The following is a 72,089-nucleotide window of genomic DNA, read 5'->3' as shown; positions in this document are numbered from 1 at the left end:
GAGAGGAGCCTCAGGTCTGCCTGCAATGCCCCAGGTAACACAAATGGCTACTGGTACTAGGCTTGCTATTCCCCACTGCCTGGAGCTGGCATCGCTGAGGACTAGTTCTTTGACGGCGGCATTCCTGGGGCAGTGCAGCAATGTTCCCCCACCCCTCTCACAGGGCCGACTGCAATAGTCCCCTCCAGCCCATGGGGAGTGGCTAGAATGAACAGTGAGATGTTGAGCCCCTTTCTGGGGCCTCAGGTTTCCCCACAGAGCAAAGTCTGGCAGGCGTCCCCCCAAGCCTGAATGAGGCCTTGGCGGATAGGTCTCCACAAGGGAATTTCAGAAGAAAGTCCCAGCAGTGCTACCCCTTCCTCAGCTGGAACAATAGCAGCCCCAAGGGAACTGTTCTTTCAAAAGCAAGGCTGAAAGGACTCGCATGATGCTCTAAAAAGAAGGTAACAAAACTTCACCTCAGAGCCCCCCGGCCAAGATAATTCAATGCCACTTTGTTAGAGCGGGACTAGCTATGCCAATGTGTGAAAAAAGAGACAGATCCACGCAGTGTGTACACACACACACGTACACACACGTTGCCCTCGCATTTCCAAAGTGCTGGCTTGGGTCCCAGCTCCAATCTCTCAGTGCCGCAGTAAATTTAACAGCCCTTTCTTTACGAGGTCACACTGTATTGTGCTCTGTTCTTCTTGTCCTCAGCGGTTCCCCGAATGCCTCAGCAGGCTGTAGCTGCTTTTTATATTGCCTTGAAATAAAAAGCTCTCTCGTCTACACTAGCGTGGTGTTCTCCATAATATGTAACCTCTACCACTGCTACTTACTTTATAAGGGCAAGAGATTGCGCACACATACACTCCTGGGGCCCAATCTACACTAACACTCCCACCCCTGCTGGAGTGGCACTGGGGTTAGCAATGGGTGGATATTTTTCACAGTCATAGACACTCAGGCAACACCATGTTTTGTTCAGCCCAGTTAGCATATGCTTCTGTGCACAGGGACCAGCCAAACTGTGTTATAATCTGGCCACAACTGACTTTCAAGTGCATGAGCTTTAAACCCCATTGGGAGCCTCACGTAGACATGCCTAATCCAGCTAACGGACTCCTCTATTCTGAATTGCAATATGCAGAAAAGCATGACCTGAAAGCAAGCTCCCTTCAGAGCACTATCCCCATCCAGTACAGCAAGGATGGGACACCCGTGGTAGCAGCTCAGGGCACTCCTGTTCCTCCCTCCAGGGCATGGAAAGCAAAGGCTAGGTCTTTCTCCATTGCAGTCAATGGGAGCTTTGCTACTGACTTCAATGGAAGAAGGATCTGCACCACATGAAATTAATAGGCAGCAGGTTTAAAACAAATAAAAGGAAGTATTTCTTCACACAACGCAAAGGCAACCTGTGGAACTCCTTTCCAGAGGATATTGTGATGGCCAAGACCATAACAGGGTTCAAAAAAGAACTAGATAAATTCATGGAGGATAGGTCCATCAATGGCTATTAGCCAGGATGAGCAAGAATGGTGTCCCTAGCCTCTGTTTGCCAGAAGCTGGGAATGAGCAACAGGGGATGGATCACTTGATGATTACCTGTTCTGTTCATTCCCGCTGGGGCACCTGGCACTGGCCACTGTCAGAAGACAGGATACTGCGCTAGATGGTCCTTTGGTCTGACCCAGTAGAGTCATTCTTATGTTCTTATGTAAGATTGGGCAGTGGCACTTGCTCTACCATGGTCTGGATGTCAGCGCTTAACTGGGACAGAAACCAGGGCAGGCACTTGGTAGGAGGAAATCCTGCCCTGCATTTTTCATACCTCTCTGGAATAGCCTTTCAATGCATTCCCTGGGAGATGAAAACCCAGACCGGATTGCTCTGCCCATCCCCAGCTCCCTGGATTGCCATTTCAAAACTCACAAGGCCAGAGGAGTCTTAAGTTAACTAAATTTGCAGATTTCAAAGGTCAAGCCCTGCCACAAGAAATTAAAGCTAATGCGAGGACTTATTTAAAAAATTAATCTTTATTACTCTCGGTGCCTGAGCCACTAATAAAAATGTGCTCCTCGGTTACCCTCCATAAAAGCAGGTGATAAACAGAACAGAGGAAAGCAGATGTTAAAAAAAATCTCCCACATCCAGGATCCTAGACTGTAGCAAACATGTAGCAGGAACAGCTTATTATGTACCCTCACCCGTCAATTACCCAGTTACTACGCATCCTTCACCTTTCTCAGTAATTATTCCCCAACTCAGCGTTTTCCCCTTAATCACTTCCTCCTTGTACAGTCGTTTGACGTCTCTAGGAGATCATCATTCCTTGATCCATGGAACAGCCGAGATGGTGCTTTTATGCAACACCTTCCGTGCTTCAGGGAAGAGCACTGTATAAAACAGTGATTAATGATAACTCATTACTGGGAGTGAAGTGACTATAGAGGTAAACAAAGCAGCTATTATGTTCAGGGCAATAGCTCATGATACTGAGGCTGGGCTTACAGAAGGGGGGGATGTTGGCCAGGACACTGGGGTTATCTTCTACTCTGTTCAAATAGTACCCTAGGGTCTTTGACTTCCATCTGAGCTGCTGCTTATAGAAGCTGGGAGGAAGGTTGCGATTTTAGGGTTTTATATCATAAAATCATCAAAGGTTAGGGCTGGAAGGGACCTTGAGAAGTCATCAAGTCCAGGCCCTTCTGCTGAGGCTGGACCAGTAAACCTAGACCAGGGGGAGACAAACTACCGCCCTCAGGACCCTTCCCTCTGGCCCCTGAGCTCCTGCCAGGGAGTGGGGTCAGGACAGGCTTGCAGAGGAGCCAGCCCAACTCCCTGGCAGCGTGGTGAGCGGGGTGGAGGCTAGTCCCTGGCCCCTCCCCTTCTGCTCCCCTCCCTTCCCTGCCTCCCTCGCAGTCACAGTTCCCCCAGCGCCTGGGCAGCGTGGCTGCAGCTTCGGCCGGGCGGCACGGCTATAACACCACCAGACCTGGTGCTCCAGGGCGGCGCAGTCAGGGGGCGGGTAGCAGGGGGGAGTTCTGGGGGGGGGGGTGAGGAGCAGGGGGAGGTTGTAGGGGGGTGGTCAAGGGGCCTGGGCCCTGCTGCCGGGGACGAGGCAGGGCAAGCCAGGGCAAGCCAGGGCCCCCCTGCACCTCCAGCATGCTTAGCCCCTGTCCCCAGCAGCCAAGCCCAGACAGGTAGCGAGCCCTGCCCGACTGCCAGGGACAGCAGCCAAACGAGCACAGGAAATGCACAGGGAAAGGACTGAGCCCCCCCTTTCCCCCACCCCACAGGTAATGTGGGGCGGGGAGAGCAGGGAGGGTTGGATAGGGGGTGAGGGGGCCCCAGGGGGGTGGTCTGGGGGTGGGAAGCAGGGGAGATTGGATGGGGGCGGGGGTCCTGGGGGTGGTCAGGGGTGGGGAGCAGGGGGGATTGGATAGGAGACGGGAATCCCAGGGGGATGGTCAGGGGGCAGAGAGCAGGGGTGTTTTGATAGGATTTGGGAGTCCTGGGGGGAAGTCAAGGGTGGGGAGCAGGAGGGGCTGGATGGGGGGGTCCGGGGGGCTGGATGGGGGCAGGGGTCAGACCACAACTTGCTGTTTGGGGAGGCTTAGCCTCCCCCCAGACTTCCCTACCCATCCCTCCATACAATTTCTGTACCCGATGTGGCCCTAGGGCCAAAAAGTTTGCCCACCCCTGACCTAGATCATCCCTGACAGGTGTTTGTCCAACCTGTTCTTAGAAACCTCCACAACCCCCCTCGGAGGCCTGTTCCAGAGTTTAATGACCCGGATAGTTAGACAACTTTTCCTAATCTCTAATCTAAATCTCCCTTGATGCATATTAAGCCCATTACTTCTTCTCCTACCTTCAGGGGACATGGAGAACAATTATCATTTTCCTCTTTATAACAGCCCTTAACATAGTTGAAGACTGTTATCAGGTCCCCCCTCAGTCTTCTTTTCTCAAGGCTAAACATGCTCAGGTTTTTTTAACCTTTCCTCACAGGTCGGGTTTTCTAAACCTTTTATCATTTTTGTTGCTCTCCTCTGGACTCTCTCCAATTTGCCCACATCTTTCCTAAAGTGTGTCCTCCAGAACTGGGTGCAGTACTCCAGCTGAGGCCTTACCAATGCTGAGTAGAGCAGAACAATCACCTCCCATGTCTTGCATACAACACTCCTATTAATACAAACCGGAAGACAAATTAGTCTTTTTCACAGTTGCATCACACTGCTGACTCATGTTCAATTTGTGATCCACTATTACCCCCAGGTCCTTTCCTGCCTAGCCACTTACTCCCCATTTTGTAGTTGTGCATTTGATTTTTCCTTCCCAAGTGAAGTGACAGACAGACAGTCCAGCAGCAGCATCCTTTTCCCTCTAGCAATGCACCATAAGCAGTGCCCATGGACCTAGGCTTGAACCTACTGGTCTAGAGATGAGAGTGCTATTAACTGAGTCATGTTTCAAGGCACACCTGGAAGTACCTGTGCTAGGAAGACTTTCTGCCCTGAATCCAGATCCTCAGCTGGGGTAAAACAGCATAGCTTCATTGGAGTCAAGGGAGCTATGGTTATTTATAATAGTGCACAATCCGGCCCCTGGTTCTAGACCAAAGAGATCTGGATAAGTCAGAACATTCAGATTCCTTGGGACCACGCAGCATGGTTCAGTTGAACAAGTGCTCAGTTGCTTTGTTGGACTGGTCCTAAAGCACTGTTGGGGAGAGGCAGGCCAGGGGAGAAGAAGGGTGACTGAGCAGAAGGGATTGATGGTCACCAGGCACCTACACCTGATGATATCAACCAGCACCTTCAGGCGTACCGCAGTATTCTGTGCTCAGCATTCTGTGCAGCATTGTGCCCACAGCCACACTGCAGCTCCTCCCTGGCCTTTTCTCCTGCTCCCCTAACAAGGGGACCCCCAAGGCACTCAGCCCCGGGCTGTCTCAGAGCTTCCCCCCCCCCCCCAAACAACACTAGTTAAACACAGACTAGAAAGAACATGCAGCCGGGAGACAGCGCCTGAGAAGGGGGAGAGTGTGCTGGGAAACAGCAACTCTGCGGCAGAAAACATTCCCAAAGGGGGCGGGATTGTAGCTGTACAGGAGGCATCTGCTTTCTTAAGCCGGGGGTAGCCATGAGGAGGGAGTCGTTGCAGAGGAGAGCGAGCGAGAGGGGGCTTTCTGAGCCGGTTTGACTATGATTGATGGCACTGTGCTGTATTCTCACTGATGTAGAAAATTAGAGAGAGATCGCTTCAGATATTGGCCCGTCTAAGCGACTTGTTGTGTCCATCTCCGGTACCTAGCAGAGCCTCCGGGGAGCTCACCCTCCAGCTTGTCGGCTCATTATTCAGAGTGCTGAACTGGGAAAAGCACCATGGCTTCTCTTCTTTGCTCTTCTGCTTGTCTTGTGAAAGGCGTAAGAAGCGTCTCATGGCTTTCTTAACTTAACCACTTAGGGAAAATTCATTTCTCCTGCTGGGCAAAGTTATCTTGGGTTTGTTGTTTTTTTCTCCAGGGTTCAGAAGTGACAGGAAGCATTTTGTCTGCAAGAGTCTTTCTCAAAAACAGTGGCTCAGACTCAGCCCTGGGGTAACTCTATTGTTGGCACAAGTACAAATCATGCAAATAATAATAAATAATAATGATAATTAATAATGGAGTTACACTCAGGATGAATTTGTTCCAGCCAGTGTGTTCCAGCTCTTTTGTACTTTCCCTTCCTTATTCTGTCTGTCCCCTGTGGCTCTCTGTCTTTCTTTCTTTCTCTGCTGGTAGCCAGCTTGTCTTTCTGCCCCTTTCTCCACTTGATCTGTCTGTCCTGTTCTGCCTCCCTATGCCCATCTGTGGCTCTGTCAATCCCGGACTTTTCTATCACATACTGAAGATGTTTCGAAATGTTCCATCATTTTGGAAAGAAACCAATGAAATCACACTCGGCCTCTACACGCTGCGTTTCACCCCTGGATCTCAAAAGCACTTTACACGGGAGGGTAAGGATCCCCATCCCCATTTCACACCCAGGGAAGCTGAGGCGCGGAGACTCACCCAAAGTAAAAAGGTGCGTCAATGGCTAAAAGAAGATTAGAACCCACAGCCCCTGATTCCGCACTTTCCACAGGTCCACGCTAGTCTCATCGGGAAATGAGTTGAACTTGCTGCAGATTCCTTGACAGCTCCTAAAATGATCAAATATACATCGCACCTTCCAGATGTGGCTCACGGTCCCCTTGTCTGTTACCCCTCCTTGCCCCTGGCTTTAGTAGCTGTTTAGTTCTCACCAGGTTCCATCCATCAGTGATGCTCTCTGGATCCTTACCATCTTCTGGATCTCATAAGCCAATCTTGCCTTGTCCTCTGGCACCAGGCCTGTCTGTGCTCTCTGCCGTGTCATATACTGGATAATGAGCAAGGGCAGGAATCACGAACAGCGATTTATTTGTTAGGGGAAACTCATGGGCATTCCCCTCCACTCTCCACATTAGCTGTTGTTTGGGCCACATCCAGGCTGTTAGACTTGTAACTGCTCACATCCAGTTTGAATTTGGCCCCTCAGTTTTAAACACCCAATATCTTTCCAGGCAGGGACTGTATCTCCTTCCCCCCCTCCTCTAGATTCCTGTGGTTTCCGTTATCCCCTGGGGCAGGATGTGGACACAGCCAGGCAAAGACCATGAAGCGATTAAGCTTGGTCTGCAGGTTTGAGATCTCTGTCTGCTCCCCCTAACACTCCTACAGCTGCCATCAATAGATCACTGGGTGTAAACCCTGGATATCACCACGCAACATGCTGGGAGCCTCAATGCGGCATTATGCATGACATATGCACTTTAAAAATAGCTTCTGCTTAAAGAGATATTACAGGCACCAGCAAGAGGCCAGACCAGGACATCTTACACCTTGACAACCTCCAGCTGATGGGATGCCCCTTTAGGGCTGCTGTCACTCAGGCATACGTCAGAGCAGAATAACAGGATGCAAACCCTGCCCCTGCCGCCAATGAATTCAGCTGGGTTGGAGCTGAAAAATCTGGGCCAACCTATATAGGATGGACAGGCAAGCGCTCCAAGCATGATCTGCTTATTTGCACGTGAACACACCACTGTGCACGCCATTCCCAGGAGCACCTCAGCCACCGGAACTGACTCCAACCAGGTGCCTGAATGGAGGGAATATGGACCGGTGAGGCATCGGGCCACGAACATACGCACAAAGACCTTTGGCCGCTCCTAGCCCAGCTCTCCCCAGATATCAGGGAGAAGTTGGAACACAGAGGAGGGGAGAAATAAGATTAGACACATCCCCTGGCTGGGAAGATATTGGACATTTACAACCAGCAGGTGAAGTTAGGACTATGGAGCATTTATCCAGCTAAAAGACACGAGCACAAAGGGGGCCCACCGTCTGCTGTCCTTCGCCCCCCCAGCTGAAGTCAGTGGAGTGAGCCAGGTGTAGCGAGGCCAGTCTCTGGCTGCAAGAGAGGCTGGAAGACATGTGGCATTTGCAAAAGAAAGGAAAGAAGGAGACAGATGAGCGTACAACGCAGTGTAGCGTGCAGGGCTGCTCGGCTCAATCAGACGTAATGGAAATCTATGGCACAGAGCTAGCAATTACACATGTATCCCTTTCAGGCCCATTTGTTACAGCCGCTGTGAGTGTCAGCGCTCCAGTTCGGAGGGGAGGAGAGGGGATCATTAACGGAGAGTCGTCAGCAGGAATGCGTCCCCAGCTGGCCCTTATGCCTCACTGCTGCTGTTCAGCCCAGAGCCCGGGGCGATCCCTTTTCTTTGGAGTGTCTGGCCACCTGTGGTGCGTCATCCATCAGGTGACTTTATGACTGGGCTCGTATGGGCGTCACTCCCAGCGGGTCAGGCACCTGCCCTGCACACATAGCTCTGTAATACAAGAGTCCGGCTGTGCTCTTGTTGTCTGCACCATTCTCGGTACCGGGTTTACAATGGTGCCAATGGCACCATGGCGCCGGGCCCACACTCAGATGGGGCCTCGGGGCAGAGCACAGGCGGGGCCCTTGGGGAGAAGAGCCTGAGTGGGGGGCGGGGCCATGGTCCGGACACCGGGGTCCACAAAAGATTAATCCAGCCCTGACTGTTCTATTGCACACTTTAAAGCCATGGCCAAAATGAAAGAAGTTTCCCAGTCTTCATCATTATGACGTGTATCACAGTAGAGCCTAGAGGCCCCAGCTGAGATGAGAGCCCCATCATGTTATGCTGTACAAACACACAGCAAGGCAGTCCCCACATCAAAGAGCTTACAATCTAAGTAGGCAAGACAGCTAAAGGATAGGAGGGGAAACTGAGGCACGGAGCTGTAAAAGGACTTGCCCAAGGTCACATGCAGATCTGGAAACAGGCCCTTGACTCTCAGCCAGGGGCCCTTCCCACTGGGCGTGCAGCTCTCATTCTGAAAATCACCTGGCCAAGAAGTAGGAAACGGTTTAGAGGCAGCTGATGTGTCGCCAAGGGAGTGAAGAACCACCAGTGACAAAGGGAGCAATGGTGATTAGGCTGCAGGAGGAGAAGTTATCTGAGGCTAAAGGAGAAGCCTGGGCTGTGTCGAGCTCTTGGCATACAGTTCTAAAAGAGCTGTGCCCAGCCCCAGGAAGCCTGTGGCAGAGACAGGGAAAAACCTGGGGTCTCTTGACGTCTACTGCTGTTCTCTAACCACTAGACCCTATTTCCTACCATTACAGAGGCAGCATCTAGCTTCATTGGAAGCTGAGAGTCCCAGAAATGGCACAAGAGCGCCCAGTCTCTAGCTCAGTTTTGTAGATCTTAGAGGCTCAAACAGTCTGAATACACAACTGGGGCCAGGTTGTCAGCTGGTGCATGGTAGCGATGCTAATTTACACCAGCTGAGGATCTAGCCCCTAGGCTTTTTGGTACTCACCTGAACTAAACTTCTGAGACGCCATCCTTGAAGCACACCTGTGCAGTGGAAGTAAATACGCTGGAGAACTCTAAGGCAGGACTTAGCTGCCATCACTGAATTCCTGCTCTGGAGTGGAGCAGAGGGGTGGGGAGGAAAAGGAAAAGCCCTTGGAAGTGCACACAATCCAAGGTGTTTCAGTTCAGCCCAGGAGCTGGGATGTGAGGCAGGGATGGGATCTGGAACGTGGGGCCATGAGATGTAGTTTCCATTGTCAAGGCTCTGAACACTGAGCAGGGCTAGAAACTGCGGACTCATCTCCCCGACAGCTTCCATAAGAGCCCACATGTTCCCCACTTCCCAGTGCAACCGCCCCTTTCTTTTGGAACTCCCCAGGGGCTCCTAAGCAGCCACACAGCCAAACCATGGAGCTGTGAGAGCTTCTCCTACTGAGCAACCATTGCTAGGGAAGGTGGCCATGAGATATCAGCAGGAGCTCTGGCTTGTGTGACACTGGTGTGCTTCTACCTACGGAAAGAGAGGGGAAACAATCCATCCACACCAGGGATTTTCATCCTCTCTCTCTCTCTCTCTCTCTCTCTCTCTCTCTCTGCAGCTCCAAATTCACCTGCTGATTTCTCCCTTGACCCCCTCGCCCACTAATGTGTGACCCAGCTTCCATGGCACTTCCAGGGCTCCGGGCAGGAGAGATGTTTCTCTTTATCTTCGTGGCCTTTTCTCCTCTCCTGACTGCTAGGAGAAGTAGACAACTCCACTCTTTAGCTCTCCCTCATGGCTCCCTGGAGCAGGGAAAGAGTCTAGGGGCTGCTGAGAAAAGCAGGAACTTCCCCACTCTACCCCACAGTTACCCAGAGAGTCTCTCTCTCTCTTCCCCCTTCCTCACAGGGGCAGGGTCCATCTTCTCTCAGGGTATGTCTACACTACAAAATTAGGTCGAATTTATAGAAGCCGGTTTTATAGAAATCGGTTGTATGCAGCCGATTGTGTGTGTCCCCACATAAAATGCTCTAAGTGCATGAAGTCGGCGTACCGCGTCCACAGTACCGAGGCTAGCGTCGACTTCCGGCGCATTGCACTATGGGTAGCTATCCCACAGTTCCCGCAGTCTCCGGCGCCCATTGGAATTATGGGTTGAGATCGCAATGCCCGAATGATGCAAAACAGTGCCGCGGGGGGTTCTGGGTACATTGCATCAGGCCCCTCCCCCTCCGTCACAGCAACGGCAGACAATAGATTCGCGCCTTTTTACCTGGGTTACCTGTGCAGACAACATACCACGGCAAGCATGGAGCCCGCTCAGCTCAGCTCACCGTCACCATATGTCATCCGGGTGCCGGCAGACGTGGGACTGCATTGCTACACAGCAGCAGCAGCTAACTGCCTTTTGGCGGTAGACGGTGCAGCATGACTGGTAGCCTTCATCGGCGATCGGGATGCTGGTAGCTGTGGGGCTGGCAGCCGTAGGGCTGCATTGCACCAGCCCCTTACCTTTTGGCAGTAGATGGTTTATTACGACTGGTAACCGTCCTCGTCGGACAATGATGGCTATCAGTCGTAGTATACTATTTTCTGCCAAGTATTGTCTGCTAAGCACCCAGAAGAGGCCGAGGGCGATCTGGGTGCTGGCAGACATGTGGCTGGCACACGTGGGGCTACATTACTACACAGCAGCAACCCCTTGCCTTTTGGCAGTAAATAGTATATTATGACTGGTATCCGTCATCATCATACTGCCAAGTGCCCAGTATTTGCTGCCAAGCACCCAGAAAATGCCGAGGGCTATCAGTCATGCTGCCCCGTCGTCTTAAGATGTAAAAAATAGATTTGTTCTGTATTCATTTCCTTCCCCCCTCCCTCCGTCAAATCAACAGCCTGCTAAACCCAGGCTTAGGAGTTCAATCTCTGGGGGGGGGGAGCATTCTGTGTGACAGTTGTTTGTATTTCTCCCTGATGCACAGCCACCTTTCTTGATTTTAATTCCCTGTACCTGTACGCCATGTCATCACTCGCCCCTCCCTCCCTTCCTCCCTCCCTCTCTCCTTCCCCTGGTCCTTCAGATACTAGTTTCGCGCCTTTTTTCAGACCAGACGCCATAGCTAGCACTGGGATCATGGAGCCTCCTCAGATCACCGCGGCAATTATGAGCACTATGAACACCACGCGCATTGTCCTGGAGTATATGCAGAGCCAGGACATGCCAAAGCAAAACCAGGACCAGCCGAGGAGGAGGCGATTGCAGCGCGGCGACGAGAGTGAAATGGACATGGACCTAGACCTCTCACAAGGCACAGGCCCCAGCAATGTGGAAATCATGGTGTTCCTGGGGAAGGTTCATGCCGTGGAACGCCGATTCTGGGCCCGGGAAACAAGCACAGACTGGTGGGACCGCATCGTGCTGCAGGTGTGGGACGATTCCCAGTGGCTGCGAAACTTTCGCATGCGTAAGGGCACTTTCATGGAACTTTGTGACTTGCTTTCCCCTGGCCTGAAGCGCCAGAATACCAGGATGAGAGCAGCCCTCACAGTTGAGAAGTGAGTGGCGATAGCCCTGTGGAAGCTTGCAATGCCAGACAGCTACCGGTCAGTCGGGAATCAATTTGGAGTGGGCAAATCTACTGTGGGGGCTGCTGTGATCCAAGTTGCCAGGGCAATGAGAGACCTGGTGATATCAAGGGTAGTGACTCTGGGAAACGTGCAGGACATAGTGGATGGCTTTGCTGCAATGGGATTCCCAAACTGTGGTGGGGCGATAGATGGAACCCATATCCCTATCTTGGCACCGGAGCACCAAGCCACCGAGTACATAAAGCGCAAGGGGTACTTCTCAATGCTGCTGCAAGCCCTGGTGGATCACAAGGGACGTTTCACCGACATCAACGTGGGCTGGCCGGGAAGGGTACATGATGCTCGCGTCTTCAGGCACTCTGTTCTGTTTCGAAAGCTGGAGGAAGGGACTTTCTTCCTGGACCAGAAAATAACTGTTGGGGATGTTGAAATGCCTATCGTGATCCTTGGGGACCCAGCCTACCCCTTAATGCCATGGCTCATGAAGCCGTACACAGGCAGCCTGGACAGGAGTCAGGACCTGTTCAACTACAGGCTGAGCAAGTGCCGAATGGTGGTGGAATGTGCATTTGGGCGTTTAAAAGCGCGCTGGCGCAGCTTACTGACTCGCTCAGACCTTAGCGAAAATAATATCCCCATTGTTATTGCTGCTTGCTGTGCGCTCCACAATATCTGTGAGAGTAAGGGGGAGACATTTATGGCGGGGTGGGAGGTAGAGGCAAATCGCCTGGCCGCTGATTACGCGCAGCCAGACACCAGGTCGGTTAGAGCAGCACAGCAGGGCGCGGTGCGCATCAGAGAAGCTTTGAAAACTAGTTTTGTGACTGGCCAGGCTACGGTGTGAAACTTCTGTTTGTTTCTCCTTGATGAAATCTCCGCCCCCCCACCCACCCGGTTAACTCTACTTCCCTGTAAACCAACCACCCCACCCTCCCCTACCCTCCCCCCTTCAAGCACCACTTGCAGAGGCAATAAAGTCATTGTTACTTCACATTCATGCATTCTTTATTAATTCAGCACACAACTAGGAGGATAATTGCAAAGGTAGCCCAGGATGGGTGGGGGAGGAGGGAAGGAAAAGGACACACTGCAGTTTAAAACTTTAAAACTTTAACACTTATTGCTCGGGAAATCATCTAGGGTGGAGTGACTGGGTGGCCGGAGGCCCCCCCACCGTGTTCTTGGGCGTCTGGGTGAGGAGGCAATGGGACTTGGGGAGGAGGGCTGTTGGTTACACAGGGGCTGTAGCGGCGGTCTCTGCTCCTGCTGCCTTTCCTGCAGCTCAACCATACGCAGGAGCATATCAGTTTGATGCTCCAGCAGCCGGCGCATCGACTCTTGCCTTCTGTGTGCAAGCTGACGCCACCTCTCCTCTTCAGCCCGCGATTCAGCACGCAACTTCTCCTCTTCAGCCCGCGATTCAGCACGCAACCTCTCCTCTTGCTCATATTGGGCTTTTCTAAAATCAGTAATTGACTGCCTCCACGCATTCTGCTGTGCTCTGTCAGCGTGGGAGGCAGTCTGTAGTTCAGTAAACATTTCATCACGCGTCCTTCGCTTCCGCTTTCAAATATTCACTAGCCTCTGTGAAGGAGAAAGATTTGCAGCTGGTGGAGGAGAAGGGAGAGGTGGTTAAAAAAGATACATTTTAGAGAACAATGGGTACACTCTTTCACGTTAGATTTTGCTGTTCACATCACACAGCACATGTGCTTTCGTTACAAGGTCGCATTTTTCCTCTTATATTGAGAGCCTGCAGGTTTGGTGTGAGAGATCACTCACGCAGTGCCAGGCCACAGATTTCAGGTTGCAGGCAGCCATGGTAAGACACCGTCTTTTGGCTTTTTTAACCTTGTTAACATGTGGGGATGGTTTAAAACAGTACTGCTCTCATTAACCATACCAAGCACCCGTTGGGTTGGCCATTTAAAATGGGTTTGCAGTGTAAAAGGAGGGGCTGCGGTTTCAGGGTTAACATGCAGCACAAACCCAACTAACTCCCCTCCCCCACACACCCAATTCTCTGGGATGGTCACTTCACCCCTCCCCCCCACCGCGTGGTTAACAGCGGGGAATATTTCTGTTCAGCAGAGCAGGAAGGGGCACCTCTGAATGTCCCCTTAATAAAATCGCCCCATTTCAACCAGGTGACCGTGAATGATATCACTCTCCTGAGGATAACAAAGAGCGATAAGGAATGGATGTTGTCTGCATGCCAGCAAACACCGGGACCATACGCTGCCATGCTTTGTTATGCAATGATTCCAGACTACGTGCTACTGGCCTGGCGTGGTAAAGTGTCCTACCATGGCGGACGGGATAAGGCAGCCCTCCCCAGAAACCTTTTGCAAAGGCTTTGGGAGTACATGAAGGAGAGCTTTCTGGAGATGTCCCTGGAGGATTTCCGCTCCATCCCCATACACGTTAACAGACTTTTCCAGTAGCTGTACTGGCCGCGATTGCCAGGGCAAATTAATCATTAATCATTAAACACGCTTGCTTTTAAACCATGTGTAATATTTACAAAGGTACACTCACCAGAGGTCCCCTGTGTGCCCACAGGGTCTTGGGTGAGTTCGGGGGTTACTGGTTCCAGGTCCAGGGTGATAAACATATCCTGGCTGTTGGGGAAACCGGTTTCTCCGCTTCCTTGCTGCTGTGAGCTATCTATATTATCTCCTATATTATCTCCATCCTCATCTTCCTTGTACCCTTAATTTTCACGCGGCACTGCTGTGCGTCCCTGTTATGGCCTCTGTCCTTCATGGCCTTGGAGACCTTTTCTAATATTTTGCCATTTCGTTTACTGCTTCGGAGTTCGGCCAGCACAGATTCATCTCCCCATATGGCGAGCAGTACCTCCCGTTCGGTCCAGGCTGGAGCTCTTTTGCGACCCTGGGACTCCATCACGGTTACCTGTGCTGATGAGCTCTGCGTGGTCACCTGTGCTCTCCACGCTGAGCAAACAGGAAATGAAATTCAAACGTTCGCGGGGCTTTTCCTGTCTACCTGGCCAGTGCATCTGAGTTGAGAGTGCTGTCCAGAGCGGTCACAATGAAGCACTGTGGGATAGCTCCCGGAGGCCAATAACGTCGAATTCCGTCCACACTAACCCAATTCCGACCCCCTAAGGCCGATTTTATCGCTAATCCCCTCGTCGGAGGTGGTGTAAAGAAACCGGTTTAAAGGGCCCTTTAAGTCGAAAGAAAGGGCTTCGTCGTGTGAACGTGTCCAGGCTAAATTCGAATTAATGCGGCTAAAGTCGACCTAAACTCGTAGTGTAGACCAGGCCTCAGGCACTGCCCAAGCCACTCCCATTCTGCCTCACGGCACAGAGACCAAGCAGATTCCTCCTGGGGCTAGTTTACTGCTCACCCTGCTTAAGAGGAGGCAGAACAAGAGATGTACCTGTGGGCAATGAACTGGCGGGGGATGGTGGAGCACCCTGGTTAGGACCCCCCACAAGCTGCATTGGGATCACCATCCCAAGGTCAGAAAGCCCAGGCTATGGAACGGGGAGCTGTTGTGACCCACTGATGGTTATGGGACCAATTCTCCTCACAGACTGGTGTAAATCAAGAGTAATCCCACTGAGCTCCATGGGTAACACCAGCATGAAAGCAGGGTCAGTGAGAGGAGAATCAGGAGCTCATACCAGGCTGCACCCCTCAAGTGGATGTAGTGCTAAGGCCTGGGTCCCATGCTTGGGCACCTAGTATTTAGATGTCTGACCCCTCATGTACCTACACCAAGGCAGAGTGCAGAACTGAACAGAACATGGGTGTGGGTGCCAAAGACTCCTGGGTTCAAACCCTACCTCCACTCACTCTGACCATGCTGAGATCCTCAGCTGGGGTAAACTGCCTGCTATAGAGCTACACTGATTCACACCAGATGAGGATCTGGCCCCTCGAGTTCAAACATTAGTGCCCTAAGTTTGGCACCTATACCAGGTGCCTGATTATCAAATGCCTCGAGCACCCTCAGCTCCTCTGGCCTCCCATTCGGCTTCAGCTTCCCTGCACCTCACTTTCCCAGGCTGTGAAATGGGGATATACCTGGGCCTTAAGTCATCAATATTTGCAAAGCACCCATCCGGTCCTGGAATATGGGGGTGCTGGATAAATGCAAAGTCTCAGGATTTGTAGGCAGTTGTCGGACAATATAAGTAATTATTTCGGTATCTAACTTTAGACACTCCAGCCAAGATTTTCCATTTGGGGGGTGGGGCCCAACATGGGGCTTGCTGATTTAGACTGGGTGAGTGCTCCGAATTTCCCAAAGATCAGGCCCCTTTAAGGCGTCTCAGGTTGGGAGCCAAAAACGGAAGCATTCCCCCCCCCCCCCAAAAAAAATCACTGTGGAAATCTTGGCCTCTGTGTTACAAAAGCTAAGGGGATGCTAGGCAAGCTTCCAGGGCCTTTATCACACAGGCAGGACAATAATAAATAGTGAACAAAGAAAATTAAACTGTAGCCAGAGCAGTTAAAGTAAATGCAAACCATCACAAGCAGTAAGGCTTTGAAAACAAACACACACACTGGTGCTGCCAATTCTCCTTTCTAAATGGTGGCGGCCAATTCTCCTATCCCCAGGGGATCCCCACTAGGGATGCTGGGTTCCCCCCACCTCCCACCACCTCCCTTCTCTCCCATTGCTAATGAGTCTCTGGGCCACCTCCTCCAGCGCCAGCTAATAGCTGGAAATTAGCATGGAATTGATAGCTTGCTATTAATGACATCTTGGCCTATCAGGCTCCCAGCACAGCAAGTGACAGGCTGTGATTTTCCCCCATGTGGTACAGGGCAGAACACAAGACAGCATTAGACGTGCTGAGGTTATACTGTTAGTCTTAAAGGTGCCACAGGACCCTCTGTTGCTTTTTACAGATTCAGACTAACACGGCTACCCTTCTGATACTTGAGGTTATACTGGTTACTCGGAGAGTTTTATACCTACCTCTGCTCCCCCATCACACACAGAAGCTCACCCTGTGTCCACCATGCAGAAGGTTGCATCTGTTTGGGAAAATACAACAGTGGTCCCTACCTGTGGGAGCACTGAGAACATGCAAAGCGGACCGATGCTCCCACGCCGAAAGCACAGCGGTGCTTAGATGGCTAAGAATCAGGTAGTCCCTCTCACAGCCATTGGGGTCTCGTCAAGGCTTGACGAGACCAAGATGCAGCAGAAACAACAGCAACTGCCTCTTCCCCAGATGGGCATGGCGGGAGAGCTGCCCAATGAGCATGCTCCCCAAGAGATGGTAAGCTGTCTGGGGCAGGGGCTGTCTGTTCTGGGTTTGTACGGCACAATGGGGATCCAGTCCATGGTTGGGACTCATGGGCACTGTGGTAATACAGTCATAACGTATTGAGCCACGTCTTCAGCTTGTGTAATTCAGCATCGACTTCAGTGGATGCCAGCTGAGGATCAGGCTCTCTATCCTTCAGGATCAACCTGTTATTTGGAGGCCTTGTTCACAGTGCAGGTCAGAAGTGACGCGAGTTTGGTGGGTCTCAGCCTGGTCTCTGCTCATCATTCATCCGCTTCTCAAAACCTCTGCCCAGCTAGTCCTGCCTGGCAGCTTCTCCAACCCATTAAACGATTGACCCACCCCTCCACCAACTTCCAGTTATGCTCCAGATGCAGCTGTGTGGGCAAAGGGACGTTCATTCAGCTAGCCTGCCCCCACACCACGTGACACTTCCTGGTAGGTGAGGGCAAGGGGAGCAGCCAATGAATCAGACTGTAAGGGGCAACAGGATGGGGTAGAACCAATGGACAGAGTAGTCTACCTATCTATGGTGGCCCCCCATCACTGCAGTATGGCTAAGCCATGCCAATACTGCCCAGGCTACCACAGCTACACAGCTATTTATACCCATGTTGAGCATCACACCCCTTGCTTGTAGTGCAGACGTAGGCTGTCAGTGGCTCTCAACCTTTCCAGACTACTTTCCAGTGGCCTTTCCGGAGTCTGATTTGTCTTGTGTATCCCCAAGTTTCACCTCACTTAAAAACTACTTGTGACACTGTATGGAATCGGGGGGACAGTTTAAGATATTATGAATACCAATATTGTAAAATGGCAATGTGTTGTGCCAGATATGCTGTGTAAGGTATCTGCGAAAATGTTATAATTTGCCAAGTATGATCGTCTTGTTTATATGTTTGTAGTACCTTTGTATTATGAGTTATAGATATATAGGGTATCACTGTATTTCCAAACTTGTGCTGTGTTTCAGGGTGACACCGGCAGAGGGAATGGCTGCTTGATGGCCCATGAAGGGACATAAGCTGTACAATGAACCCATTGAAGGAGCCAAGGGCTACACCTTACGACTCAGCAAGGCATGCAGGGGCATGCCTATGGAGAGAACTCTACGGCCTTTCAATGCCATGTGCTGGGCAGCTTGTGGTTGAAACAAAGGAAGTACCAGACCAGACACATGGCAAAAGGATGATAAAGGGCAGCTGCATCATCTCCATTTTGTCTTCAGTCCTGCTTCTTGCTTCTGGAGTAACTTTTCTACAAATGAAGCTCTGAACAAAGGACTGAATGACCCATCCAAGCTGTGGATGTGTTCCAGAGGGACTTTCAAGTCAACAAACTCACCAATACTGCTAAGGACCTGATATATGGACTTTGAAGTCTTTGTATATATGTGATTTAACAACTCTCTTCTTGTTCTTTCTTTTTTCTTTATAATAAACCTTTAGTTTTAGACACTAAAGGTTTATCTGGCAGCATGGTATTTTGGGTAAGATCCAAACGTATACTGACCTGGTAACGTGGCTGACCCTTTGGGATCAGAAGAACATTTTGTATATGTGAGCAGAGTTTTTTAAATAACTTCTCACTGTACTGGACCTAGGTGCTGACTGGGAGCCAGAGAACAGAAATGCAATAAAGGGGGCTGTGTGATTTCTTTTTTGCTTCTTGATAACCCGTGTGGGGGATCAAAAGCACAGTTTGCAACTGGTTGGGGAGTTTAACTTCAATGTTACCCACCAATCTTGGGAGTATCTGCTCTCCCTTTTGCAGCCTGTCCTGACCTTGACATTTCCAGTGAGGGCTGCCGTAGGCACACCGGGTCACTACTTGCTTACAAAAATCAGACATAAAAATACAAAAGTGTCACAGCACACTGTTACTGAAAAATCATTTACTTTCTCATTTTTACCATATGATTATAAAATAATTCATTTGGAATATAAATATTGTACTTACATTTCAATGTACAGAATATAGAGCAATATAAACAAGATATTGTCTGTATGAAATTTTAGATTGTACTGATTTTGCCAGTGCTCTTTATGTAAAACTAGAGTTGATGTACCCTGTCGAAGACCTGTGTACCCCCAGGTATGCATACCCCTGGTTGAGAACCACTGGGCTAAGTGACATGCCCAAGGTCATACAGGATGTCTGTGGCAATGCAGGGAATCGAGGCCAGAATTCTAAAGTCCCAGATAAGTGCCCTAACCCCTGGGCCATCTTGCCTCTGAGACAAAGCAAGGAGCGGTGCAATGTATTTACCTGAGGGTATGGCAGGAGAGCAACATGGGAAGCCCCATCACTTCTTACCTAATAGACCGTGGGAAACAGATTCACAGTGGGAGGGAGATGGAAGGACAGGCCACATCTGCTTCTAACGTCTATTAGAGACACATGGTGGGTGAGGTAATATCTTGTACTGGACCAACTTCTGTTGGTAAGAGAGACAAGCTTTTGAGCTTACACAGAGCTCTTCTTCAGGTCTGGGAAAGGTACTCAGACTGTCACAGCTAAATGCAAGGTGGAACAGATAATTTAGAATAAATAGTTAACACATATTTCAAGTAGTTAACATATATTCAAGGTGAAGTGGCCAGTTTATACTCTCCAGTCATAGGGAAAAAGGAGGGGAAAAAAAGCTGTTATAATAAACCATAAATCCAGTATCTCTATTCAGTCCATGATTTTTAATGTCTGGCAAAGTTATGAATTTAAGTTCCCAGACTCATCTTTTGAAGGTGCTGAGTATGAGGACTGAGAGGTCAGGTATAGAGTGATCACTTTGTAAAAAGGGTTCACCCACAGGTGACTATGGGGTGTTTGTCTTTTATCATTTTCCTGCGTGAGTTCCTTCCTGACACAAGGAAGAAAGAAAAGAGAAGAAAGGAGAGCAGCAGAATATGGACCCTGGACTTCAAAAAAGCAGACTTTGACTCCCTCAGGGAACTGATGGGCAGGATCCCCTGGGAGAATAACATGAGGGGGAAAGGAGTCCAGGAGAGCTGGCTGTATTTTAAAGAATCCTTATTGAGGTTGCAGGAAAAAAAACATACCAATGTGTAGAAAGAACAGTAAATATGGCAGGCGACCAGCTTGGCTTAACAGTGAAATCCTTGCTGACCTTAAACGCACAAAAGAAGCTTACAAGAAGTGCAAGATTGGACAAATGACCAGGGAGGAGTATAAAAATATTGCTCAGGCATGCAGGAGTGAAATCAGGAAGGCCAAATCACACTTGGAGTTGCAGCTAGCAAGAGATGTTAAGAGTAACAAGAAGGGTTTCTTCAGGTATGTTAGCAACAAGAAGAAAGTCAAGGAAAGTGTGGGCCCCTTACTGAATGAGGGAGGCAACCTAGTAACAGAGGATGTGGAAAAAGCTAATGTACTCAGTGATTTTTTTGCCTCTGTCTTCACGAACAAGGTCAGCTCCCAGACTGCTGCACTGGGCAGCACAGTATGGGGAGAAGGTGACCAGCCCTCTGTGGAGAAAGAAGTGGTTCGGGACTATTTAGAAAAACTGGACGAGCACAAGTCCATGGGGCCGGATGCGCTGCATCCGAGGGTGCTAAAGGAGTTGGCGGATGTCATTGCAGAGCCATTGGCCATTATCTTTGAAAACTCATGGCGATCGGGGGAGGTCCCGGATGACTGGAAAAAGGCTAATGTAGTGCCCATCTTTAAAAAAGGGAAGAAGGAGGATCCGGGGAACTACAGGCCAGTCAGCCTCACCTCAGTCCCTGGAAAAATCATGGAGCAGGTCCTCAAGGAATCAATTCTGAAGCACTTAGAGGAGAGGAAAGTGATCAGGAACAGTCAGCATGGATTCACCAAGGGCAAGTCATGCCTGACTAACCTAATTGCCTTCTATGAGGAGATAACTGACTCTGGATGAGGGGAAAGCAGTGGATGTGTTATTCCTTGACTTTAGCAAAGCTTTTGATACGGTCTCCCACAGTATTCTTGCCACCAAGTTAAAGATGTATGGGCTGGATGAATGGACTATAAGGTGGACAGAAAGCTGGCTAGATCGTCGGGCTCAACGGGTAGTGATCAACGGCTCCATGTCTAGTTGGCAGACGGTATCAAGCGGAGTGCCCCAGGGGTCGGTCCTGGGGCCGGTTTTGTTCAATATCTTCATTAATGATCTGGAGGATGGCGTGGACTGCACTCTCAGCAAGTTTGCAGATGACACTAAACTGGGAGGAGTCGTAGATACGCTGGAGGGTAGGGATAGGATATAGAGGGACCTAGATAAATTAGAGGATTGGGCCAAAAGAAACCTGATGAGGTTCAACAAGGACAAGTGCAGAGTCCTGCACTTAGGACGGAAGAATCCCATGCACTGTTACAGACTAGGGACCGAATGGCTAGGAAGCAGTTCTGCAGAAAAGGACCTAGGGGTTACAGTGGACGAGAAGCTGGATATGAGTCAACAGTGTGCCCTTGTTGCCAAGAAGGCTAACGGCATTTTGGGCTGTATAAGTAGGGGCATTGCCAGCAGATCGAGGGACATGATCATTCCCCTCTATTTGACATTGGTGAGGCCTCATCTGGCGTACTGTGTCCAGTTTTGGGCTCCACACTACAAGAAGGATGTGGAAAAATTGGAAAGAGTCCAGCGGAGGGCAACAAAAATGATTAGGGGGCTGGAGCACATGACTTATGAGGAGAAGCTGAGGGAACTGGGATTGTTTAGTCTGCAGAAGAGAAGAATGAGGGGGGATTTGATAGCTGCTTTCAACTACCTGAAAGGGGGTTCCAAAGAGGATGGATCTAGACTGTTCTCAGTGGTACCTGATGACAGAACAAGGAGTAATGGTCTCAAGTTGCAGTTGGGGAGGTTTAGGTTGGATATTAGGAAAAACTTTTTCACTAGGAGGGTGGTGAAGCACTGGAATGGGTTACCTAGGGCGGTGGTGGAATCTCCTTCCTTAGAGGTTTTAAAGGTCAGGCTTGACAAAGCCCTGGCTGGGATGATTTAGTTGGGAATTGGTCCTGCTTAGAGCAGGGGGTTGGACTAGATGACCTCCTGAGGTCCCCTCCAACCCTGATATTCTATGATTCTATGATAAGAGTGTAGTGGTTGTCAGGTTTCACCCACCTAGTTGTTATTAGGGCATTTACTGCACTGGATGAGGTACACCTCATGTTGTGATAGGAATGTGTAGGACCCATGGATCCTGAAAGATGTGTTGTGGGGAGTGTTGATCATTTACTCCTGAGGGAATTAAACATTCTGCACCAAAAAATATTTTAAAATTCTGCAGTGGAGATATGTCTACAGGTTTTACATCTGTTGTTCTAGCAGGGACTGGTGCCACTTTGAGATGGTCTGTGAGGAGCTTGCTTCTGCTGATAAGCTTGGATTGGTTGGGGGGTTATTTGAAGGCCAGAAGTGGGGATTCAGGAAAGATTTCTTTCAGGATGGGGTCCCTATCGGGTATGGATTGTAGTTGTTTAATGAGACCCTGTATGGGTTCCAGCATAGGGTGGTAGGTGACAACTAGGGATGTGCAGTCAAAGGGAGTTTTATTTCCGTATTGAAGCAGGTTCTCTTGGGGGATTTTAATGACCTGTTCCATCATGTGATCTACTTCTCTGGTAGAGTGTCTTTGTTTGATGAAGGCAGTTGTAAGTGAGTTACGGTGTACACCCTGGACTTTCTCCTCAGAGCATATTCTGTGGTAGCTGGCTGTAGCTAACAGATTTCTTGGTGTGTTTGGGGTGGTTACTGGATCTGTGCCCCGCTTGTGAGAATGGTCAATGGCACAGTGCAGACCTGCTTCTAACAGACATGGTGAGAAATGGGTGTTGAATCCAATACAGTCTGTAGTTTCCCTTGGCCTTGGGCTAGCATGAGTATAAACCTTGCGCATAACAGATGCGTTCTCGGCTTTTACTGGCATTGTGGTGTGTGTCTGGCCTGAGTGTGGTTTCTATAATCCAAACAAACACAAGAGCCATGTGTCATCCCAGCAAGAGAGAGAAGCAGGACAGCCCTTATGGACTAAAGAAAGGCACAGATCTGACCCCTTCAAGAGTCACAATTGACCTCAGCCTTAGTATCCCCATCACAATGTGAAATGCAAGTTGACAATGATACTGTGAAGGAGCACAGAAAGCCACAGACTCCGCTCAATCCTCTTGGTGATCTATGGGGCACACATAGCAAGATCTCAGTTAGTTTCTGGCCCAAGGTCTAGTGGATAATTCATAGCAAATAATTCAGTGGCTGGATTTCATCCTTTTTCTGACCAGGGAGCCCTCTTTCCTTGAATGTATTCGCTATTCCAAATTCCAACTGGTCAGTTCTGCAAGTTTTATTTTCATCTGTGGCTTGACTGCCAGCTGTTTGCTATGAATATTTAGTTCTCAGTAATAGCCATTCAAGCAGAGGTCAGTCCCACCCCAACTAACCTATAAGAAGTGCATGAAACTTACTTACTGCTATGTATAGTCTGCATGGCTCCTGGTGTCACAGCCCAGGTACGTGCGTGCGCACACACACACACACACACACAAATTCATGCCCCCCTCCATTCCCTTCTGTAGGCTACCCCATTTATTATGGAAACCAATTTGTCTTTGACCTCACTGGGAGATGCATCAATGCTAGCAAACCACACACGCTCATCCACCCTTCCTCTAGGCCCTGTTACTGCCCACGCATACAGCTCCCTAAAGGGAAGAGAAATGCCGAATCAGATGCAGGGAGAAGGTAGCGGGGACCTGTGGGCATTGCAGTGTGTGAAGCTTCCTCTGACATAAGACTCCCTCAAGGAACAGACACAGAAACGAGCAGCGAAGCGCAACTAAGGTTACCGTTGGGACCTGGTAGAAATGTCACCCAACAAGAAACATTTCAAGAAAGTTGCCTGGGAGGGAATCTTCGCTCCATAATAAAACTGTCACAGCAGCCACTTTGGCTCCTCCCTCCCCTGTCCTTTTATTGGCTTCCTTTCCTTTAATAACCCAGCAGTTCTTTTATGGTGAATTCCTCGCCTCTGAGCTCGGCTGCCTGAGATTGTAAAGCAGAAACAGGCCTACCACTGGAGGGATGTGCAAAAGCTACCTGCAGTGCTGGACTCGGGGGTGGGAGTGGGGGGCAAGATTTCCCAGTGATTCTGGCTGGCTCAGTTCTTGGAGGCCCAGTTTGAGATGCCTTAAAGGGGCCTGATTTTTCAGACACTGCGGAGCATCCACATTCTATGCATCCGATGAAGTGGGCTGTAGCCCACGAAAGCTTATTCTCAAATAAATTTGTTAGTCTCTAAGGTGCCACAAGTACTCCTGTTCTTTTTGCGGATACAGACTAACACGGCTGCTACTCTGAAATCTACCTTTAATGACGCTAATACACAGCTCTGACCTAGCACCTTTCATCCACAGAGCAAACCAGTGTTTTACAAAAGAAGTCCGAATCATTATCCCCATTCTACAGAATGGGAAACTGAGGCACAGAGCTGCAACATGATTGGCCCAAGATCACCCAGCAGGCCAATGGAGGACTGGAACCTAAGTTTCCTTAGTGCCAATTCAATGCGTGATCCACTAGGCCACACTGCCTCCCTTTGGGATCCAAACATGGAGGAACCCAAAATCACTTGTGAGAATCTTGGTCACACAGTCCTTATGCTGAAGACGCCCAAGAACTATGATTGCACTTGGGTGGAAGGGTGCATTATGCCCTCTATACCCCTGTATGCCGCTCTACAGCCTAGCCCCTCAAGTGCTTTGGGATCCTCCTGGATGGAAGATGCTGTATAAATGTGACAGAGAGGAGGTAATGGGAACCAGGGCCGGCTTTAGGCCGATTCCACCGATTCCCCTGAATTGGGCTCCGCCCCTAAGAGGGCCCCGCGCAGATCGGGCAGTGTCCCTGCCTGAAGCAAAGCTCTGTGGCTCTCCGGGAAGCAGCAGCTGTTGCTGCTAGGCAACGAGAGGCTGGCCGACAGGGGGCTGAGGCAGAGGCAGCAGCGGCTGTTGCAGGTCAGGAGGGGGGTGGGGGGGAGAAGGCACATGTGCTTTGCGGCCTTCCCCTCCCCTCCCCCCAGCACTCACCTGGAGGACACACCGAGGGGGCTTCCGGTCCGGTGGGAGACAGGAATCTCTGCAGTGGACCTCACTCACCTTAGCAGCTGCTGGGGCTTCGGTCTGTGAGTGTTTGACCCCGTGATTCCCCATAGGTTTGTAATATTGGGTTGGTTTTGTGGTTTTCGGTGGTGTTGCTGTTTGAGGGTGAGTTGTGCCTGCCTGTGTCTGTTTCAAAACTAAACTCGGGATCATGTAACCCAGGAAGAAAGCCCCGAGCCAGTACTTAGTGCTGTGAATTCCAGGTGAGAGAGAGAGGGAGGTTTGGAGGAGGAAATCAAATACATCAAGAGGGGAGAATGCAAAAGGTCTGCAACACGGCAGGCTGAGACTTTTATCTCTCCCCTCTCCCCCGAGAGAGGGGAAACTGAGGCACGGAGTGATCTGATTCCCCTCCCCAAATTATTTTGCAAAGGAGGGGGACGGGGGCTCCTATCCAAACCAGTTTCCTTCCCATCAACTCTGCTTCCCCTGCTGCAAGACCACTGTAGGGGCTGAATATTTCCATTAAACTCTGGCTCCTTCATTTGCCCTGCAACAATAAAATAGACCAGCTTTGGGGGGGAGGAATATCTAGTCTAGTCTTCCAGCCTGTTGCTCTTGCTGTGGTTTGTGGTTTTCATGTGGCTCCACCGAAAAGATCAAACAAGCCCAGTAGAAAAGGGGGGTGAGAGAGGCGGGAAGGGGTTTGTAAGGGGTTAAAGTGACCCATCAATGAAAGAGTAAAACCAGAGTTTGACTGGGTTTCCCCCCAGCCACCACTCCTGCAAACACTGGGCAAGGGGCAGCCCCATCCCCCACCGAGGCTATGGTGAGGGGCAGCAGGGCAGGAAGGAAGCCACATGTGATGGCAGTCCCCTCCCCCCCAGCACCCACCACCCCCTCTCCGGCCCCCAAACTCTGTCCCTGCACCCACCCCTCCGCACTCCCTCCCAGAGCCTGCACCCCTCCACCCATCCTGCACCCCACACCGTGCCCCAGCCCGGAGCCTACACCCAAACTCTGTCCCACTCAGCCCTGGGCAAAGCTCTCCTTGGCTGGCTCCCAGCCCCTCTCCAAGGGTTGCAGCTGTCTGGAAGTGCCTGCCTTCCACACCTTCCTCATTCACACCTCATTCATTCAACACGTCAATTGATTACAAAGTGGGGGGAAGATCTTATTCTACTTCCAGCAAAAAGACATTTTTCTTTTACCTTAATTATACTACCTTAGGGGCCAGCTATAACATTACCAAGGTTCAATACAAAGTCATATAAAAGTTATACAAAAATGCATAATGCAGAGATTTATCTACAACTGCACTGATTGACTGCTGTGTGCAGTAATATAGTGACCCCTGGGTCTTTGAATGAGGCTTTATACTTGGGGGGGGGCGAGCGGCGAGTTGGGGGCGAGCGGGTGGGCAAGCGGCAGGTGGGCAAAGAGGCAAGCAGTGAGCCAGCAGGGGTTCTAGGGGCGGGCATGGGGGTTTTTGGCAGGGGAGGGAGAAGGTGAAAGGAGGCAAGTGGTGGGTGGGGGACTGACTAGGAGGGACACAGCAAGCCAGCGGGGGGCTAGGGGGTGAAGAGGGATGTGATGGTGGGGCCGAGCGGGGAGGGGTCGGGTCCTATTTTACTGCTGTGATCTGGTCACCCTATGTCACCCCCCCCAACCTTCCTTTTCTTCCTTTTTGGCCCACAGCTGTTTCGGCGGGGCATCGCTGGGGAAGCAGGGTTTGTTTCTGCGGGCCGGGAGGCGCTGGGGGGCGGGGAGGAGGGCACAATTTTATATTAATAAGGAAATATTTTATAAATTTTAATAAAATAAACATTATTGAAGAAAATCAGTTGTACAACTATCAAAACATGAATTATTTTCCTAATATGAAAGTGAAAATCAGCTAATTAATATATGACGCAATGTATGTAATATATAATTTTGTTGTTATTTATATAGTCAGGGAAAGTAAATAATACATGGAAGAAATGAAAGGGTTCTTTTTAAGTGGCTTTTTTTTTAGTCATCCCTGCTGGGGCCCCGTCGAAACTGTTCGAATTGGGCCCCGCACTTCCTAAAGCCGGCCCTGATGGGAACAATATGCAGGTAAGAAGGAGGATGAGAATCACAAGGGAAAGGGGAGAAAGGGCAGAGGAGGGATGCGGAAGAGTCACAGTGATGCAGCCTTTGAAAGGGCACAGGCTCACCTTCACACGCCGGGGAAACGTGCTGTGCGAGTGCAGTACTGCAGGCCACCCCAGCAGAACAGGGCTGGGGGAAAGGCAGAGATGCTAATAGCCCTTTGCAAGGAGTTAAAAATCTCCAGCGTGGCCTAGCCTTTTGCAAAGGAATGTGACATGCAAATTAAATGCTTGCCCTCTGCCTGGGTGGGGCGGAATTGGACAAGGCGTCCTTCAACCTCCAGTGAGAGAGACCGGACTGTGCTATCATCCCAATCCTCCAACCCCAGGGAGTCAGGGAGGCCGGGGGCATCGGAGCATTTACAGCAGCAACCGGGAAAGGCCATGCTGTGTCAGAGGCAAAGCCAGCCTGCCTAAGGAGTCCCCATTGCCACAGGAAGCCATCCCTGGGCCCCGTCTCCCTGTGTGTGCTGGGGCCAGATAGAGAAGATTGCCTCCGGTCCCAGCAGTGAAGGGGGAACGTCAATTGCAGCAGCTCAGTATAAAGAGCTCATCGTCCACCATACCCATTCCTGTGCCTAGGGAAGCCAGTGCTTCTTTGGTCTGGTGGGTAGGGCAGGGACCTAGGAGACCTGTGTTATATGCCTAGCTCTGCTGTGAGACCTGGAGCAAGTCATCTGGCTTCTCTTTCTGCATCTCATCCTGTGTCTGTCTTGCCTGCTAGATTGCAAGCTCTTGTGAGCCAGGACTCCCTCTCGCTGCGTGATCATATGCCGCCTTGCCCGAGGAGACCTGGATCACAGCGGAGGCCTCTAGGAGCTACCATACTATAAATAGTCATCATCAGCTCCTCTCTCTGGAACTGAACACAGAACTTCACAGCACAGCCTAGTTATGGCTGTGTGATAGGCAGATAGTGTAGAGGTTGGGGCAGTGTGCTAGGAATCAGGAGTGTAGCTCTGTCCCTGATTTGCTCTGGGACCTTGGGTGGGTTACCTAACCTTCCTGTACCTCAGTTTACCCCCTCTGTACAATGGATACAATACGTCCCTGCCTCACAGGGATGATACGTGGCCTAATTCATAACGGCCTGTCAAATGTTTTGGAGGTGCTAGAGAAGCACAAAGTGTCATTACTACAGGCAGCCTCCCCAGGACACACTTCTCTGTACCATGCCCCTTGTGACCTACACCATCGTCTCCCTCCCAGTGACAGCGTGGGCTGGCAGTAGTAAGGGAGTTACCCAATTCTGCAGGAGTCGGAGGAGCTGGAAAGCTTGGGGAACGGCTTTGCCATGTGTACTGTGGCTGCTGACACGATATGGATTAAAGTTAATGGGTTTTGGGCCCCTGAATCCCCTAGGACACTGAAAGTCTCAGCCTGGAACTCCGTGTCTTGCCACCGGAAAACCAAGTGTTGAACCAATTGACAGAACAGTGACAATCAGAGGGCCTGAGAATCCCCTATGTAAAAACCATGCCTTGGTACGTTCTCCCTGCTGCCCCAGGGGAACCCCTTTGGAGCACACAGCTCCCTGACTGCGACGCGCTCCCAGCGCATCATTTCTCCAGCTCCCAAGTGATCGATGGAGCGGTGAAGAAGGCAGCTCGACTCCTAGCGTGAGTGCTAGCCGGCAGACAAAATCCAGTCCAATCAACCCCGTCGGGCTATAAACGTGCTACTTATCCACTCCGCAGCTGTTTCTTGCATCTGGATGTGCCAAGCACTCAAGAAGCAGCATCTGGCAGTGACTCCTTCATTAGCTGTTTCATACATGTGCTCACATCAGTCACAGGGAGCTGGCCAGGCCGCTGCTGACCATATGGGGCTAGAGTGTGCTTCATCTATGTCAGGTTCTTCCAGCAAATGAAAATGTTTCTCCTGCGCGTCCCCAGGACCTGTTCCTTCTATCCCAGCCTAGGTGTGATTGAAGGCTAATCTCCTTCCAACTCTTGGCGAAATGGCGCTCGTGACAAGGGTGATATATGAAGCCTTCCCTAGAGTCAGCCCTTTAATGGCTCTGGTAAGACACCTCCAGATGTTTTCAGATTATAAATGAATTCCTTTTGCAACTAAAGATGAAGCTGGAATGTGTGTCCTGAAAATCCACTTAAACTCATGCCGTCTGTGACTAGAGACCAATCTCCCAGAATTCGACCCTTTCTGTTCCCCCTCAAAGCTGTTCTCGCATTGGGCTGTTGATGCTTAAGGATATGGATGGGTCACATACTGCGCCACACTCCCGTCTGCTCAGTAACCAATTAGAGAGAACAAATAGCTCTGCATGTGCGCACACTGCTTCAGACCACCTGCTGGAAGGGATGTGAAACCTGGTCTTCCTTCGAGATGGAGCGCAGGTGCTTTGTAGTTCATTACTGTGTAAGGAGATAGAGGAGCGGGGGCTAGGGGGGTGAAATAGGATGGAAATTGTAAAAGTAGCTGGAGTCCTTGGCTAGGTAAGAGCTGCTAAATGGAAAGAAACATTAATTTCCTTTTCCTGGTGTTTTCTGTGAAATTGTCTCTTTACACATCCTCTCCGTTTGGAAGAAGGCAGCGGCTGAAGTGGGCAGATGAGGAATGTGGTGGAGGGGGAGGAGACAGTCCAAGTAAAGAAGAACAATTCCTAGCTTATACATAGCAACAGAGAGTCCTGTGGCACCTTTAAGACTAACAGATGTATTGGAGCATAAGCTTTCGTGGGTGAATGCCCACTTCGTCGGATGCATGCATCCGACGAAGTGGGCATTCACCCACGAAAGCTTATGCTCCAATACATCTGTTAGTCTTAAAGGTGCCACAGGACTCTCTGTTGCTTTTTACAGATCCAGACTAACACGGCTACCCCTCTGATACTTAGCTCATACATAGCATTTCCCATCCCTAGATTCCACGGGATCATCTGGATCAGTACTGCCATTCTACAGCTGGTGAAACTGAGGCAGAAAAGTGATACACCTTGCCCAACCTCACCCAGCCAGTCAGTGTCAGAGGCAGGACTAAAACACACATCTCAGTCCCAGGCCAGTGCTCTACCCAATGGACCATACTGCCTGTTCTGTTTCTGCTCTTTCCCTTATTAGCACCTTTGAGGATGACAGGGAAATCAATCTAATTGCCTTTCAGAGTAATTGACATGTCTATTTATTGACATGTTTATTATGCTCTGCATCTTTTTCCCATAAACATGTGCTTTCTAGAGGTCACCCTCCCTTAACTGAGTCTCTTATTTCATTCCCCCCTCCACCCCCATCGAATTAGTAACTATTTCTGACACAGCCTTGTCTGCCTTTCACATTGGACTTTGGGGGCATTACTGTGAGCCAATGGAAATGCATCTTCTGACAGCTTGAGCCTGGTGGAGAGGGAGAAATTAAGGAGGCAGAGGGAAAAAAAGCCTTCCAATTACAGGCAATTAGTGCTAATTAATGCTCACCTACTGTGCATGGCGCTCCAAATGCAATCACTCCAGTAGGTGAAGAGAACTCAGCCCTGGGACACCACAGACTTCTAGTTAAACAACCTGGGTTTATGCAGTATGCACCCTCTGGTAACTAGGAAGCGTTAATTAATCTAGAGAAAAGGAAACAGCATGGGTAATTCAGAGCCTCCACAACCTGACTGACTCCCATTGATTTCAAGAGGCTTTGGATCTAGCCCCTAGAAAGCTATGGTGGAGCTGGGTTTGGTCTGGAGGTGAACGTGTCTTTTCACTCATGTCACACGAGCCCTTTTCACAATCATGTGGGTTGTTCGCTTAACTCCTTGCTGGCTGACTCGGGGGGGATGGCACCGCACAGGGCCGCCCAGAGGGGGGGGGGAAGTGGGGCAATTTGCCCCAGGCCCCGGGCCCCGCAGGGGCCCCCAGCCCCGCCTCCGCCTTCCCCCATGCCCCGGTGCCTCAGCGCGCCGCGTGAGGAGCGGCCCTGGACAGCGCTGCAGCGGCGTGGCTCCGGCGTGGGTCTGAGCTCCTCCCACTGAGTCGGAGCCACGTGGTAAGGGGGCGGGGCTGCGAGCTCCAGTCCCGCCGGAGCCACGCCGCTGCAGCGCTGTCCAGGGGCCAGGGCAGCTCCTGGACGCGGTGCAATGAGGCTCCGAGAGAGGGGAGAGGCAGTGATAACCTAGGAGCAGCCCTGGACAGCGCTTCAGGGGGGGGGCGGTCAGGGGACGGGGAATGGGGGGTTGGATTGTGGGCGTTCTGGGGGTCTGTCAGGACTTGGCGGGGGGGGTGGATAGGGGTCGGGGCAGTCAGGGGACAGGGAACAGGGGAGGTTGGTGGGGGGTGGGGTCCCGGGGTGGTGGTTGCGGGTAGTGGTGAGGGGACAAGGAGCAGGATGGGTCGGGGATTCTGAGGGGGGCAGTCAGGGGGCAGGAAGTGGGTGGGGGTCGGATGGGGGCAGGGCCAGGCTGTTCGGGGAGGCACAGCCTTCCCTACCCTAAAGCTCATTCAGCAGTTTGAGGCTTGCAGACAGCTATTTAACACAAAGAGCCAAGCTGTTATCTTTTCCCTTAGGGCTACCACCATCCCTTTCACTTCTCAAATGCCAAATTATAGTCTACATTTAATTTCAGTGCCCTAGGGAGATTCATGTCAGGGGAGGGGAGCTTGAGTCAAGGAAGCCAGCAGAGTATCAGAAACCTGGAGAAGTCTCTGACTGGATGGGCTCAGGCGTTTGGTCACAAGCGGAGGTGGTTCAAAAGTTTTGGATTTTTTTTAAGCAGAATTTTTTTATTGTTTCTTTAAACAATCAAACTCAGCAAGCAGGGCCGGCTCTGGCTTTTTTGCCGCCCCAGGCAAAAAAGCCTCCGCCCCCCCCCCCCCCCCCCCCCGGGGCTCCGCTCTCCCGCCGGGGGGAGGGCGGCCGGAGCCCCGGGGCGAGGGTGGCGAGCCCCGGCGGGGGCTCCGCTCTCCCCCCGGCGGCCGGGGGGAGGGCGCGGGGGGGGAGGGCGGCGAGCCCCGGCGGGGGCAGGGCGGCGAGCCCCGGCGGGGGCTCGGCTCTCCCCCCAGCGGCCAGAGCGCCGGGGGCAGGGCGGCGAGAGGGCGGCGAGCCCCGGCTGGGGCTCGGCTCTCCTCCCGGCAGCCGGGGGGAGGGCGCGGGGGGGGAGGGCGGCCAGAGCGCCGGGGGGAGGGCGGCGAGCCCGGCTGTGGCCCCGCTCTCCCCAGCGGCCCGAGCGCCGCGCCGCCCCCCTCCAGGTGCCGCCCCAAGCACCAGCTTGGTTGCCTGGTGCCTGGAGCCGGCCCTGTCAGCAAGCAGCAAATATTTGGCCACACACTTCTGAAACCCCAAACCATGTTCAGGTTTTGGCAGACTAACTTCAGCTTTTCAATTAAAAAAACCACAACAAATTTTGAAGGAAAGCAGACATTGTCCGTGATTTTTTCTGCTTTTTAAAAACCCCTAGTTTTCGATCCAAAAAAAGTTTTGATGGAAAATATTTGCCCAACCCTTTTAATGAGCTTTAGTGCCTTTTAGCACTAGCTGATGCTGAGAACCAGTGATACCCTGTAAAGGTGACTTGAAAAGAAGTTTTCTCAAAACTGGGTTTGTGCCGAGATGCGGAAGGTTTTTAAATGTTTATTTTCCCCAGGGCCGCCCGGGGGGGCAAGTGGGGCAATTTGCCCCGGGCCCCGCAGGGGCTCCCACGAGAATATAGTATCTATAGTATTGCAACTTTTTTTTATGGAAGGGACCCCCAAAATTGCTTTGCCCCAGGCCCCCTGAATCCTCTGGGCGGCGCTGGCACCGCAGGCAGCTGCATGCCTACTGCTGTTCACCCGGCTCTGTTTTCCACACACCTTCAGAAACATTTTTACCACCTTCCCTTGCAAAAACTTGAGACTCGCATCATGGGCTTTACAGCTAGCCCCGTCGGAGGGACAACACGCAGCTGTGCCATCCCAGCAGGAAACCAGCTGAGAAGGCACTCAGAAAGGTGCAATTTCTTTTCCTTATTCCCAGAAAGTAATACTCTGCCATTGGCCCTGACAAATAACAGTTCACTTATCTCCTTGTGCCTGCTCAGCTGTGCCAGCCAGTGCATTAGGGGACCAGAACCAAGGTTCCTGCCATTTCTCGCCCCTCTACACTCACTCCCCACCCACCTGTGCATAGCCCTCATGTTCCCCCAGAGCTTGAAGCGGAGATGTAGGGTATCCACATAAGGGTACGGAGGGTGGGTCTTACTCCCCTTTATGCCCCTCTATGCTGTGTAGACTGGCCCACAATATGGCCCATAAAGATTGTAAGCTCTTTGGGGCAGGCACCAAGTCTTTGGGGCTCAGATCCTAACCAGAACCTCTGGGCACTACTGTACTATAATTGTTGGGTGAGAATAACTCAAGCGCTTGTTCCATTCCGATGCGCCCAGAATCCCCAAACACAAGGAAATCGAGGCAAGACACGCAGGTAGGTGGTTAATCAAAACATCTAATAGCCATGAACCAGTTAAGTCAATGTTAAAGTTAGACTTAGGACTTACAATTTGTTAGTCCACTCTGTTTATTAGCAAAGCGCTCTGCTAATACACCCAGATAATGTGAGCACCATGCAAGACTTAAACTATTTTATTTATACAGATAAAAGGGCATGAACTTAACAAGATAACAAAAGGAAGCAGAACTGATAACTTTACCTGGGCCTAGGCATACATATTTTATTTTTTTACTATTACCGATCTCCTGTTAATGTCCCACCATTAGCTTAAGTGGACCCATTGTTTTATACCTTAATGTTTCTTTTCCTGACAACTATATTTTAACATTCCTTATTCCTGCTTAAAGGAACATACGGCATTTCTTTAATCCATTCTATTTTAACAATATAATTCATTCTACTTTCACAATCCCTCCTTTTGGTTAAGCTACGCAATGACCAACAATTACTGGGTTTTACATATTAATTGTTTTTTATCTCTTTGTTTAGTAGTGATATTTTAAATTATTATATTAGCACTATGGTTTGGGGCAGCTATTTGCGTGGCATGTTTTACACCATTTTGGATGCAACAGGAGATTAACTGAAAACATACAAAAATTATTAGGATTTTAAACAAGATAGTTAGGGCTTCCTGAAACAACCAGTTTTCTATGCCAGAAAAATTGAACAGGTTACTTAGCCACTTTCATAAAGAACTTGGCTCTTTATGGGGAAGATATGCAATTTGTTTTAAGTGGCTAGCGCGATTTATTACCTTATTGGTGGTGTTAGGTATATGTACACAACATTTTTTTTTAATGAGAGCACAGGTTTCTTTTTTGACCGCCAGCACTATGTTTAATGCCTGACGGTTTTGGAGGGCCATTTGTCGGATTGCCCCTGTTTTTTTGGCCAGGGCTTTTAAACTTTTTTCGGTTTTATTTGCCATTATTTTAACTACTGCTTGTAACCTTAGGAACCTTTTTGCATGGTGTATTACTCCCCCAAAGGGCACAGGGTAATTTTCCTTACGAGGAGTGGTGTTATTTGCATGGCATTGAAAGATTGTATTGTTTCTACTAAGGTTACTGTAGGGGGAACATGAGATTGATTTCTCTGTTTGATTTTAGGTTGAGAAAAAATTTATATTCCCATACACCACTGGCACAATATGCTGAAGGCAACGGCTTTTTTCCAGATCCAGCCCTGTTCCATTACACACCCAACACCAATGACCTTTTTCCTTCACCACACTTATTTATTTAGATACATTTATTTCCACCGCTTCCCAAGTGTCATTGCTGTTCCATGTTTTGTTAAACGGACAAGGTCCTTCAGTGAGGTCTGGGGAATTGAGTGGGATTGCCAGGACAGGAACACCAGTTTGAGAGTGGGCTGGGATGTGGCTGCAGACCCAGCAATTAGAAATATTAAGGGTTTGAGCTATTTACACTTGCTGCTGGATAAAAGAATTGTCATTGTGGACTCCCCAGACCTTAAGACACCAGCAGCCGAGGAACAGGTGCCACCAGAGGCGTATGTTGGAGGCAAGGCCCTTCTGGTTTTGACAACCTCAACTGGGGGAATCGCAGTTACGGTTTTACGTCCACCAGGCAGCAGGCGCTAGGCTCGCTACTGTTTCTTTTTTGGGCCTTGCTTTAGGTTGTTGTTTGCTTTTGGCAACCCTTACGAGAGCGTAGATTGTAAGGTATTGCAGGCTGTTTCTCTACGTCTTCTTCTGGAGTTAAAATTGACTTTGCGTGGTCTGAGGTGATGATTGGTTCGCTGGGGGTGTGCCTTCTTACACTGCGAAGCATGTATCCAAGCTGCAATGCCAGATAGTTTAACAGCCGTCTGGATAGTAAGCAGTACCTGATGAGAACCCTTCCACCGGGGCTTCAAGGCGTGTTTTTGATGATGGTGCCATACGTAGCCCCAATCACCTGGCTTAAGGTCGTGGCAAGCGTCAGAGGTGGGTTCCGTTGGCCAGGCGGCTCAAACCTGTGAATGGAAGTGACTTATGGCTTGCATTAATTTTTTGCAATATTGAAGGAGCGTACTATGAGTCAAGTTTAAGTCTGGGACTGGAGTAATGGTAGCCATAGCTTGCATAGGGCATTCCATAACAATTTTAAAAGGACTCAATTTATGCCTTTGGGATGGAGTGGATCGCATTTTTATAAGGGCCCATGGTAAAGCTGCTGGCCAGCTTAACCCTGTAGAGTTACAAATTTTAGCAAGCTTATTTTTAAGTACACCATTTCATCTTTCAACTGCACTTGCACTCTGTGGGTGGTAGGGACAGTGCAACAGGTGTGTGATATGTAATATACCATTCAGGTGTTGAACAAGTTGTCCGCTAAAATGTGTACCCTGATCACTGGACAGGGTGGCAGGAATTTTCTTGGCAGGCATAATATGATTTAACAAACATTTGGCAACAGACAGTGAGTCAGCCTTGCGACAAGGAAAGGCTTTAATTTAACCAGAAAATAAACATACCATAACCAAAATAAATTTATATTGTTGACACTTAGGCATTTGTACAAAATTAAGTTGCCAATGCAAGAATGGTGCTTGGGGTAGGCCCCAGAACCCCCGAGCCACTTTTACAGGTTTACCAATATTGTGGCTTTGACAAGTGGTACAGGCGGCACAGTGATGGGCTGCAAAAGAGCTGAAATGGGGGCCCACCATCCTGCCTTAGTTACAGCAGAGACCATTTCCTCCTTTCCGACATGCAAAACACCATGTAGCAGGGCGGCCAGAGGTGGGTAGAGTGAAAAGGGGGCCATAAAGGCGCCGGTAGGTGAATGCCAAAGGGAATCAGGATGTAGAGAACAACCTTGGGCAACCCAAGAGTTTTTTTGGCTTCTGGGGCAGAGTCTTGGAGCAGGGTGAGGTTAGTGAGGGACCATGAGGGTAAGAGGAGAGTGGAGGACAAGGGATTTAGACATTTTGACTAGGCGCGCCGCGGCAGCCACAGCACGCAGGCAGGGGGGCAAGCCTTGGGCAACAGGGTTCAAAGTGGCAGAGAAATAAGCCACGGGGCGGTTTTTGTTTTTGTGCATCTGAGTGAGAACTTCAAGTGCACACCCAGATTGTTTGTGGCAGAAAAGTAAAAGGCTTAGAATAGTCAGGTAGCCGTAAAGCGGGGGCAGAAGCCAAACCCTGTTTGAGGGAAACAAAAGCAGAGTTGGCCTTAGGGGGCCACGGCATGGGGTCAGGCACAGAGAATTGAGTGAGTTTTTGGAGAGGTTTTGCAAGGGAGGCATATTGGGGAATTTATTGCCTGCAAAATTTAGCCATGCCCAAAAACTTTTGAAAGCTAAGGATAGCTTGGACGCAGGCGGGAGAAAGTGTACGGGAACCCTGGGAGAGGAGAAAACCAACGTATGTGACAGAGGCTTGACAGAGCTGTAGCTTAGAGCGAGAAGCCTTGTGACCCTTGTTTGCTAGGGCAGTAAGGAGCACTAAAGAATTAGTTTTTGAGGCAGACAATGAAGGGGAACAGAGGAGTAGATTATTTACATATTGGACTAGTGTGGACCCAGACGGGAAAACAAGGTGAGCAAGGTTTGGGGCTAATCCTTGGGAAAAGTAAGATGGGCTTTTAGTATACCCCTGAGGGAGCGTGGTTCATGTGTACTGTTGCCCCTTGTAAGAAAAGGCAAAAAGATACTGGGAATTAGGGTGAACTGGGACAGAAAAGAAAGCAGAGCACAAATTAACAACAGTAAAATGAGTTGCACTTGGTGGGATAGAAGCCAGAATTGTTGCTTTGTTAGGAATAACAGGAAAGGGAGAGAAAGATTATTGATAGTTAAAACACATTTACCCGTGGGAGTGAGAGGTAGTAAAGGAGCAAAAAAATTTTGAGGTTTCCCGGTGTCCCGTTATTGCTGTGGGACAAAGTAAGGCTGGGGACTGTTGAGCTGTGTCAACAGGGGGGTTAGATGGTTGTTTACAGAGCTATTAGGCCAGCGCGGACACTTGTTTTTCCAATGTCCAGGCTGCTTACAGTAATTACAAACATTTTAAAAACCCGAAAATTCAGTTTCACGGCCCCTCCCGCCCCTTCCGCGACCACGTTCCCGTCCCCGGTACTGTTTGCCCTGCCCTGGGCCATTAACTTTTGGGAGGACTGTTTTGTTTTGTTTTTTTAGAGTGCGGTGGCAGTGCTTTGCCACTGCTTGCAATTTGTTTATGGTTTCGCGTTTTTTACCCAACACTTATTTGCTTTAGCATACTGCCAATAGCAGGTAGGAGGCCATTAACAAACGCATGAGCCAGGGCGCCCTGTTTATTTTCACCCGGCTGCTGTATACCAGAATGTTGCAGAAAAACATCAGTCAGCCGGGTGCAATAGTCAGGCTTTCTTCCTGTCGCTGTTTACAGCAATGTATGGCTGTTCAGTTGGTTTTAGGAGTTTATACTTGAGGGAGCAACAGAGAGTCCTGTGGCACCTTTAAGACTAACAGATGTATTAGAGCATAAGCTTGCCCACGAAAGCTTATGCTCCAATACATCTGTTAGTCTTAAAGGTGCCACAGGACTCTCTGTTGCTTTTTACAGATCCAGACTAACACGGCTACCCCTCTGATACTATACTTGAGGGATGGCCTTATGTAGGTTTTTAGCTTGTTCTTTACTTTTTTTTTTTTTTCCGGTATTTAGCATCAGGACCGGTGTCTGGCAAAGTAGAGTGTCGCTCACTGACGGGCCAATTGGCTGCTGTGAGCCATTTTTCATGCTCGCTAGGGGTTACAAGTAGCTTGCACAGCTGCAGGAGGTCTGCCTCAGAGGGTTTATAGGTGTTGCACACTAACAAAAATTCCTCTGCAAATTTGGCAGGATTTTTCAGGGGCTTCGGAAAGCCTTTTACAATTGAATGGAGCTTTGTACAAGTCCAGGGTTTATAGCTCCAAGTGGGACCCTCCTGTTGGCCCCCAGTATGCAGGATTCGGAGGGGAGCCTGGATAGTTTTAGAGCCAGAGCGCAAGCGTTGGGCCCAATCAGTATCCAGGCTATCTTCACATGTATGGGGGAAAGCAGAGGAGTCAGGCAGACTGGAGGGTTTCGGGGGAACGGGGGCGGGGGTTACGGGTCTGAGCGGTACCAGAGGAATGGGTCTGAGCAGTATTGGACGATCCGGACTGGTCTGAACTGGAGACCCCTGGGAGTTGTTCCTGAACTGGGGAGGTTGGTGACCGTCTATTGATCCGACACAAGGCTGCCAAGCCAATTAATGCGTCCTTCTTATCATCGTCCCCTTTCTTCATCCTCTTTTACAATGAGATGGGAGTATGAAGGAGGTTGGGATCGATACGAGTCTTCTTGGAGAACGGGGTAAAGGGGAGCGCTCGGTCTGGTAGTGAGAGAGGAGGTTTTTAATAAAGCTTTTAACTTATCATTTGAATTTTTGAGAGAGGCGAGTTTTGATTTTGTTTACCTACGATTTGCCTTTTTCCACCACTGCATGAAACAATCAACCTCTCTTTTAGCCAATTTAGTTTTAGGTTGGCCGAGTTTGTCTTTTAAGACATCCACTCAGTCTTTGTTCCAAGATCCTAACAGTGGCAACTGAGTTTTGGGATTCCCCTGAGTTAGCCTAGACCATTTTTCCAGAAATTTACAGGAGTCCGGACCCTTCCTAAAATGCATAAAATGAGCCAGCGTACCTTTAGGGAACTGCCCCAACTTAGACGTCTGGTTACCCATACAGGAGGACTACACACCAATCGCACAAGAAGGAAATTCGGGTTTGTTAGAGCGATGCCCGGTGCAACACACAAAAGGAGCCCACAGGCTACTGCCTCAATCGCCCTTGCTTTCACACCAAGGGTTTCACCCAAGGCGCAGTGTGGCTGCGATTGTGCAGATTTCACTCACTCAGACCGCGGGGACAGGAACCCTTTGGTCGGCCAATCCCCAGATGGAGACGGCGCCCAGACTTAAACACTTCCACAGGGAGGACGGATAGACACAGAGACAGGACAGTCCTCAGTCCGGACAAAACACAGAAATAATTACCTGACCAGATTCCTGATGTCAGATCCCGGGATTTCTACCAGAACAGAGTGGGAACCAACAGTTCGATGGCGTAGACTTCACTGTGGTCGTGCGCCCTTCCGTTCCGGTGGAGGACCGCTCGGGCCAAATGCCCAGGTGCCAGCTGCCACGGTTGTCCTACAAAAACGGTCAGGAATCACACGGCCCCAGTGAAGACGGTTGCCATCTCAGTGGGACCTCCAAATTGTCAAAGTCATACTCAGGACTCACAATTTGTTAGACCACTCTGTTTATTAGCAAAGCGCTCTGCTAATATACCCAGATAATGTGAGCACCATGCAAGACTCAAACTATCTTATTTATACAGATAAAAGGGCACGAACTTAACAAGATAACAAAAGGAAGCAGAACTGATAAGTTTACCTGGGGCTAGGCATACATATTTTATTGTTTTACTAACTATTACCGATCTCCTGTTAATGTCCCACCATTAGCTTAAGTGGACCCATTGTTTTATACCTTAATGTTTCTTTTCCTGACAACTATATTTTAACATTCCTTATTCCTGCTTAAAGGAACATACAGCATTTCTTTAATCCATTCTATTTTAACAATATAATTCATTCTGCTTTCACATCAGCAACAGTCTGAGCAAAATGTAACACCAGTCCAAATGGCAGGTATGTAGCAGCAGGCCCCGAGTATCTGCATACACCCAACGCTATGTACACACACGCACAAACAGCAACAATGAGTTCAGGGAGCAGGAAACAATAAGTGGGAAGGCAATACACACACACACACACAGTTCTGATAGTCTGCTTGGTGCTATCCAGGAGCTGAAGGAGGATGTGATCCCTGCACCAAAGCGCTTACACTCTAAACCAGATCTTTATGTGCAATTGCTATTGAGGTCAAAGGGGGCTGTGTGCAAATGGCTCAAGGAGTGGTATGGGCCTTAGTTCAGATGGGCAGCCAGTGGCGTTAAGGGCTCTGCTCTCACATGGAGCAACCATCTATCACGGAGATGGTGGTGTCCACAGATAAGTGTGGGTGTGATAGATACTGCTGCTAAAGAAATGTCTCTCACAGGTCACCGGGAGACTTGTTAGCAGGGCCATAAAGGTGATGGATAGCATCAGAGAAACATTCAGTCCCTTCTGTGAACAATTCTTCCCACCAGTCCTACATTCTGGGCCTTCTCACTTATCCAACTTGTTGCCGTCCTCTGGGGCATTAGGCAGTGGGGCTGTTGGAGTCAGGAGACGGAATTGGATGGATCACTAAGCTGAGTGCAATCCCATCTTTCTAACACGTGGCACTGCAGCACTACTTAAGGTGGCTGGTGAAGGAGAACAAACAGGTGTAAGCAGATCTCCTGAGTCACAGTTTGGTGCAGTGGCAGCACACAAGGGCAAAGTCCTTCTTTTGCTAGTCTGCAGCAATGAGGCAGCAAGAACAACACAGAATTAGGGGTGGAGACACCAAAACACATGTTTTCAACAATTTTTTTCTAAATGTGATTGTGATGGTGCGTCTGGGGACCTGACCCTAATTCTTTTTGCCTGGCCAAAGAAAAACTGTGCAGGGAATTTTAAACAAGAGGCCTGGCAAACTAGATACACCCAGTCAAGATGGTCTGTGAAGGCCTTGACAGGTCGTTAAGCATTAGAAAGATGGCTATTGATCATCATTACTGGGGCTCTGTATCCTCAGTGATCCATCTCCTCGGAAAAGCATTGAGTCCAAACCCAACTGGGTGTGTGGGTAACTGGAGATAACTGCTTTGGAAAGTGGGAATAGCTGCCTTGGATCAGCAGCAGCATATCTAGACATGCAAGCTTACCCTGTTGCAGGGGCTTGACAAGTGAGATCTCTGGACACAGTAGAGGGGTTGGCACCTAAATTGCAAGCAGCAGTGCCAATCTGACCAAAAGGACCAGAGAGGAGATTGCTCTTGGGAAATGTAGACTATTCACTTCCCAATTTGTCCCCTCTGCCTGTCTGCAACCTCATCTAGTTTGGCTCATGAGATAGGTAAATCTAGAGATTTTAAACACGCTACATGTTTTGCTTTCACTCCATTTTCTCCCTCTTTTTAATACACCTGGTTTCTGTTACAATCTCTGGGTAATTTCACACAGACACCCTAAGAGGGAAGGAGAGGTGCTGAAGGGTAAAGAGTTCTTGGAACCTCCCTGCCCCAATCCGTTTCACTCAAGGAGCATGGACAAAGGTGTCTGCTCCCTGTGAATTGTATTGTTACCAGGCTGCAGCAGGGGAAGAGAAAGGAGGAAGCCAAAATACCAAGGAGGAGACAGGCGTCGGTGGGGTGATGGCTGCAGTGTTATTGTGGATACCGCACACTTTTGTACAGGAGTGAGACATGGACCTTATACTCTCATCAGGAAAAGAGGCTCAACAGCTTTCATATGCATTGCCTTCATCAAATCTTTGGAATCTCCTGGAGGGACAGAGTCATCAACACGGAGGTGCTCAAATGGGCCAGCATACTCAGCATGCAAACACTCCTCAAACACAGACCCTTCCACTGGCTTGGGCATGTGTGCTGAATGAATGATGGGCGCATCCCAAAGGGCATCCTCTACAGTGAATTGGCATCTGGAAAAAGACCCAAAGGATGCCCAACATTGTGTTTCAAGGATGTGTGGAAATAAGACTTCAAAGAAATGGACATGGATGTGGGCAACTGGGAAGATCACACTCAGGACTCGGAAACAAGAGCTTAACAAAGGTCTCCGGAGTTTCCAGAGGAAGGCATCCAGCCTAGCAGAGGAGAAACGAGCTCACAGAAGGCAGAGCCCAAAGGGTCGAGACACCACCTTTAAAAGTGACAGATGCGGCAGAGATTGTCTCTCTCGAGTGGGTCTCTTCAGCCACAGTTGCGGCTGCCATAAAACCACCGGAGTAAATTTGTTACCTCTCCGGGTCGCACACCCATGGTCTCGCGAGACTGAAGGATGCTTACTATCTGGATACCTCAAGCTGCTCACCAATGTTTGGTTCGATAGTTGGGGATAACAGTGCGCACTGATCCTTTCTAGTGCTTAAACGTTGGAGAGGGATACATCTAGTAGCATCTCATGTAGCATCTCAGCTCTGATAGAATGTGAAGTCTGGGTTGGGAGCTGTGTTCTCACATCACACTCCCCATGAGCAATGTACAGTATTTTTAACAAAGAACCTGCAAAACGTGGTCACTGTCAATAGAGACTCTCCTGCCACTAAACTAGAGACATCCCCAACATCACTCTATAGAATGCCTGAAGGTCAACAGACTAGGGCTCCGAGGGTCCAGTGGGACAAGCAAACTTCAGAATGAAGTGTCACCACACGGGGCTAACCCTCCCATTGTGCCCCTTAGTGACCTCAACTTTCCTGGCAGAGCAGAGGGAGTGAGGAGATCCAGGGCCCAGACCATCTGAGCTTTATAGATCAGTGTCACCAGTTTGAAAGCAAGTTGAAAGCCAGTGCAGATTTTGGAGATGCCATGATATGATCCTAATCATCAATGCTGCAGCATGTGACTTCCCACTGCGCAAGAGTGCAGCTTCTGAGTGGTCTTCACTAACAAGCCTCATTTTAATTATCCAATCAGATGGCCCATCTGTCTTAATAGGATGTTCACTTATAGTCCCTCCTCCCATGGAACTCCGCCCACTGACGACCAAGGAACACTCAGTTAGATTAAAGGCAAGTAAATTTAGAACCCCTTAAAGGCAAATATTCTTTACATAGCGCATAGCCATGCTACGAAGGTAATTCCCACTGCAAGTCATTGAAGCAAATACCGTGGCTGGATTTTTTTTAAAGGTCTGGATAATTCAATATCACCAGTAATATTTGTAGATGCTGGTGTGCAAGCTTAGGCCCCGATCCTGCCAGGAGTGCAAAGCAGGCAGCCCCTTTTGCTCAGGTAGCACCCCATAGATTCAGGGTTCACCCACACGAAGCACCATGCAGAACCAGTGCCTGATATAACCAAGTGAATCAGTCTCATGCTTCAGAGCTTAAAATGATCCCCTGGCTGGGGCTGTGTGGTAGGAAACAGGAAGGAATTCTGCCCTGCTCACACGTACAGTGTTGTGGAACTGACCAGATACATTATGGGAGATTTTCTCTGAAACATCAGGTCTGGTGCAGGATTGTTCATTTTAGTTCTTTGTGGCCATTCCTGTGACCCAGATGGACCAAGTATGGCCAACCTGATGTTGCTATTAGGGCCTCAAGTCAGCAACACATGTAAGCACGTGTTTAAATCAATCTTTATACAGGGATGCTTTTAAGGACCTGCTGAAGTCCCTGGGTGAACTAGTGAATTAAGGCCTAGGATTTAAAAAAAAAAGTGGTATTTTTCCAGGCGCCCCATCACTACCAATCTAAACTGGTTATTGCAGTATTACCTTGAGCTAAAGGGTTGCGCCTGAGAATATGCCTGGCAATGCATGAAATGTTAATGGAACAATCACATCAGTGTGAATAGTGCGGCACTAGTTCAATGTAAGTCCGTTAAATTTGAGAAAATGAGTTCTGCTAATTAAGTGTAGCCCAGTAAGTCAGCAATCTTCAAAAATCTAACAGAGCTATCAAAAAAATGTGTATATTTGCTTGCTTATTACCTGCCAGGAGGATCATTAATGTTGCATCATGCTGAGAGCACAGGTCAGACCCGAGACCTTATTGCACATCTAGGGAAAATTATATTTTTAATGATAAAACGCACCAGTCATGACCCCTCAGTTCTTAGGAGTCTAGGAGGGATGCAAGCCTGACAGTTTCTATATTCAGAATCACAAATCATACGTATGATTGTGAATGGTGAATTAAATCTGGGTTAGTGAGATGCAAGCTGTGGGCCCCGTTGTGCTAATGTAAGCAGATTCCTTTCTGCTGACACAGTTAGATTCCTCGGTGTGCGTGTGGAAGAGTTAGCCCTCCATTTATAACAGCACCTTCCACCTTGTGTTTGTTGGAACAATTAAACAATACATAAAATAGCTTAAATGGGTTACATTTGAAATCAGGGTACGTAGGAACAAGCATAGTGGTGGATCAGATGTGTCAGATCTAGTACCATGCTTCCTGCAGTGGCCAATAACCAATATTGCAGAGGAAGATGACCGCTCCTGCATAATGTACCTGTCTAATGATGCAGTGCTGTTCCTTGGAGCAGAACATTCCTTCCTGTCCACTGGATTTGTCAGTAGTTGCCCTGAAGCATGAGACCTTTTCTTCATTAGTTGCATCGTAATAGGGCCTTAGCAGTCCCAACTGAGATTGTGCTTGGTGCTGTACATGAGAGACAGTTCCTGTCTCAAAAACCTTGCACTCTTACTAGACAAAGAGTAGAAGGGGAAACTGAGGCAAGGTGACTTGCCCAAGGTCACCCAGCAGCTCAGTGGCAGAGCCAGGACTAGACCCCAGTGCAGAGCTCTTTCCACCAGACCCCGTCCCTTCTCAGTCAGGTTATCCCTATCTGGGCATGCACCTCATTACAAACATTGATCAGAAACCCAGCCTCCCTTTCTGGGGTTGTAAACTGTCCCCTGCAAGACTGGAGGCCGCATCTTTGTGCCTGCAAACTGACCTGCAGGTGCAAATCTCAGTGCTCGTGTCTCTCACTTTCTGATCTGCACCCCCAAGTGACCATCCCTGTTAAAGGTGTGTGCGGGGTGTGTCGCCTTTATAAAAATTTGACCCCAATTGTCCATCCCTTTTTAACACCAGACCTAGTAACAAGACTCTGTGACCTTCCCGTGTGAGCTTCACCAGCTGTCTGCAGGCTGGCTGATCCATGTCCTCCTTTGATTGGCTCTAATTTACCTGCCATTTATTTCCCAGAGTATCTCTGTGCCTTCGTATTACGGGAAAGGGGAGGACACTGAGCAGTTTGAGTGTGCCCTTCACACAATCCCGGCTGCCTCCTTCCAACGGAATGAGCTGTGAGAGGGACAAAAGCATCTTGTGGAGTCCTGGCTCGGGTTGCCCTCAGAGCGAGGGGCTTCCTGCTCCCAGGGGAGGCTGCAGTCTAGAAACCAACCTGGCAGAGTTGGAGGAGCATGAGGGGAACCTGAGTCTGCAAGTGCCAGAGCATCCATCTTCTCCCCTGCAGGAAGAGAGCTGCTACTAGCTCTCCCCCCTCCTGCTCAGAGGAGCTAGAGAGGGAAGTTATTGCTCCATCTAGCAGCACTAATCACCATGTTTCTACTTGGAAATCTGCCCCAGCTCGAGATGAGCGTGACCTAGACAGAAGTTTCTCCCTGGCTCTATCCCAAACTCATGGCAGCCAGTCCAGCCATGCACTATGCTTGTGCAGAGATAAGTCAAGATGCAAAGAGGAAGGGTTGGGAATGTGCCCCTGCTTTTCCCTTTCACTGCTTTTGGGGGCATTTCTGCTTCTTTTTAGCTCTCCTTTTCTTCCCTCAGTAATGTGCCCAAGAGGGCAACTGGTTGTGAGTCTCTGCCATGGCTTCAACAAAGCACACAGGCCTTGAGTGGCTGTACAAACCTATCTGTCCTGACCAATCAAAGGCAGTCACACCGTCAGGCCACGTGACACAGTCTAAGCTTCCGCCCTACATTTGGCTCTTCTTAAGTTTCCCCTACAAGACCTTCTCGGGGCTGGCTCCTCAGTACTGCTGGCTGACATTTTGCATTCAAACCATTTGTGGGGGAGGGGGAGAGAATGAAAATGGCCTTTTCCCCCAAAAAGCAAAATTTTCTGGGTTTCTGTCAAAATTTCAAATTTTGGGTCCTCCCCCCCCCTCTTTTTTTCCCCTCTTTATTTCTTTTGGACACACAAACCAACAGAATGCCCTATGTCTAGGGGTTTTCACTCTTTTTTTCAGTTTTCCTTGTGCCACTCGGTAACTTTTCAAACGCTGAAGAAAAATTTCAAAAGTTAACAAATAACTAAAGGAAAAATGAAATAAAAAAGTTAAACATCATTTTATTGCCTTAAGTGGCAAAACAGCAAACAAGAAAAATACCAAAATTTGGAAAATTCAATTTTAAAAGTTATTTTGGGGTTTTTTTTACAAGTGAAATTTTCTTTAATTCAAAACTGTGAAATAAGTGACCTCAACATTTCCCCCACAATGGCTTTTCCATTTTTTGACCAGCTCAACTCACTAGTTCCCACATCCTAATTCAACCAACCAGCTAGAATAACCCACCAGCAGTCGGGCTTTTTCACAAGGCCCCATCCAGAAAGGATACACGTCAGACAGTGCCACCTAAAGAGTTTTATCTCAAGCTGTAGTAGTGCAGCGCCCTTTTAGCTCTGGAAATCCCTGGTGGTGCATCAACAAAATAACACCCATAAAACACCAGCAACGGCACTGATTCTCAAGGCAGAGTTTCAGCCCCTGAACCAGGGTGACTAAACAGAGTAGGTCTGTGTTACTAAATAGAGTCCGCCATCGTGTTACACTATCCCACTAACTAAATGCTTCAAGCAACATATACCCACTTTCTTCTTTTAAAACCAGGTTGAGCGTCTTCCATTCTTTCATCTGTCATTGCAGAGAAACTTGGACTACATGCTGAGCCCCATCGGACCACCGGCTACCACAGAAACAGGCCCCTGCGCTGTGCCAAATCACACCACCGCCCACACAGCAGAAGCAAACTGAACGCTGCTGAGTCCTGCGTAATCATGGTGCTGTAATGCAAGTCGACTCATTTGTGAGGCTTCTGGCTCTTTACAGTGAACGCAGCCTGCCAATGTGGATTCTGACTTATGCTTGGCTGTGCCATACTAACCTAAGGACTTTCTCAAGCTGTATTCCAGTTGACTAATCAATGCAACCTTGTTTTGAAAAGCATTTACTTCTGAGTTGAGCTGGACTGGCTACTGAGAGCCCTGATGAGAAACGGGGTGCTGGAGCTCGAAAGCTCAGCGTTGGAATTGTGACACCCAGCCTGGGAAAAGTGTGGACCTTGGGCTCTGGCAGACTAGAGGGATAACTCCCAGGACAGCATTTAAAGGCCAGGGCATAGCTAAGACCTGGAGATCTGTGACGCCCCTCCAGGGATGGACACCCAGTCAGTCCTTGATCTCTGCTGAGACTTCCAAGAAGGGGGCGGGGGTGGGGGGACATCATTTCCTAGTGTGGTGGTGCCTGGTAGGAACCAGAGTGAGAGCCACCAACTCTCGCACTGTGGGAACAAGAGACTGGATGAAGAACAAGCCAAACCTGCCAGTCACTGTACGAAGTGTCACCACCAGCCCCGCTCCAGGGAATCAAACACCAGCAGCTCCTCAGCATCTTCCCTCTGAGGCGATTTTTAATCCAGGCAATGAAAATGGGAATCTGTGGTCCTTAAAGGCCACATGCAAATACAGCACAAAGGAACCGCAGCACTTCTGGGTCCTCACCAAATATCAGCTAAAACTTTTGTATGAGGAGAGACGGCCCCTCACGCTCCCCCCCTCCCCTTTTTCCGACAGGCACCGACTTGCCGCTACAAAGTGTCTGTTCTGCAATCTAGAGCAATAAACATGCCAGAGTAATTAATGTCTTAACAACTTATTACAATCCTCAGATAATTAATCACAAAAGCTAAACATGCTGTCTCACCCTCCTAATGTGTTAATGCTCTAATTATTATGCCTCAATTAAGGGGAAGTCAGTGCTCCTTGCTTAAAAGTGCATGTTTAATCAGGGCGCTTGAGCACAGGGAAGCCGGGTGGGGGGGAGAGGAAGAGGAGACTGTTTTTAATGAGGTTTCATGGCTGGCTTTAGGCAAGGAACTGACAGCCTCTGTCTTGAGTCTCACACTCGGCTGCGCGTGGAACTCTGAGCCATCTGCGGTGGCTTTGCGCTCCGTCTCCTGCCGGGCTATTTTTAGAAGAGGTGGCATGTGTGCACGGGAAGGCAGGGCTGTCGCATGAGCAGCTAAGCAGCGGAGTTGGCAGGGCTGGGAAACAGAAGGTGGCCAGCCTGCTCAATCTGCCAGCCCATGCAGCATTTGGCTACTTGGGAGATGGCTGCTTGAGCCTGGCAAGCATTTCTCCTCTACTGCACCAGCCCCACAGCTCATTGCCATAGGGGTGGTCCCCTATGCCTGTGCCTCCGAGCTCAGCATCTGTTCCCAAAGGTGCTTTGCCTGCGAATGAATTTCCAGTCAGGCAGGCCTAGGAATCACACTCGGTGCTAGGTGAGACTTGCAGCTTAGGGTATGTGCACACTGAAGTCTGCCCAGAACCCTTGGTAATAACGTGCAGAGCTAGCCAACAGGAAAGCCCGTGCTGCCACACTGCTATTGCTATCCAAGCTAGCTACATTAAAGTTTGCTTGGGTATGTCTGCCCCACCCAGCGTATGTAACCACGCCCAGAGATTGCAGTGTAGACATAGCTGAGAAATACACAGGGACATGGAGGGTGTGAACGGACCCAGCCCCACTGACTTCAACCGAGCCCTGGTGATTTACACCACCCGTTGTTGTGCAAATGCATAACGAGATGCAGTCCTTGCCTCAAAGAAAATGCAGCTGAAATTGACAAAGAATGACTACCCCACTGTACAGACAGGGAAGTGAGGCCCAGAGAGACTGAGTGACTTGGCCAAGTTCACATAGAGGAAGCCAGTGGCCCACACAGGAAATGGAGCCCAGATCTCTTGAATAGAGCTAGTCAAAATTTTGCAATCAAAAACGTTTAAAGATGGGGAGGAGCAGCTTTTCGAAGAAACAAATTTTCCTGAAAAATTTGCGTTTCCATCAAACTTTCCCCAACGTTTCAATGAGATGAAACAAAATGAACATTTTGAACTTTGTACCAAAAAATGGCATCTCATTTATCAAAAATGAAAATGTTAGGGTTTTAATTAGGGTCCCTCCCCTTCTCGCTCATCTCCCCTCCCCCCCCCCGAAAAGAGGACAAGAACAGAGGGGGTAAGGAAAAACCCACCCTTTGAAACTAACATTGTTTTGGTTTTTCAAAAATCAAAATGACAATTTTTGTTTCATTAAAAAAGACTGGAAATTTCCACAAAAGCTTTCAAAGAAAACACGTTTTTGTTTTGTTTTTTGAAAAACTCAGAACGTATTTACCCTTTATCAACCAGTTCCCAATTCACTGACTTTCACACAAGAACTTCCTTCCTCTCAGCACCCGCCAGTGTTTCCACTGAAGAAGGTGTTTCCACACAGCCCTGTGTGGTGGGGTTCACATGGGGTACCTCTAGTACTGAGGCTCTTGCTTCAGCATTGGCCACCATGGGTATGTCAACACAGCATTTTGGAACAAGCCTCCCAGCCTGGGTCAACAGACTTGGGCTAGCCAGGCTCATGCTAGTGCTGTAAAAACAGCTGTATAGACAGCGCTCCGAAGTTGTGGCTCGGGCTGGAGCTCAGGCTCTGAATCCCATTCCCCGCCTTAGTCTTCGGAGTCTGAGATGCAACTTAACCATGTTGTCTATACAGCTATTTTTAAAGCGCTAGCACAAGCCCAAGTCTGTTGACCCAGGCTGGGAGGCTCACTCCAAAATGCTGCATAGATTTACCTTACACTGCCTCATGAATGGACATCAGTGATGTCACCAACCCTGCACCCTTTTCTCTGATCTTGGAGAGTCCTCTAGTTGCTAGAGACATTTATCAGGGCACCTTATCTCAGGGTCTCCACTGCGGGTGGCAGTCACCATTTGGACTTCCCATCTTTTCTCTGTTCATTTTTTTGGGATCTTTACACTGCCTTCGGTGTGTAGCCCCTCTGCAGGGAGTGGAGGGAGAGGTGAAATAAAATGACCCCAGCTCAATGCCCTAGGCTCAGGGATTTTCAACAGCAGGGCAAGCCAGGGGTGGTGAACTCAGGAATTCTCCAATGCACTGTGCTCAGCAGACAGGAGGCTGCTGCTGTTCTGTACTGGGCACCCAAAGCCAGTGGCCACATTTGAAAACATTGGCCTTCACTTTAAGCCTGGGGCTGGGAAGTTTTCCTGGGTTTGACTGGGCTCTGAAAATCCTCTGTGACTCAGCTGGATTTCTAGTGCCAGCAGCTTGGGTCTAGCTGACCAGTTTGCATGACCAGGTGCAACATGCAATGTGTCCATTCCCTGCCCTCCACCCAAAATACAGTTGTAGTGCTCCATCTCCTCTGAGCTTTGCCCTCTCAAAAACAACAGGACTGAACACTTGGCAGCCAAGTCTGTTTTCAAATGGGCTTCCTGAGGGGATGTGATGTGCTGTATCTTGGGGGTGAGTGCATTGGCTTGTGTGCTGCTGCACTGAAGCGGCTGTGTGGTATACGAGGAAGAGCTAGTGTTCTAGTCTAAATGCACTGCTAGCTTCAATGACTAGGAGACTCATGTTCCTCTTCTCCCTGCCAAGAGTTTGACAGCTGAATGCAATGGAGTTCCCAGGGATTTACATGTGGAAACAGCAATAAAATGACAAGCAAGCCTCTCTCCCAGGTCATCACTGTAGCATGTGAGCCTCTGGTAATCTTTGCTGTATTTATTCTCACAGCACCCCTATGAGGCAGGGCAGTGCTATTATCCCATTGTACAGATGGGGAACCGAGGCAGGTCACACAGGCAGTCCGTGGTGGAGAAGAGCCTTGAACCCAAGTGTGCAGCTAGCACCCTAACCATGGGTCATCCTTCCTCTCTCAGCTCTCATCCCCATCTGTATTCAGGAAGTGGGATGGTGCTCTTTTCTCCACAAGCCTGTTGCATTCTCCGGGCTCATGTTTGCGCTGTGACTCTCAGAAGGTGCAGCATGGGGGGGGGGGGGGGGGGGGGGTAAAGGTAGCTTTCATCTGGGCTGCTCTGGGAGCTTGTATGGCCCTGACCTAAATTACAGCAGCTTTGGGGGTGCTTTACATTTAGGACAGCCACCCCACAGCTGCATCTGGGCTGCTCCACAGCCTGGAATAGGTGTAGTGCTCAGTGCCACTGGAGTGGGATATAGGGGCCAAAACAAGGACCAGAATCTGGACCTCTCCCCCTCCAGCGGGGTTCCTTGCTCTGCTGAGCATACTCCTGTGATGATTGTGCTACCTGTACCACAAGAGAACATTCCAGTCAATCTCTCCTTCCCCCAGTCCAAGAATCAGCTGCTGTTACTTCCTATCCCTTTGCAGTGGGACTAGCCTATGCAGATCATCACTGGTTACTTAACAGCACCAGCTGGGGAATGCATCATTAAGCCCCTCCCCAAAATGCTGGGAATTAAACCCAGATCTCCTGAATCTCTGTCCAGCAGCTTACCCACCCACCCAGCTTTAGCAGGGCCTTGTGCATTTTTGGAGTGGGTGGATTTGAGCTCTCTCGCTCCTCTGCTACCACAAAGCTCCGAAGAGCCATGCAGCACAGTGACAGCTGGAAGTCCAAACTGGACCCAGATTTGTTACAGCCTCATTCATTTTATCCTTGTTTACTGGCATTAATTTTAATGTCTTGCTCCTGTGATAACTTTCCACTGGAGCAGTTGGAGGAAAGTTCTAATTCGGTTGCCTGCTGGAGAACCATTTGTTTGTACAGTATTTATTTGTTATATAACTGAGAGCCAGGGGACGCTCTGGGACTTGGCCTTGCTGTGTTTGTTGTTGAGGGCAATAAACTTCCCAGATGAAAGACGTTAGCACAATATACTGCCATCTCTTCATTTTGCTTTGCCTTCTTCTGGGAGGAACTCACTTGCCCCCACTGCAGGATAAGCAGGAGCTATTTACCTGCAACAAGCAACCCACCCCCATAAAATTTAGGCTATCTGGATATAATGGGACCCAGATCTGGACAGCCTCTGCTTTTGGTTCAGTTTGCAAACCCAAGCCACCTGCTGTGTACCCCCTTCCTATCTACATTTTCATTGAAATAACTGAAGATAAAAAGGCCCCATATGCACCTTAGGCAGAGATACTGCACTGAGCCGTGGTTGGGGAAAGAAAAAGTACCCCTCGGTGTGTTCAGGCTAGGCTCAGTCAGGTAAGGAGTGCAGTCCTGACTTTATCTTCTCACTGAATTCCCTAAAATCAAGCCTTGCCGTAAGCAGAATCCTCCCCACGATACACAAGTTATGCAAAGCTCTGCCCATGTGGTCCACTGACTAGGAGGGAGTGCAACTCTCTCTTCCCTGCGAAAAGCAGTGGGTGACCTCCCCCTTCTCTGCTGGCTTGGCTAAGCAGTGTGCCCCAACCCGTTTCAGTCTACTCATCTTTAACCCCTGTTCCCAGGCATTTGGAAGAATTTCTCGGCAGTTTAGCTTCAGGTGAGTTTCACTCACTATCCCCTGAATCTCAAGTCTGAATGAATTCAAAGTGACTCTGATGACTCATCTGAAGTTTGGCCAAAATGTGCTGAAATGTTTGCAAACCTCACCACAACCCTGGCCCAGGTTTTGGGTTCATAGCAAGTCTCTCCACCCCACCCACCCATAGGGTGACCAGATTGTCCCTATAAAACCGGGACGTCCCGATATTTGGGGCTTTGTCTTATATAGGCACCAATTACCCCCCCCCCCCCGTCCCGATTTTTCACACTTGCTGTCTGGTCATTCTACCCACCACCATTCACCGTAAACTCCATGGCAGAATGGTGGCACGAAGACCTGGAATCCTAGAATAGACCTGGTTCTAGTCCCAGCTCTGCTCTGGCCAGCCTATGTGAACTTGGGCAAATCACACTGGTGCTCAATGTTTCTGGTCCCCCATCTTTAACAGGGGGTTAATATTATTTCCTTAGAAGTAAGATGAGGCTTTAATTAAGCTGTAAAGTGCTTTGTGATCCTCCGACAGCACCTGCCAGAGAAAAGTATTACATGCCATGAAGTAATCGAACACAGTGTCATGGGCACTTTAAATATTTTACCTATATATATTAGATCCCCCCCCCCCCCCCCCCCGTCCTTTATGGCACAAGGTAGTGGGTGGGAAACCTGAGACAGGGGAAGGATCTGTTGGAATATTTGTTGATAGTTCACATGTAGATCCCAGTACATTTAGCATATAACGCATCTATTGTTATACAGAGTGTTGCCATGGAAAGCTCTGAGATGTAATTGTCAGTAGGAGGCTTGAGTGACTTATTCACAGCCAATAACTTGATGAATTTTGACTCTTCTGCGTGCGAATTGTCTGCAAACAGATTATGATGTTCTCAGATGCGTTACTTACTCAACATTAGTGGCTGAAGAATTCCTGTGACTAATCCTCCCTGTTTAAGCATTTGATATTGTTATGAGCTGGGTGAAACCTTCTTGTGGGTTGAGATCAAACTCCAATGAGACTGGCAGGTGTGAACTCACTTAATGTAACTGTAAGCATAAGCCCCGCCTAAAACAAGAGGTGGTGTGTGAACCCACCCAGGAGCTTGTGGCTCAGTACTGTTTTGGGGAACAGTGTGGGTGCATGGGAAGAGAGATCTCAAAGAAAATGAGGCCAGAGAAGAACACATGGCATCAGAGAGACAGCCTGAAGAAGCAGCTAAAAGCGTGTGGCTGACCCGTTTTTTGGGTCAGGGGTGCAGGTGAAAAGTGTACTCTTGGTCCCACAAGCAAAAGAAGCTGTTTCCTGCTATTTGATTCCTTCTGCATTCAGAGACACAGGGCTTTGTACCTTCTGTGTAAATAAACAATCACATCAGAGAAATACCTGACTACCACCAATTTCTGCTCCCAACGGGAACATCCCCTGCTCCCCAAACATTGGCTAGCCATTCAGGTCAAAAAGGGGCAAGAATAGTCCAGCTGCATTAGTTAGTCTGGATTGGATGTGAAAGTCACATGATAGGTTTCCTTTGCCTGATTGGATGAGTCTTTCTGCAGTTTGTTCTCTTTGAATCAGGGTTCCATGTGAATGCTCCTTTCTACAAACTGTGACTTCACTTTTTCTTGCTGATCAAGCGCCACGTACAATAGCCCAGAATTCACCCAGAATAGGCAGTTTCCAAGAACATTCCTGCCAGCCTGCTCCATCTTGAACAGGATGGGGCAGGGGGGTGTCCTGGCATTCTCCTTCAACATCCCAGCATTGGCTGAAGTGGGGGAGGGGAAGTTACCCCCTAGAAAGGGAGTGTCAGTAACTGACACGCTGAGCTGTCCTCATGCCATCCATTAAACCTTTGGCATTAATGGATTCCCCATTGATCTTGCCCTAGCACTGCCATAAAAGCCAGAGCTGCGTGCAGCAGCATCCTAAACTGCCCGTATAAATCTCAGCCACCCTATTCATTAATTACAGCCCAGTGACAGCTTGGACCATTCGTTCTGAAGAGTAACTTCATTTATTTCCACATTAACACTTTACAGCAGTGGAGTTCTCAGTATCGCTACATTTCATGCCCATTTAATCCTGATACAAAGGGCAGGAGGAGGTGCAGCATTGTCCATGTATTTGTGGGAAGATGCTACATCCAGTGTAGTGTACTTAGCATTCCCAGGCAAAACGCTTTGTTAATCTGCACTTAAGAGTATTTTCCTGACAGAAATTCACAACCTTAAGATAACATAATTTTCTCAACAAATACAAAAGGAAGAAACTCTGGAAGTTCAAAGTTAAAATTCCACTTAAACTTTAAACATCAGCAAGTAGCAAAGTAGATAGATAGAAATCACCTAAACAACCTTAATTCTGTCCCCGTCCTCTACTGGCTCTGCACCTTGGGCCAGATTTTCAAAAAAACTCAGCATACTGAGTGCTAAACTTTTTTGAAAAATCTGGCCACAAGTGCTGAGCACTTGAAAGCCTGGGCCTGAGCTCTTCTAAAAATAAATCTGGGGCCATGCATGTAAGATGGAGACATCTGGATGAAGGAAGATTTGATAGACATCTTAAAAATCTCTGCTCCATTGTGTTGGCATAGTTAGCTTGTGCAGTCAATGAGGTCTAGAGTACATACTTCGGTAATAGCTACATGGTCTAATGGTTCACCTGCTATGAAAGCTAACTATTCTAATCTTTGGCCTAGCCCCTTAAGGGCTAGCTTTTCTGAAGCACTCAGAGCTAGCTTTTCAGAACAGTCAGTCTGCCTGTAGTGGGGTGGACACCCGCTCCTGCCCTGAAGGGCTTGAAACCAGCCCTGAAAGAGGGCTGCAGGGGTTAAAAGCAGCCTTGAAAGAGGGCTGCAGCTCTAAAAGCTGGGCTGATTGGGGAAGCGGCTGCAGCTGGGCCACACCCCAATCAGGCCACAGCTGGCCTGTATATAAAGGCTGGGAGCCAGGCACTCAGAAGTCTCCCTCTGTCTGTAGAGGGAGAAGGGCCTGGCTGCTGCAGGATTAGGAGGAACCGAGATTTGGAGCAGGGCTGTGGAGGGGTCAGAGGAGCTGGGAGCTCTGGCCTAGGAAAGCCCCAGGCTTCAGGCCTGGTAAGGCCCATTAGGTATTGGGTTGCAGAGGGGCAGCCCATGGGTAGGCAGAGGCAGCAGGTCCAAACCCAACCTTGCTGATGATGAGTGGCTTACACTGCAGTCCGCCGCAGGGGGCTAGATGGGGACTGGCAGTAGCCGAACACTGAGGCGAGGTGGAGATAGGGGGTGGGGGTTCCCCTGGGAGGGAGAGACCCTGAGGCTGTAAGGGGTTACTGCCAGAGGGGCAGCACCCCAGGTAAACGGGGCACCGGGGTCCTGAGAGGGCCACGGGGCCACAGGTAAGGCGGATCACCGGCCTGCAGGGGCACTCCAGGATGCTGGAAGAGCTAATTCCTGAGACGACCAGCAGGAGGCGCCGCAGGGGTGAGTCCCACTCCTCTACACTGCCACTTTCACAGAAGATGATCTTTTTGTTAGAAACGAGGTGCCATATAAATAAAGATAAAACTTGCAAGAGAGAGGTCTAAGATTGGCTGCGGGAAGGCAAAATACTTTTAAAAGTTGGTCTAAGATTCCACTGACGAGAGCTACTTAAATAAGACATGAATGCGTCTTTCAGTAGAAGCAGGGTTGTCACAGCTGTGGACAGAAGCCTTCTAAAGAACCAGGCTGTAGAGTGAAATTTACACACACACACACACACACACACACACACACACACCAGTAGAAGGGATTAAATGCCTTTATGTGTGGAGTGAAATTTATACACACGCACCCCGTAGAAGGGATTAAATTCCTATATGTGGGGGAGAAAGCATCACAAGGGGGAGAGGAGGCAGCCAGCCATTTGCTGTGTGACAGCGGGAATGAAATATCAATATTTCCTTCTGTGCTCTGTAAATCCACAGCTAACAAGGCTGCGCTGACAGAGGTGGGTTTTAATAACTGCAGTGGAATAGCCAGCTGGTCACCATGATCAGACATAAATTGAGCTACCTTCGCCGTCCTGCACTCACGACCCCAGCACAGAAATCTACTGCTCGTATGAACAGAAAGCATCTGTATATTGTGCAGGTTGTTTTTCCAAATCCCTGCCCTTTGCTCCATGCTGCTTGGACTCATTTTACTTTGCTGTTGATTAAACATGGTCATCCCCTGCATGAAGCTGAATGTCCCAACTTGTAGCAACTGGAGAGTGGTAGACATACGCCGGAAGTTTGCCACAGTCCTGCAAGTGTAAATTTAGGATGACTTTAGACAGGCCTGGTGCATATCTGAAGGATCCTGAAGCACTTTTCACACTTATGAGATTTCCAGTACTTCCTCCTTCTCCTCAGAAGAAGAAATACCATGAGCATAGCCTGCCTTGATGCTTCTAGTTCAAAGTAACACCAAACTCCAAAATAATGGGGATGGTATGTAACTAGCCAATGGTGCCGACTTATTTTTCAAGTACAGTACCTTTAAATTTCTAAGCCCTCTCAATGTGTTCAGAGCAGGGCCGGCTTGGGGCGGCGAAGCGGAAAAAAAAAAAAAAAAGATAAAGTCGACCGGCGGCACTTCGGCGGCAGCTCAATTGTGCCACTCCATTCTTCGGCGGCAGGTCTTTCGCTCCCTCTCTTCTTCTTCGGCGGCAGCTCAAAGAGGAAGAGAGGGACTGAGGGACTCACCGCCGAAGACCCGGACGTGCCACCCTTTTCCATTGGCCGCCCCAAGCACCTGCTTCCTTTGCTGGTGCCTGGACCCAGCCCTGTTTCAGAGCTATATAGTCACACAGCTACTGCAACCTGTTACATAGGCGACACACACACACACTGTGCTCTCCCGAGGGGCTTTCATCAAATGTAAAGGCCAGTTTAGACTGAAAGGATGTTTTGGTTTTTGTGTATGAAAACATAAGAGTAATTCTAGTGATCAGGATGGGATTGTAAATCAGAAGCATCACACTTTGATAGCTGCAAGCACACAGCAATTGCCAACTCTCGCAATATTTGGGGATTTTCTGAAAGCCCCAGATCCTGGAGTCAGGTGATTGCATGAGAATCTCAACTTTCATCTTAAAAAAAAAAAAAAAAAAGTTTTAAACCCTCATGGTTGAAAACATGACCCCTGCAGTCTCAAAAACCAGGAAGCAAATAACACTCCCACCCCAACATTTAGTATTTTTAAGCCAATCTTATGATCGGGGGAGAGACTGACTCACAATCATAGAATGCTTGCATCTGATAATATTGGAGACATACACCCCAGAGGGAGATCATACATATTCCATTCACTTTGATTATAGACCCTTTGGGGCAGGAAGTATCTCTTTGTTCTGTGTCTGTACAGCACCTAGCGCAATGGGGTCCTGGCCCACGACTGCAATACAAATAACATTCAAACCTGCAAGAGGGTTTCATTGGCCTGGTGTGGAGTTACGGTTCTTTGACTCCTGAGTAAATCAATAGCAAGTTGAACCAATGCCCAAGCACGGTGCAAATGGATCTCCAGTGCTGCTGGAGATGGCAGCTTTCGGATTAGATGCAAAGCTGGTGTTCTGATAACACAGAGTTTTTAAAGGGCCCTAGGCTCAGGGATAGGGATGGTAATGCTGGTATCCTGGCTAAATTCCAAGTCAGGAAGTTACCTAAATCCCCCTTCAATTTCAAACAGACACGGCACTGCTCTTCACTTCCTGCAACGCTGCTCTAGACCCTATCTAGACTAGAAAAAGATGGAGTATTTTAAAGTAGACTAGCTAACACGTTTTAGTTAACTCGTTTGTAAATACCTTGTGTAGACAGGGTTTAACAGCTTTAAAAGTGTGTTCCTTAGTCACGGTCAGCCCTAGAGAGAAGTCCTGGTTTTAGCCCTATTACCTCCTAGCTAGCACCCCCGATAACAAGGTTCCAGCAAAGGGCTTGGGGAACTCTCTCCCCAGTCCCATCCCATATAAAATGAGCCAAGTCCATTGCCCTTCCTGCTCTGTGATTTTCTGGCCTGTCATTGACCAAAAGTACATGCATGTGCCACCCAGGCTGAGGAGGGAGCAGTCAGACCCTGTCTGGCTCAGTCTTTGGTTGGTTTAAAACAGAGGTGGGCCAACTTTTTGGCCCAAGGGCCACATCTGGGTATGGAAATTGTATTGTGGGCCATGAATGCTCACACGCATGCGGAGCGGTCTCCAACCCTACTCGCAGAGTGGAGTGTGGGAGCAGGGCAAGCCCCAGACCCCGCTCCCCAGCGGGAGCTCAAGGGCCAGATTAAACAGGCTGGAGGGCCGGATGTGGCCCTTGGGCCATAGTTTGCCCACCCCTGGTTTAAAAGCTGACATTTGTGTTCTGAAAACAAAATGCGACCCGCTCAAATACGCTCAGGAAACAAACACAATCAAAGCCAACTCAAATGGGAGCAAATATTCCCAGCAAACCTTGACAGCACCCATCTACCTCTATAGTCATGACCAACAGGATATGACACAGGGAATAGCAGAAGTAGAACAATAACATACACATTACCAGAAGAAACTACCCCACACACTATATGCAGGGATGGGGAAAACCACTTCATAATAAATTCTTATTAAACAAGTTCTCATACTGATCCTTAGCAAGCCCTATTTTGTTAAAGAAAACTTAGACTCCCATAGCCTCTGTGATCACTCAGGCAATGTCCACTGGCCACTTATGTAGATAGTTTTCAGGAGACCCCAATACACCTTGTGACCAGGTTACCTCTGCAGCACCCCCTCGTGGCCCATCAGGGCATAACTCACCCAGTGGCAGGTTTCCATTGCTAGGTCACTGTGAGGTCTACAGAAGTGGTTCTTTCGCTCTAGCCCAGGCACACTTCAGTCCTACCACTTCTGGGGTGTTGAGGTGCAAAGAAAATCAAGAAAAAAAAATATCCACAACTCAAAACAGGGGGTATCCAACAAACCCACCGTGGGACCCACCCTTCTCTTCAAGGCTTGTCTCCAAACAATCTGTGTTTCCACCAATCCCCAGGATCTGGTTGTCCCTTCCAGCAGGGGCTCATCTGGGCTACAACCATACTCCTCTCTCATCAGGGGAACCAGAGCTGTGCTCTCCTTTCTGGTCAGCCCTGAACTTCCTCCTCCCTCTCCACACCCAACATTTGCTGCAGGTGTAGCGGGGCGGGAACAGCAGGGCCCACAGGCTTTCATTGACCCGCATGGCCCCATCACAACCCCTTTCTTTTCTCGGGCAGCATTAGATGTGCCAGTCTAAGGCTCCAAGCACCCAGTCAGTCAGAGCCCACCTTCTCCCAAGCATCCCTGGCATAAGCGCCTCTAGGGCCAATTAGTTTCCCCACCAAGAATGTGCATCTTGGTTGCCCTGGACAGGGCCGGCTCCAGGCACCAGGCAACCAAGCTGGTGCTTGGGGCGGCACCTGGAGGGGGGCGGCGCGGCGCTCGGGCTGCCGGGGAGAGCGGGGCCACAGCCAGGCTCGCCGCCCTCCCCCCGGCGCTCTGGCCGCCCTCCCCCCCGCGCCCTCCCCCCGGCTGCCGGGGGGAGAGCCAAGCCCCAGCCGGGGCTCGCCGCCCTCTCGCCGCCCTGCCCCCGGCGCTCTGGCCGCCGGGGGGAGAGCCGAGCCCCCGCCGGGGCTCGCCGCCCTCCTCCCAGGGCTCCGGCCGCCCTCCCCCCCCGGCGCCCTGCCCCCGGCCGCCGGGGGGAGAGCGGAGCCCCCGCCGGGGCTCCCCCCCCCCCCCCGGGCTCCGCCCCCCCCCCCCCCCCGCGGGGAGGGGGGGGGGGCGGGCGGAGGCTTTTTTGCCTGGGGCGGCAAAAAAGCCAGAGCCGGCCCTGGCCCTGGACATGTAACTGTGACCTCATTACAAGTTCTGTATCGCCTGGGTGGAACTTCCCCATACAGGCTCTTTGACGAAGGTCAGGAAGGGACCTGACCTTCATCCAGGGGAGCGCATTTAAAAGGCCAGTTTGCTCAAAGCAGATTTTGTTCAAAAAGCAAGTAAATGGGCAGGAAGCTCCCTGCTGGGCTGAGGAATTCCTAACCCAGATGTTTATCTTAGGTCCTGCTCCTGCACCACTGAAGTCAATGAGAGTTTTACCACTAGGAGCTCAAGCTAGACTGTGTTCAACCCAGTGCAGGTATGCAAGGGTGGGAAAGAGAACACAAGGAACGATGGGAAGTTCAAGCCTCCTTCAGAGTTTGACAAATCCACAGACGAGCAGCCTGCCCAAGGGCCAGCAGATGAGCTCTGGAGCCCTGATTCTGGAAAGCACTTTAAGGACATACTTAAGTGCTATTGACTTCAATGGGACAGAAACACGTGCTGAATATAGAGGCTTCCTTGAACTGGGGCCTGGGAACTGGGTCTTGCTTATAGCTCAGCCAGTGACATGCTGAACTGCATGGCAAGCCCTTGGGAGGAAGAATGCCTTGTCTGTCAACTTCCCCACAGGTAACAGATCCTGTAAAAATACCTTGAACAAACCATTCCCTGTCCAAAAGTCATTATTGCACGAGTCCATCACATGGCCCCATGTTCACTTCAAAATACATTTGACTTCACGTGAATCTGACAGAAAAACCATGAGCTGACAAACACCGCAGTGGGAATGGAAAGAGTTACAAGGAGCCCTCTTGATGAACTCAACATTTATACATTGATAAATCGTAAAAATAAAAACAAAAACCCCAACCCAGCCTGTGTCATACATTTTAGAAAAATCTACAAGCGGGTCCCTTTCAACTCTCAAACTTCACTCATCACTTTGCTCGTGGGAGCTGGAAAGAAAGCTAGACTCCACCAAAGAGTCAAAGAAATTTTAAAAAGGGATAATTTTAAATGCTTATAACTCAACCTAATTAATAGATTGACTTGGAAATTCTCCAGCATTATCAAGAAGAAAGTGCTGCCTGTCTGAGGAGGCGACAGCACTTATTATTCACACATGACGGAGAGATTTAATCCCTGCTTGATGTGCAAATCTCAGGGCAGCCTTTGGAGCCACTCTGGCACCTCCACAGCACCATACACTGTGAGGTAGGGAATTATCAACCCCTTGTACAAAGGGGAAACTGAGGCAATGGAATTTCCCCCTCCCCCAAAAAGTGTTCAGCACCCAGCAGCTCCTATTGTAGCACTCATGACCAGACTGTCAGACTGTCACATGAGTGCAGCACCCAATGTTCTGAGCTCTTTGGAAAATCTGGTGTCAAAACCATTTAGAACCCAGATATCCCAGTTCCCAGGCCTGTGTTTTAACAAGTCCTGTTGACACAGATCTGTTTAAAGAATCCATTTTTCTTATTATTTCACTTGCACTGGGTTTGTTATTTAATTTCTTGTCCTTCACTGGATTATTTTATATTTAAATGTCTCATCTCATTTTACTCCTTCCTTTTTATAGTCTGGTAATCCAAGTCCCTTGGCATGGCAGAATAATCTGGTATTTAGTGTATTTTGAAATCAACAGAACAAGTGATATCCTCAGCTGGTGCATATTGATACACTTGAGCTATGTTGATTTACACCAGTGGAGGATCTGGCCCAGTAGCTTTAGAAAGGAAGACACATTTTCTATGCATCAAACAATGAAAAAAACACAGTGAAGGCCTGTTAAATGAAAGGAATAAACTAGCACAGCACCCAGGAGTTCTGAACTAAAATCCCTTGCACAGAAATGAAACCTCTAAAATGAAAAATGGAGTTAATCCCAGATTTCACTACTGAAAGCCCCTTATCCAAACTGGGAGAGGGCATTCCACACAAATTAAGTTTCAAGCAATCTTTTTTTTAAACCAATTCTTTTTCCCTTCTGTGAAATCCCACTGACAATGCCGGGGGCTTGCTGAGGTTACCCAGAGTGCATCATTCTTTGAGATGACCCAGACCACTTGAATTTCCCACTGTTAAGAGAGTACGGATTTTCTCCCAAGCAGTTTTGTCCAGTCCCCATCTTCTTCCACTCTGAAATGAGTCTTATTGTCCAGCTTCAGGGTGGTGCTGATAGTACTGCCTGAAGCATTCAAAAATCATGAGATTGCCTTAAAAATCATTAGATTTTGAAGCTACTAAATGGTGGGTTCTTTTTATTTACCTCCTGGCTTTTGAGCCTTTAGAGGTCAGCCCTTCTAGCTTTTCTGAGCAACCATGAGAGCTGGAAACATACTTTGCACCTATGAAGAAGCTATCTGGTGGCATTCATATCTGTCTAGGCCAATATATATGGGAAACAGATGGAGGAGAAACTGGCTCATGCACCTAGATGGAAATATGCTTATTACTCAGTTTTTTAAATAGATTTTAAAAGTTTCCCTCTTTGCCACATTTGCTTCCCCTGCTCCAGTCCCTCTGAACCTCAGGAATCCTCAGGTGGTCCCTTTAAGAGGATCTGCGTTGGCGTAGGGTGACCTCACCAATTCCTCTCTGTACGTAGGGAAAATTAAAGGCGAAGCCAAGCAGAGCATGCTGCTGTCCAGGGACCAAATCCCCAGATCTGAACATTCCCAAAGCTGAATCCAAACTTCAGAAGGCCTCTGTCTCTACAAGCAAAAATCCCAAGCCCATTCACCCCCTTCACTGCACTTGAGGGAAATTCAGATCCACATTCAGACCTCAGTAATTTGGGAAAGGGCTGGTGCCGTCTGAGACACAGACCTAACCTCACGGAATCTGTATGTTGGGGGAATGGGAAGGGAAAGCAGAGTATCTGAAGGGAAGCAAGGAAGAGAGATGGCATGTGCCAGTTATATCCAGCTCAGCAATAAAGCAGTTGCCTTGTGAGTGACCCTGACATGCGCTATGAGTCTGTTTGGCCTGGGAAAGCAGCAGTTTATTAAGGTTTAACCCCACTACCGAATCAGTAACCTTTATTGAGCCTTTACAGGTGCCTCACACTGGCTGTGTCTGGTTAGGCAAAGTAAATGGCAGGCGGCCTGGGTGCTAACTCGAGCAAGACATCCCCTCTGACAGGCTCAAGGTCACCCCATGGGCAATCAGTGACCTCAAGTGAGAATCAGGAGCAGCTGCTTGCAAAAGCTCTCAGCCAGGGGACCCTACAGCGGAGCATGGTTTCCAAGGGGCTGGTGCAAAGGCTGGGAGGGAGAGGCCTGTAACTCAGCAGCACGGCCATCGGGGAGAATTATGGGCTCTTTCTGGAATGTGGCATGCGGGAAACGTATAGTCTGATGCCACCGGATAAGAAATTAATTTCCAGCTCATCATAAAAAACATGCAGCAGTTGCCGCTTAGAAACACATTTCAAAACCTTTCATTTCAAAAAGATGCAGTAGGGGAGACAGGGTTCACTCCATTAAAGTGCCATTAAAGGAGAGGTTAGCAGGGGAAAAGGGGGAAGAAATAGCCATGAGGAACTGGGGTCACCTAGAACAAACAGCTTCAGACTGAAAAATCTGGTCGGCAAATCAAGGTGACTCCAAATGAAGGCAGGAGTTTTCCTGATGCAACCAAGGATCCACTAACTAGCAGCATTTGTGCTCGTCACCGTGGTAACCAAGGCCTTGTCTACATGGGGGAGTTTTTGCACTGGTGTAGCTATTCTGCATCAATGTAAGGAGTGACTTGTGCCTAGGTTTGAGGCCATCCACTAGTACAAGTCACTTTTTACTCCGATTCAGAGTGGCCACACTAGGCATTTGTCCAAGAACAGCCTCACTGGTGCAATAATCCCCTATGGACCCACGTAGCTAGTTGGGCCATATCCACAGAGGGCTTTGAAAGTCAGGACCAAGGCCTCAAGCCTGACTCAGTATTTAAGAGGGACCTGTGTAAGGGGAGACGCACCGAGGGGATGTGCTCCCAGCTGTCCATGAAACAACAGGAGCCTAGAAGCCAAGATGTAGCCAAAAAGACAAGGGGGTGGTTCATTTCCAAGTACACCTCTACCCCAATATAACGCGACCCGATATAACACGAATTCGGATATAACGCGGTAAAGCAGTGCTCCGGGGGGGCGGGGCTGCACACTCCGGCGGATCAAAGCAAGTTCAATATAACGCGGTTTCGCCTATAACGCGGTAAGATTTTTTTGGCTCCCAAGGACAGCATTATATCGGGGGTAGAGGTGTATATGGAAGATCTTAAGACAAAGAAGGAGTTTTATTCTGAACCAGGCAGGAAACTGGTGAAGATTTCCAAGGATGGGGGTGACTGATTTCATTACTGAATGTTATTTTAGGTGTATACATTTTATTTACAAACTGGTTCAGATCAAACCCCTAGATCTGAATGCACCCAGACTCTGAGGAGTTTCATGAGTTTTAGGCTTTTGTTTAGAATTTTACTTCAATTATATAAAAATAATAATAAAATGGAGGGGTTCTGCAGGGGGAAGGGGAGTACGACCAAAACAATTTGGCAAATTTGACACAAATTCTTGTCAATCTACATTTTTTTGTGAAAAGTTGTATCTAACAAATTTCCCCAGCTCTAGTCTGGCTCAGAACTTCAGGGCCCAGGCCTGATTCTCCACCGCCCTACACCTCGTGGGGTCATTCACACCTTGTGTTTGTGAGGGAGTTCAAGCTCTTTTGTGTACGTGCTTGCAGGTACCAACCTTGTTACTTAAGTCAACACACAACCCAGTGCTCTGCGTGCTTTTCCAATGGCAGCTGTAGGTTAAGCTGACTGTTTTACAGTCTTGTCCCCTCACATTCCAAGTCCTTCCCCGGCTCCGTGTTCTGAACAAATGGCTTCCTTTGAAGTATTTGCAGTGACTAGTTCCCTCTTTGTAATCTTCCACTTGTCTAAACTGAAACTCAGGAGACATTTCAGTGCTCTGCTCCTATCCTGAGTCTCCCTAGATTTGATCTCTCTCTTTGTACATTTTGGCTGAAGCTGTGGAACAGTTGAGGAATTACTAAAACCAGGCACCCTATGGGCTTTCTCTGCACAACTTCGCCCATATGCCTCAATCCTGACCTGCAAAACAGCTTGGTATGGGCCTGAGATAGAGCTGAATTAAGTCAATGGAAATTCTCCCATTAAAGTCCATGGGATTCAAGCCCTATTTCAGGCCTGTCTGCTAATGCACCCCAATTCTGAACTGTGACACCCCCTAAAATTCTGCCCTTGAATTTCTCCTACCAGTTGTCTCACATTGGATGGTGTCGGTGTAATGGATGAATACTGTGACAATCAGGGTCCAGACATTCCAAGGGGAGAATGGGTTTAACCCCCCGAAATGAGCAGTTGAAGCAACTGATTGCATACTGTATTTTAATGCTCTGAACTTGACGGCCATTATGAGATATGTATACAGATTGTGATTATGAACCTATGTATTTATACATAGAGAGAAAGCTGGTTTATAACCTGTAATACACCTTCAACTAGACCTCACAGGAGGTGTTCAGGAATTGAACCACAGCTGCACAGCATAAGGGCCACCAAGGTTACAGGACAAACGGTAGCAGAGGTGAAGCGTGGGGCGGTCACGTGCCCCCCACCCCATCAAGAGTTATGTGTCGTCTCTGCTGACTTAGGAGGCCATTCGTCTGGTTTAAAGCCAGACAGCTCTAGTTTTATGGAGCACTGTTCCTTTCCAGTAGGGACTTAGCATCGGACGTGGCTTTGTCCAGTGAAAATGAGAGGAGGAGACTGGGGACGCAGGAGCTGGGGCGTGGCTGGACGAAGCACCTCCATGCAGAGTGATGCCGGCGGGGACAGGTTCATAGAGGTGGGCCCAAGCAGGCTCATGCCCCCTGTATTCTGGGGATGTGGATGCAGCCTTACCTGTCTGGGTGGTGCCCAAAAAGTCACAAATACCCCATGCTGACATGGCTGAGACCATCCGACAAGGAGAGCAGTCAAGCCCAGATGACAGCTTTGGTGGACTAACCCACCTTCCCTTTCCCTTCTCAGTCTGCACTGCACTGTGCCAACGCTTTGATGAACTGTTTTATTCTGCACTTTGCATCCTGCTTTGTTTATGGGGAGCTTGGGAGATTTGTGGGCCGCGTGATGAATTATATGAAGGAATACAAACATTTTTTACTGTTCTGGGTGATGAGCGCTTGAGTCCTGTGGACAGCTGGAAGAATTATTTGCAGGAAATTAACACCGTTTGTCGATTGCATGATGAACTCCTGCATGTGAAATAAATTATGGGAAGAAAGTGGTTAGGGACAGTTGTTATTCCCGCTGAAGCAAAGCCCCTCCACTTGGTTGTAAGGTCGCCATGATATATGTGCTGCAGAATGAAAATTCCCCAAGCGCTTTGGAATTGAACAAACCAATATAACTGGGGGCGTAAGCAATCTGCCACATTAAATTCCAAGGCGTTAATAATTGTCCCTGGCTCCTGATTGCTACATTTTTTGGATACATTTGCTCTGGCTGCTTCCCAGAGGATGAGATTTAACTCTTTCCTTACCCTTGCTCTATGATTTCATGGGATCTGATATGCAATTACAGGATATCAAGCATTCAAAACAGTGGTGATGTGATGGGGCCGTTTTCTCTCTCTACATTCTACGGCGCGTATGTCTATATGGGGTTCTAACCCTAAAAGTAGAGGTCAGTATGTGTAAATGTAGTCTTTAAAATCTACTCCCTCTGTGGCTCGCTGCCCTTTGGGCAAATGATGTGCCACTAAGCCATGGAGAAGGTCTGTGGGTGGGCCACATTTTCAAAGTCGCCCATCAGCCACGTTACAAATTAAAGGCCTTCCACTTGTCACCGAGCATCCCCTTCCACCACCACTGCAAAGGAGAAGTTCAAGCTCTTAGGACAAGCGTTTCCCCCCCAGTACAATGAGGGGTATGCGTGAGTGTGATCCTTCAGGGGCTGTCTTCTTTCTCCTAGCTCTACCCTGCACAAACTCCCTGTTCCAGCTGGTGGCTTTTTTTCCTGAGCAGAGATTGCTGATAGTTCAGAGGAAGGAGGGGCTTGTGGCACTGGATGGGACTGAGGAGATCTGCGTTCAGCATTGTCGCTTCTGCTCTCTGTGCCTTACTTCCTAAAAGCAAAAAATCTTGCCCTGAATTGCTGCGGAGGTTGTGTTCCTAAATCCTTTAGGTGCTTTTGTAAAACCACCCTTTTAAAACGTCCTTGAAACTCAGTTCCCCATCTCTACCATGAGGACAATAGCACTTCCCTGCCTCCCAGCTGCTGGAAGGAAGTCACTGATGCTGAGGCCCTCTGATACCCCAGCAATGGGGGCCCTAGAGCTACTTAATAACAGAGATCAGGAAACCAAAAAGCAGAACAGGTTTTGTACCCCAATTTGGTGCCAAGCTGACGACCCTATAGAAAGTGGAGGCTAAGACAGAGGTTCTCACACTATGGCCCACGCACTCATAGGTCACCCCTGCAGAGCTGGACTGGCCACAAGATGCTGGTTCTCCTTGGCGCTGGCTGCTCAGTTACATCGTAAGGCAACTAAAAATGTATGGAACGTGTTTCTTATAATGGGCGAGATTATCAAAGGCATCTAGGTGCGTCTCTCCTATTACTTTCAATGGGAATTGGGTGCATAAATACCTTTGAGGATCTATGCCAGTATTTTTCAATCCGTGGTTTGCAACCCAGTACTGGGTTGCGGCATGTAAGGCGCTGGGTTGCCTTGCTCTGGTCAGCACCTCCAACTGGGATGTTAAAAGTCCCGTCGGCAGTGCTGCCCAGCTAAGGCAGGCTAGTGCCTACCTTTTCCAACACCGCGCTGTGCCCCGGAAGCAGCCAGCAGCGGTCTGGCTTCTAGGCAGGGGGGCCATGGGGCTCCGCGTGCTGCCCCGAGCATTGGCTCCCAACTCCCATTGGCCGGTTCCCAGCCAATGGGAACTGGGGGGGCGGTGCCTGCAGGCAAGAGTCACGCAGAGCCAGACCTGCTGCTGCTGGCTGCTTCCGGGGTGCAGCGCGGTCCGCGGTGCACCCCGGCTGCGCTGCTGAATGGGAGCCACCGGAGGTAAGTCTGTGCCTGCGCCCCAATCCCCTGCCCCAGCCCTGAGCTCCCCCAAACCTGGAACCTCTTTCTGCACCCCAAATGCCTCATCCCTGGCCCCACCCCAGAGCCTGCACCCCCCAGCCCAGAGCCCTGACCCCCTCCCACATCCCAACCCCCTGCCCCAGCCCTGAGGCCCCCAAACCCAGAACCCCTTCCTGTACCCCAAACCCCTCATCCCTGGCCCCACCCCAGAGCCTGCATCCCCAGCCCACAGCCCTGACCCTCTCCCGCCTCACAACCCCCTGCCCCAGCCCAGAGCCCCCCTCACACCCTGAACCCCTCATTCCCGGCCCCACCGCACAGCCCTCACCCCAACCCTCTGCCCCAGTCCTGAGCCCCTCCCCAAACTCCTCATCCCCAGCTCCGGTGGATCACGGGCATCAACAATTTTCTTCAACTGGGTCCCCAGAAAAAAAGTTTGAAAACCACTGATCTAGGCCACAGTGCTCTGCTGGTATAACTCCATCAGAGCCAGCTGAATTTCACCAGCAGCCATAGTGGGCCGTCTACGTACACCAGGTATCAGTTGTATGCCTTGTATGCCCAAGTGGCTGTATGCTATCCAACTGGTGGCCTGCAGGCTGAATCCGGCCTGGGGTATTATTCCATCTGGCCCCGCTGGAAGACACCACTTTGTAAAACAACCCTCCACACAGCATGACCTTGTGTGCACATTACATGTGTGGTTATGCCACATGGAGGACACCGTTTTGGACCAATACAGGTGAGTTGTTGCATGCCTGACTAACACGGTCTCAGCACACCATGGACCAGCAGAGAATGTGGCATGTTACTTTGTCATGGAAGCAATTGCTGTAGTTATCATGGGCACGTTAAGTGTTGGTGAACCAGAGGGGAGGTGGTCCAGGCATTCAAGAACAGGAGAAGAGGCAAGGACACATTTGCTAATAGCCTCATGCTCCCTCACCGCTCCTATCTCTATACTGAGGTGTGCTCTGTAAGATGTGTCACTGGCAGTCTCTACACTACAGTGCTCGTATGCCACTTCCAGGATCACTGTTGATATTAGGATGAAAAATGAGCATCTGAAAGTCCACATAAAGGAGCTAATACTTTGGGGCTGTCAATCAAGTGCTAATATGCTTAGCTAAAGAAACATATTGATCCTGAGTGCCTGGAATTGCACTTGAAAAGGGCTAGTGACATTTCCAGGGAGAGACACGATCCATTCAAGTCAATTAGAGGCATCAGAGGAGCCATGCTGAGAGGACGCACTCACCTCCGAGGAACGCCAGCAGAGAATATGAATTGAATTAAGTCTTTTTATATGCTGAGAAATAAATATTTTAATAGCCCGCGACACAGGAAGGGAAGCCCAAGGCCGTCAGTGGCACCATCAGCAGCGTCTGGACCAAGGAGCTTTCTGTGGCAAAGCGAGAAATCACAGAGCAGCTGGAACCTGACTCAGGAGTCTAGCAAATGGAATTACTTCCCAGGTACTGCAGCAGGACTTTGCATTCCAAGGGAAAGCAGCATGTCAATGAAAGCGAGCCAAGTGAAGTGCCCACAGTATCCCAGAGTTCCCAGCACCTGGGTTTATAATGAGTTTGGCTGCTGTTCTAGCATGTGTCATATAGCGTATATATGCCATTAAGGCCCGGAAGCCCCAGCTGAGATCACGGCCCACATTGTGCTAGGCACTGTACATACACATCATAAGAAACAGCCCCTGCCCAAAGGGCCTATGCGTGAATAAAGCAAGCTGGGATGTTATAGAAGGGGGAACTGAGGCACAGAGAGGCTAAATGACTTGCCCTAGGTCACACAGGAATTCTGGCAGAGCCAGAAACTGGATCCAGAGCCCCATCCAGTGCCTTAACCACAAGGCCATCCTTTGTAATCTGGATTAAAGAGACACATTGTCACAGAGTTTGGCACCCCAGAGTAGGTATTTTAACCAGTAAGCCAGGTCCTCAGATGGTGTAAATTAGCATACTTCAATGGAGTATGGCTGATTTCCAGCAGCTAAGGATCTGGCCCATGGTTTGTTTTCATGATTGTTACACGTTTCTGTAAGAACAGGGTTTGCGTGTGGGGACGAACATGCCTGTGCAGAGTTAGGATGCAATTCTTTAGTGACTTTCCTCTCGGGAAGTCATCGACAACACTTCTGCCCACTAAAGCCTACTCTACTACTGCCCATGTAAGCAGGTGGAGTGCTCTGGATTTGGTACAGGTGGAAGTGACCACACAGGATTCAGGGCAGTGGAGAATGAGCAGTCTCTTCGAATCCAAAACAAATCCTACTTGTGGTAGCATGTGAGGAGGAACCTGGGAAAGGGACCCCTTGAATTTCACTGGGGGGGGGAAGGCTGAATGAAGACTTTAGAGATGGAAAGAGGGGCCAGTACTGAAGTTTGGATCCATGCTTTCCTGATGTTCAGAGGGCTTGGGATCTGGGCCCATCTCCAGCACAAGTGGTGGAAACAGCGGTAAGGGCCGGCCTCTCCCATGTTTTGCACCTCAAGGAGGGGTTGGCACCTGGAGAAGCTGGGTGTAAAGCATCACCAAGCCCAGCTGTTCCTTTTTTTACCCCCAATGGCAGATAGTCAGGCCTGGTTTCCAGAGGTGCTGAGCACCCACCACTCCCAGGGGCTAGCATGGAACCACGAGCACTCAGCTCTTAAGAAAATCAGACCCATAGTAAAGACACTGCCTATCGCAGGGAGCTTACAGTGTAAAAGGTGGTGGCGGCACAGGTGAGAACCAGGCCCGGGTCCACCACCAGCAGGCTTGGGGGATAGAATGATCAAAAGCCGGGAATGAGACACAGGGATAGTGACTTTAACAAGTTGGCTATTTCTTCCCCTTATACCTTCATAACACTATCATTCTGCCTGACCTGTCCCTGGGAACAAACTGAGGGTCAGGTATCTCTCCCATGGGTGCTAGTTTCGTACCTGCTGAGTGACCCTTCTGATCATATCCAGGAGTAGCCCTGCCTGTGGAAAGCGAGATGATAGCACAGGAGAGCTCTGATTGGCTGGCACCATTGCAATATTGTATTACAGTAGGACACAGAGGTCCTAGCTTCATAGGCTGCGCTGCAGGACCAGTATCTATTGGCACAGTCTATGCCACGTGCTAATGGGGGGAGGGGCAGGAATTTGTTATCTGGCTCACCTCTACCTCAAATCCTGCAGGATTGGCACACCCCTCCCACCCTGGCCCTGCTCAATGAACTCATCACCCCCACCCCATAGATCTGCTAGAGAGAAGGGGACCACAAGAGAGTAACCAGAGATGCTGCTCCCTCCACTCCAGGACTGCCCCTAAAGTATATGCACAGTGACCCAAAGCTTACATGCCCCCCTTTAGGGCATAGCTGCTAGACCACAGGGCTCCAGGTTTGCAGGCAGGGCTTGGCACTCAACAACAGGAGCGCTGACCATCCTTTATTCACAAGGACATCTCTCCAACTTCTCCCAAGCACACTGAACAAATGGAGAGAGGGGAAAAGCATGAATTTTTCCTTC

Source organism: Emys orbicularis, chromosome 8 (assembly GCF_028017835.1).
Source record: "Emys orbicularis isolate rEmyOrb1 chromosome 8, rEmyOrb1.hap1, whole genome shotgun sequence".
Lineage (NCBI taxonomy): Eukaryota > Metazoa > Chordata > Testudines > Emydidae > Emys > Emys orbicularis.
The sequence above is the reverse complement of the archived record's forward strand: the minus strand, read 5'-3'. Positions refer to the sequence as shown.